This window comes from Oncorhynchus nerka, linkage group LG2 (assembly GCF_034236695.1).
Source record: "Oncorhynchus nerka isolate Pitt River linkage group LG2, Oner_Uvic_2.0, whole genome shotgun sequence".
Classification (NCBI taxonomy): domain Eukaryota; kingdom Metazoa; phylum Chordata; class Actinopteri; order Salmoniformes; family Salmonidae; genus Oncorhynchus; species Oncorhynchus nerka.
The window spans coordinates 50,842,541-50,914,629 of NC_088397.1; the positions used below are offsets into that span (position 1 = coordinate 50,842,541).

The window sequence follows — 72,089 nt, forward strand, 5'->3', positions numbered from 1 at the left end:
ATCAACACTCCTAAGTTCCTTGGCTCTCAAAGTCGTCCGTGGAGTGGGGCTGCTCTGTTCGAAACTGATGGTGGGTCAGGGGAAGATGACAGTACAGAGAGTGCGAACGAGTGGGCTACAGTCATGAAAAAGAAAGGAAACAAAATAAGTAAAGTTGTGATGGAAACAAAGAAATTCCTAGATTCGTTTATAGTCAGAGTGAGGGTTTTGGATCAATATTACCTGGGGGGGGGGATCTGTTCGAAGTCACGAAGAGTATGATGGAGGCGTTGGGTGAGGGGGCGTTGGCGAGAGTCATAAGAGCTGTTATTATTCCGATTTTTTGTGTGTGTCCGCAGAACAGAAGAAGCTTGCTCTGCGTCTCAAATTCTTTTGGGGGTGTATGGATTTCTGAAGCAGGGCGCCTGTCAAAAAGAGTATTTCTCTTGGGTTGCGCATGACGTGGATGCAGATGGTATACCTGAAGAAGTAGAGGACGTGATTGGGGCACGTCGACTGACCTGTATGGTGATTGGAGTAAGGAAACCCACTTGGTCCATATTATAGTTTTTATTTATTTGTTTCTCCCTTCTCATGTACGGCTAGGCTTTATGAGATACCCTGTTCGAGCTTTTGTGCACAAGACCCCCCTGTATTCTAAATGCAAAATATGTGGGCATGTATCAAGTCTATGCAGACAGGAAGAATATTGTATGCCAGCGGAGGTTATATTCTGCAACTGTGGTGGCAAACATGTGCCCGAGTCCCCAGATTGACCTGTTAGGGTAAAGGAGAATAAGGGCTGTCCAGCGTGTCTCCTATCTGGAGGCGGTGAGAAGAGTGGAAGGAACGAGTGGCAATAATAATTGCACCAGTGAATGTTTCTCTGCAATCAAGGGATCACATTACAGGTGGAAAAGGTTGACTTTGTAGCATTAATTGCAATGGCCATAAACTGCACTGCTCAAACAAAGAAAAAATCAGAGAGCATTTGAATTATTGTGAGTTTAGCATAATGCTTTTTGGGACAGCCGAGGCATTGCAAGAAATCATGTCAAAAAGGATGTTCCACCCTCACAGGCTCATTTTTTTGTATTTTGTATGATGTCGGTTTTTCCCCCTTTATTTTTCCTACAATGGATATATTTTCTATAGTTTACCAACCGCACTGTAGGTGTAGGCATGTACTTCTAACGCTTGTTTGCCGACTGCCATAATACCATAGAAGAAGAAGAAGAAGAAGAAGAAGAAGAAGAAGAAGAAAGAAGAAGAAGAAGCCCATCAAACCCTGTATCTTCACCACGGCTCTTGAAGCGAAGCCCTTTGGTTGGTATTGTCATCGGAACAATTTAGTCATTTTTTAATAGACTGAGGGTGATTTATCTATCTGACAAGCATTGGTGGTGTAGCCAGGTAAACCTACTGTTGTTATTTTATTTGTTTCCTATTGATGCTATCCAAAAGTGTCTGGCCATTTCATTATCAAGATCGGGGGTAAAATATCCCTGACTGTCCATATTTGAAATGTTTAACTAAACCAATGATTAATGTGTATGGCTGCATTTCAGAAAGATTTTGTACATTTGAGTGTTGCAGTAAAGGTAACGTTTGAGCGAGCAAGAAGATAATTTGATGATCCCAATGACTCGACTGCCCCCGCATGGAGAGAAAGAGAACTGCTCATTTTAAGGAATCAAGGGGCTCATTTGAATTTCCTGATGCAGCAGGAAAATTCTCAGCGAGAAGAGGGTGATCAAGTTAAGACCCGACATCTGTATTCTAATACACTCCACAGTCCAAGTGACAAAGACAAGGTTCCCTATAGCACTGGCCTCTGATTCATGGCTTGTCTTCTAGAAACAGGAAGTCAGGACATCAGTAATAGGTTGTGCTGTAGCTGAAGACAAAACTGTCTAACCAATTCCCATCCTGTATGGTCAAGCCACAGACCTAGATGTTTGTAACCCTCTACTGTAAGAATTTTGAAATGTGACAAATTAGCCTTCACTTTGCTGTAAGCATGTTTAAATGCATTTTTTATGACCAATTATTGAAATGTATAAATAATTTAAATACAGAAACAACAGTAGATGAAAATCATATAATGTATAAGTTAGTCACAACAGTGGAAACACTTTTACCTAATGAATCAACACAATTGATTGCATATGTATTTATTAAAAACATAAATCAGTAGACATTGCTATGCAGTGATTAGATACATATTTATTATGCAATTTACTCAAAATGATGTTTCACGACGTAGTTATAAAAATGTTGGAGTATGGAATAGATTATGAAAGTTACTCTTGTTTTGTTTGTTGTCACAGTGTATTTGGACACTTATCCAAAATGCCTGACGTATTTAGCTAGTTATACAGTATGTGTGTTGCAGAGCTGTTTATATTATAGCATTATCTTCTTATTCTAACTGATTAACATATTTACCAAATCCCAATGCATTTCTCGCCAACTGAAATGATCCTCTCTTCATGGTTATCATTTTAGCCCATTGACCTCATATTTGATGGCACCCAGGGGGGTAGCATTTAGCAAAGGGTAGTGGAAAGGCCCACAGCATGTTGTTTCAGAGCAGCCACGGTGAAACTTTAAATTGTTCCTACTGAGAGACCCATAGAGGCTGATGCTAATTGGTTATGCCTCCAAACAGCTTCCTCAGTTGTCTCTCTATATGGGAGTGAGAGGTGATTTCCTAAATTATGTAAAAGAACGCATAGAGAAAGAGTGGAAGCTTTTAAAATAAAAATAAAAAGTGAGGGCAGACAGGTATTTTAGGAGCACAGAGGATCTATGTCCTGAAGACAAATCCCAAGGTAAAGGACTGGCTGTTCGAAGCATATATTACATTGCAGACTTCTCTTGGGAACATGTGCCCGGTTTCCCATCGTTTGAACCTTTGTAGGAGCATCTTTAAATCTCTGAGCTGTTTCCCAAAACCATCTTTATTAACGCTGCACTTGAAAACACTTGTAATCTAACACCTGCCTCAGACCACTCGTAGAACAGCTAAGTGCTTTGCTAAATGCTTATTTGCCTTCCCATATCACTTTATACACAGAAGATCTCCACTATGGTTTATTTGACATTTAAGTCATTTAGCAGATGCTTTTATCCAGAGCTACTTGCAGTGTAGCGCACACATTTTCATCCCTTTTTTCCCAGACTGGTCCCCCATGGGAATTGAACCCACAACCCTAGCATTGAAAGGGCCATGCTCTTCCGACTGAGCCACACAAGACCCTTTATCCAGTGCCGTGACCCTCAATAATTTCAGAACAAAGGTGACTACACATACAAAGTTGCCAATGTCAGTTGATACAAACAAGTGATGTATAAAAAGATTCTTCAAATGAAAAGCGAGATCGAATATAAACAGTTGGTTGTCATATTGAAATTACATTCCATGTTCAATCAATGAAGTTATATTTTTGTTACAGGCTACTGTCTACTATGATGTGTAGTCTAACATGCGCAACGACGTGCCAAATCTGTGATGTAGTGTATTTTTATTGGGTAAGCACTAGAATAACCGTAGGTGCCAATATCTCTCTGGAAGCTGATCTGTCGTCAGTATTGTGAAATAATTATCATGTTGAGGTAATCTGATCTGATCTGAGAGCAGCGCTACATTTCTTCGATCCTATCTGTATCGATACATGCTCCAACCATGCACTTAGCGACCGTTGTCCATGATATCTTTCATCATGGACACTTGAAATTGCATTTGCTGAAACCATGGCTTCTCATGTTTAGCTTAACACCTTCCTCTGTGTCACTGCTCTGTACATCTACAGCATAGCTACCTTGTGTCTGCACGTATAGATATCATGTCATGTGCCTGACCTGGACATTGACCTAGCTTGTTGCTTGTGTAATATTGCAAAGCTAGGCCTATGTGCTGAGGTTCAAACCACAGAGATGACTGAGGTACGCAGTGGACAATGCCCGCCCTGAGAGTTGTGGATTCCATCACTGAAGTGTTGTACGGTACATCAACACACACTCCAGCTTCTGCATGTCAGTTAATTTTCTTGAAACACAAAGCCTTCTATGTTCACTAGGCCTATTTCAGTTTGAGTGTCGTTGTTTCAACAGAACCCGTTGGAGACGGCATGCCTAGGACACTCGTCCTTGTGGTTCCCCCTCGACCTCCGTTCTCTGTTCGTGAAGACAGTTCCCTCAAGTGGCGGCTGACTGTTTGGATCACTTCAATCTGAAATGGGTCCTTGTCACATAATAGGAAATGGACACCGGAGTACCGGTGGGTCCGTCCCGTTCTCTAGGTAAAGTACACGGCAAAGAGCGGCATGAAGTGACGCATCATCTGTTTCACTGGGAGGTCAGGCGGAGAGGGGGCCAGTGTACACTACACCATGATCACCGTGTCGTTGCGTTATCTCCGCTCGCTAAACATTTTCTTTCCATTATCAGATGTGAGGTCTAACAGGGTACGGCTTCTGTATCAACAAGAAGAAAGTCACACCCCAGTTGTCTGAGACACTGAGGTCTCATTGTGTTGCTGTTATTGTGTTTGCTATGAGAAAGCGCTAGTTCGTCGACATGCATAAGGATGGTATTTGTGAAAAGGCTAAACTGCTGTCCAAAAACTGAACCTTGACGTTTTAAAAGGATTTAAGAACAGCATGTACGGTAGCACTGACACTAATACTGTATGCAGACATCTAATGACCAAGGATAGTAAGCATACTGTGCAAAATTGTATGTTTCTGGTCATATCTACAGGGAACGCTGCTTGTGACCAATTTGTTTATTACCTGCAGCGGCACAATTACAAAGCTGACTACTCTAGCTAATACGGCACCATAAAATCTATTGGAGGTCCTTTGTGATTTTCCGAACATAAAGTGTGTCTGCATAAACAGATGCCTGGCTTAAACTGAAAACATCTGCATGTCTTAAACTCGCTGGAACTCTGTCAAATTACCTGATAGCTTGGGGAGCAGCATGGGCTTCAGGATCTCTAATGCATTTTAATCACATCCAAATGGCCTGTCCTTTAGAGCCCCGGTTCACAGGATGTCCCAGCTCAGTCCAGCAGGAGAAGAGAAGGTCAAGTGGCTGTCATTGCTGTGTTTTGTACCACATGCATGCTTTCAAATGGCTGCTTAGAGAATAGTGTTGTCCCATTACCTTGCACATCACACCATTGTTCCCAGCTGAACTGAAAACACTTTTGCAGAGAGTGGAACATCTTTTAACATCTGCTTTGTTATTGTGGCTGTATAATGATGTGCTGGGATAGTTCTCCATGATTGTGTTTAGTGATGATAGACTTGCATTAACTCAAGTTGATCTTATTATATGCTGCGTTAGCTGGCATGTTGACATGCACCTCTGCTCTCTAATCGGATGTGAGTTTTTCTTTGGAGTTTGAGGCCCCAATCGCTTCATTAGCATGACGCAGGCTCTTCCTCCAGAGCACGCAGCACTAATACCATCTCCCCTCAGACCCTCTCACACAGCACAGAACGGCCTCATGAGGAACAGCAACATTAAATATTAACATCATGTGTTTAGAGGGTTTTATTTCAAACAGCGGGTTTGTCAGCACATTACGTACTGTTCTTCAAGACTCGGTCCGTGTGGAGATGTGGTCCCTCCAAGGGGTTTATGTAGCGCTGTGCCTTTGGAATAATTTAGGCATGTTTTTCTAATGGTCTTTCTGTGTTAATATTGCCAACATATTCACTGTGATTTAAAAAACAAAACAAATGGAGCGTAATAAGGGAATTTAGGTAATGCTCACTGCACCTTGAAGTGCAAAATGTAGCCACCAGAGAAGTGAAGAATGTTTGGGTGTGTCATCGGTTTACATCATCGCTGAAACAAATGTTGATGCATGTGTTTCTCATAAGGCCCTGTATTTCCTCTGTCAAAATCTCAAAAAAAAATTCTCCCAAATTACACACATCTTGAAGAATGCACCGTCCTTATTTAGCCTAGCTGCTGTGTTTCTGAGAATGTTTCTTCACAGAATGGGCATTCTACTTATGAACGTGTAAAAACATCTCGGAGCAAAGAGCAAACATATTTTCTAATGTTTCAATTCTTCCTAATACCGGCACAACAGTAATACGAATGAAGACCATTTCAGTAAAGCTTATCTAAACGCATTAAACACATGTGTACCCCTGCTATTGTCCCAGTTTAGTTTACATGTCTGCTTTCACGATTACCCGTTTAAATGAACTTGACCTTACTCTTTGAGGAATGGCATGTGTGTGCTATGTGCATCCTACCCAATTAGGCCAGGGGCACTGGCGCAGTAGAAACGAACACTCCCACAGCATCCTTCAGGAATTGAGCATGCCACTACTGCCTCTCTTGAATCTATATTTGGGCCATGTGTGTGGATGTGTGTCACTCAAGAGCACAGGCCCAATCTACAGTAGAGAAAGTAGAGTGAGCTCTGGGCCTGTGGGCTGCGTGTGCCAAGGCACAAAGGGAGCTCCCTCCCAGCAGGCACAGCCGTACCAACCAGGCCCTGGGCAGGCTTTTATGATACCTTTCAATCAGCAGCTAATTCCCATCTGAAATGACAGGTGATTTGACTCAGCCTCCAATTAATGACCTAATTTTAACAATTAAGAGCAGGAGGAGCAGGAAAGGAAAATACCATGTAGGGTCCGACTCCTGAATGAAGGCTGGAGGCATAGTGATGATCACCTGATAGCGCAGAACACTGCTATCTCATCGTCAGTCTCTCTCGCCGAAGATAACTGATGCCCAGGGTATCCTCCCAGGCTGGCTGACCCTACCACTCCACCAGGCTTTGTCCCTTAGCGGGTCCCAGATCTCTGTGAGGGGTGGGTAAGGGGAATGGAGGAGGGGAAGGGAGGGGAGCTTGAGTCTAGGGTAGGGGAGCGGATGGCAAACATGGCAGGGGATGATGGAGTGCATCAAGCTCTCCGTGCCCCTCCCGCCCCCACCCCCCACAGCGTAGGAAATTAAAGAGCTGTGTCGCAGGAGGAGGAGAGGGAAGGGGGAGGTGATTTAGAGTGTGGCACAGGGGGATGGGGACCCGGCACATTGGAGTTTATACTGAATAATGAGGAACAATTTATTGTGTTCTTGTTAGAGACATCAAAATGCTGGACGCTGTTAACAGAAAAAGAGCATGTCTCTTTCTTTACACGCTCCTCTAAATACAGTGTTTAACTTGGAGTCATTCAAAAAACCGCACTGCCTTGCCTCATTCAGGCCAGCAGGGGAGAGTAGCTTCCCAGAGCTGATGAAGGAAACTCTAACACTGTCCTAACACCAGGTACCTCCTAAGTGCCCTGTCCTCCGTTAGGAGAATTTATTCAAAGGAATCATGGGAACTGCATTAGCTGCAGATCGATCTCTCCCGTATCTTCCAGGCTTCTGCTGACGATCATGGCATAACTCCTCCTATTCACCTTCCCACCCGTGTAAATCTGCACAGGCCTATTGTGCATGATCTTGTCATTACCTTCAGGGAACACGCCTCTTGTCATGTTCATGTCTGTTACGGAATCCAGACGCTGTTGGTTTTAAGTTGAAACATGTCGAGGAGAAGTTTTAGACATACTGTCGTCCAGTTCGGAAGAAAAAAATGTACCATAAAAACCATTGAAGTATTAGCTACTGTGCATTAAAACCACGCCTTGTACCATATCTACTGTTTGTACTGTATTTCATACTTATAAGAAGACAAGCTAGCTGTTACATGTTTATCTGATTCGTACAGTTTAGGTCTTTTATTGGGAGCATAATATATGCACCTTTATGATGTATCATATAGAGGGAGGTCAGCACTTCGTTCCAATCGTAACCTTGTGTCAGATGTGGCGTGTGAAGCAGCCATACTCTTTGGTGTGTTAAATAGGAGATCTGACCACAGAACAAGCTGTCAGATACAGACTTGATGTCAGAGGCAATCCCCGCCAATTACTATTGAGTATCTGTCACGCATGATTCAGAGGCTCCAAAGCTACTGAGGTCTACCTAAGGAGATTCTGGTAATAACATAACCTTGAGAAACTCTTTACAAAAAAATCAACGTCCCAGCGCTCAGTTATCTTCATCAAACTGTAGCGGAGGCCATTATCTCGTGTGATCAGCTGTGAAGATATTATGTATAGCATGCAATATTCACCTACAATCAAATAAATGGTTATTCATTCAACACTCAAAAACTCCTGTTCCTGTGTACACACCGCACAGTACATAACCGCTCATTTAGTCAATTGTTTTCCACCGCAGCACACAATAATCGTGTCATATTCTCATACAACTTAACGAGAGTTACATTCAATGCCTCCAATGACATTAAAAGAGAGAGGTTGCTGAATGTGGTGTAACCATGCTGTGTAGACCAAATAAGCATGTTCCGTGTGAGGCCGATGTAGCCTACGGAACGATCCCGTTAGACAGATGAGTGCTACTTGAATGTTAATGAGGTCTCCTTTAGACACGCATAAATTAAATGATTCGATGTCTGCAATCATGCAAGGACCTAAGGTGCCCCCTATTTATGGCATTTGAAATGTAGCTGGCTTTATTTACGACGTGTCTCCCTGCACAGGCCTCGCCACCTGAGCAGCCCAATGCTTTCAAAAGACACGGTTTCTTTTAATGACCTGCAAATGAATCACTATGGCAGAACCATAAAGAAGCGGAATCCCCTTTGAAAATGAACAAAACAAAAAGATGAAGATTCTGCGAGTAGATCACAGAAACTAGGCACAGCGGTGCCAAAGCAGAGGTATAGGAGGCAAGAGGCATGTACAAATGCCTTTCAGATATGTTGCTAATTATAATCATGATTCAGTACAGGAAACTACTAACCATTTCTCTACTATAGTGTCCATCCATTCATTCACCCAGGGGCCCAAATTCCTCCTTGTGTTGGGGTTCCTCTGATGCTAGAGAAGCCACGCAAAACTGTAGACTAACGTAGACTACTTGAAGGCCTCAAATGGTTTTCAGCACAGCACAACAGCTAGCTTACGTTACTGTAACATAATTACAGCATAATTCATGTCTCTAGGCTCCAGTGGTGTGGTCCCTAAAGGAAACAACATGTCAAAATCTCAACCAGGGATGAACACATGGTACAAAAGATAGAGATGGGAACTCATTCATCAAAATAACATATCTTACATAATGCTTTAGGTTTGATACTGTAGTGTAAGCCAAGGAAGTCACCGAATTAACTGCAGCAAAAATAAAATGAACCCTATTCTATTCTAATAAGGCATTTCCAGGAAGTATTGCTCATTAATGTAATAATCAACCAGGGTGCTCAAGAGACGCAGCCATGTGTATCCATATAACCCCAGCAAGCTGAATGCTGAATGTCTCATAGTGGAGAGGTGCTAAGTGATTGCTTTTCTATTGAACCATCAGGCATTTTTTTTTTTAAAGATGTCTCAGGGTCTTGAGAACACCCTCGTGTGCACAGGCAGCAATAATCAGAAGTGCATAAGTTTTAATTCTCCACTCCAGCCAAATTCAGGGCTTTGTGTGGGGAAGAGAAATTTATCTTAAGATTCTCGCTTATGTCCCTCTTTTTATTAGGATAATGAATTTCTGAGTGCTGTGCCAGTTCCACTGGGCCTGCTCCTCAGCCTAATTCTACGCAACATTTCCTTATTGCCGCTGGGGAATACTATACGAAGGCAGGGCTTACAATACCATCAATATGCCTAGGACGACAATTGGACGTTTCATAGATATTAATGGAAGTGCAAATTAAATCAACGTTGGAGTGGAGCTATCGGGGGTTATGATCAATGCCTTTTGTGCAGTCAGATTCAATAGAGCGTTTGTAATTTGAGTATCCAAACAAAATGTGCATCTTAAATGGGGAAGATGAAAGTAATCCCACATGGGGAGGAAATGATACATTAGCAGCATTGTAATTAGAGAACTCACAGTACAATGTTTCCCTCGCACAGTATTCATGTTGAATAAAAGCCTTATACATATGTAATGCAGATACAGGATACGGATATTGGAATTGGTTTTTAGACACGTTTTATGATGTCATACTGTCTAAAGCAAAAGTGTCGATGGAGTATTGTATTAGATGCATGACATAGTCTGCCCATATGATTTAGCTAATTCAATGGGAAGCTGAATCAAAACAGCTTTGTCAATGGATCCCACTCATTTTACCGTTATGGTAGGGACAAATATACGGTAATCATCTTAGCTACACTACAGTCATTAAAATAATGATAGAAAACAATCCAAAAAAAAGGCACAGTAGTTGAATTATTCAAAAGTTTGAATCATTTTATAGAGTAAATTTCAAACGGACATGACAGCAATTTGCTTGGTCAGCAAAGCATTGGTTCAGTTGTTGCACCATTGGTAATGAAAATCGCGGATTCACGAGTTTTACTGTAGATTAAAAAAAGAACTCAAAGACAGAAGCAATTCATAAGAGAAATGAGCAGAAAGGTGCCTCTCCAGATGATTTATTTTTTTAATAATGCATGTGTGTGTGCATCTATTTTGCTACCTCCGTTCAGATATAATACAATATCATAACATAGGTTGACAAAATGTTCACCTTTTTATTATTTATTGAAAAGCCACCTCACAGTACATACACACAGCAGCCACAGAATTAAATTATGGAAGTCAGCAAGTGAGCATGATACCAGCAAACAGCACAACTAGGCCCCAATGAATAACACATGAGTTGACAAACAAGGCTAGGTCTACATACCACCACCTATCTATACAGCTAGTGACCACACACACACACACACACACACATATGCGCGCACACGAACACGCACACACACTCCCTAGAGCACGAGACCTGATGCAACCCTCACCATCAGAGAAAACACAACTCTGTACTGATATAGGGGCAGCATTTCTCAATTGAAAATGTAATGAAATGTACTTGGAAAGAGCTTTAAAAATGAATTAAACAGTCTTGATGGCCATTTCCATCCCCTGGGTTTGAGCAGCTAGGGTTTATCAATAATTGCTCATTTAAACATGCATATAATTAAAACCACTTTTATTCCCAAGTTTGAATCAAGGTCCCTAAAATGTCAACCACTCTGCAGTTTGTAAAGGTTACTTGGCATCTGTGTGTCTATTATTTTCCTGCATTTGTTCCCATTGTTTTATCTCGCTGGAGTTGGTTGCTATTTGCTCAACTTTGAAGGACAAGGATGAACTAATGCTAACCCTTAACAGAGGTATGGCAGAAAAAGAGGTTTGTGTCCATTTTCTATTATCACTAGGTTCTTGTTCTCCCATTTTCTGATCTCCTCCTCTTCCTAACTTTGACACAGATCTGACCTCAAATAAGGTGGAGATGAGGGGTTATTAAAAAGCAAATGAATGCAGAAAAACAACTTCTCTGGTTGAAAACAGCCTTCTGTGACATCGATATTAGTCTGAAACATTTATTCCAGTGCCAAAATGTACTAAAAAGTGTATGTATGATACTTTTGGTCATAGTCAGTATATTCCAAAACTGATTTGTGCGATTTGTGTAACTGAGGTCGTCACGATTTACATGAGGGTTGAGTTTGGCCATGCCCACTTGCCCACTAACACGAGATGGTAATGCCTAGGGAGAATTGTCATGCACAGAGAATATGCTGCGCTGATTGCGCTCTATCCAATCGTAGCAGCAGAACCTTCAGACAGTGAGACTGTCCTGCCCATTGCGCAGCGCCTCGGACTTGTTTACATAAGACGACGCGTTGCCAATGTTCTGTTGAAAGAACACTTGGCCCCTAAGCCCTTGATGGAGTGGCCACTTGTTGATGTGTTTGATAGGGATCACTCCACAGTCTGCCACTGTTTTGGGAAACTGCCACTGTCAATAATCCAAAATGCTAAACCCATTCGCAAGCATCTTGTGTTCCGCCACAACCTGTTTTGTAACATGATTCGCTATGAAACACTGCCAGCCAGATGCACACTGGTAAAAGTTGCACACGGCGTCACTCGCCACTGATTTATATGCTGATTTAGCTAACGTGGCCTGCCTGCTCAATGTGCCTGCTAGCTACTACTGTGACTAGTGATTTTGAGAACTGATAAACAGTGTGTAGCATGTGCTTATTTACAACAGTTTGACAGCTTGCTGATGAGGAAGTTGTAGACATGTTCTCAGAAGTCTGTTCTAATTGCAGCCAACAACAGCTGACCCAATAACGTCACTGTCTGCAGTGCACTGACTACACTCTTTGAAAAGATTGTGCTATCTAGAACCTAAACGGATTCTTCAGCTGTCCCCATAGGATAACCCTTTGAATAATTATTTTTGGTTCCAAGTAGAACACTTTTGGGTTCAATGTAAAACCCTCTCTACAGAGTGCTCTACATGGAACCAAAGATGGTTCTACCTAGACCCAAAATGGGTTCTACCTGGAACCAAAAAGGGTTCTCCAAGGGAACAGCCCCCAAAAAACTTTTGGGAGTGTAGTTTTTCCCTTCCCCTTTTTTCTACTTGAGAAATACTGCACCAAACACCTTAGCTATTGTATATGTAAAATTGCGTGAGTAAGACCTTGGCAAAACATCAAAATGAGTTACATATATCTTGATTTATCTTTCTTGACTATTTTGAGGAAGTGGTAGTAGCTATGTCAAGAGGGACAAACAACAGTAACTGCCATGGTATGATATGTGAAACTAACACACCCAAGGAACACCCACATGAGCAGCAGAAAAACACGGAATCGGTGCGTTCCTACATTTAACTGAAATAAAGTAGGTTTTACTGACCTGTTGGAAATTAAAGCATTCGAAACATATTAAAAGCATGACTTTGTTAACACTAACATATTTCCTGTGTTGTATAAAATGAGATATGTGATGACAGGCAGGCCACAGGTCTACTGCATTGGGAGCCTTTACAAGGCTATACATTTCATTTTCAAATATCTCACTCACTAGACTAGGCCTAAGGAACGATAAAATACATCAATAAAAGGGTATTGATGTTGTCAAATGTTAATATGTCATCTATAAACCCTGACATACTCTGTCACCCAGATACAGGCTGTGCTCAGTCCTGTGTTGTCTCCTCCTGTTGTCGCATCGACCCAGGGCTACTCATGAATCGCTTCTGCTGTAAAACGTTGCATGCCAGGACAGGCATGGACATTAATCAAAGTTGATTTGAAGTGTGAGGGCACAAGTGCTTTTGTGCCGAAGAACTGTTTAGCACAACACCGGCATGTTCGCGGGGCCCGCTCCTGAGTGTAATTGCAGCACAAGGAGGTCATAAATAATGTATCCAAGATCACTTACACCTCATGAAGCAAGCCATAGGTTTAGGGAGAGACCCCATTTTCAGCTCAAAATACTAGATTTGGCTCTTGTGGCTGCACTTTCCAGGGAAAACAAGACCTCTAAAAAGGGCTTTGAAACAGTTTAGGGCAATACGAAACATAATAACATCAAAACAGTTTAGATGGTGCCACAGTTATACCATTTTTTGGCAGTTATACCATTAAAAAAAACATTACAATACATTCAAAACAGATTTCACAACATATTAAGTGTGTGCCCTCAGGCCCCTACACTACTACAACATATCTACAGTGCATTCTGAAAGTATTCTGACCCCTTGACTTTTTCCACATTTTGTTACGTTAAAGCCTTATTCTAAAATGCATTAAATGGTTTTTCCCCCTCATCAATCTACACACAACACCCCATAATAACAAAGCAAAAACAGGTTTTTAGAATATTTATCACATTTGTTAAAAATTAAAACCGGAAATAACACATCTACATAAGTATTCAGACTCTTACTCAGTACTTTGTTGAAGCACCTTTGGCAGCGATTACAGCCTCAATTCTTCTTGGGTATGATTGCTACAAGCTTGGCACAACTGTATTTGGGGAGTTTCTCCCATTCTTCTCTGCAGATCCTATCAAGCTCTGTCAGGTTGGATGGGGAGGGTTGCTGCACAGCTATTTTCAGGTCTCTCCAGACATGTTCGATCTGGTTTAAGTCTGGGCTCTGGCTGGGCCACTCAAGGACATTCAGAGACTTGTCCCGAAGCCACTCCTGTGTTGTCTTGGCTGTGTGCTTAGCCATGTAGTCATGGTTCTATGTAGTACTGTGTGCCTTCAAGCAGTTTAGTCACCTCAACTTGCTCAATTTCCACATTATTCATTACATAATTTAGTTGAGGTTTAAGGTTTAGTGAATGATTTGTCCCAAATACAATGCTTTTAGTTTTTTTAATATATATATTTAGGACTAACTTATTCCTTGGCACCCATTCTGAAACTAACTGCAGCTCTTTGTTAAGTGTTGCAGTCATTTCAGTCGCTGTAGTAGCTGACGTGTATAGTGTTGAGTACTCAAAGCCAGTGGCATGTCGTTAGTAAAAATTGAAAAAAGCAAGGGGCCTAAACAGCTACCCTGGGGAATTCCTGATTCTAACTGGATTATATTTGATATGCTTCCCTTAAAGAACACCCTCTGTGTTCTGTTAGACAAGTAACTCTTTATCCACATTATAGCAGGGGGTGTAAAGCCATAACACATTCGTTTTTCCAGCAGCAGACTATGATCTTTCTTGTCAAAAGCCGCACTGAAGTCTAACAAAACAGCCCCAAAATCTTTTAATCATCAATTTCTCTCAGCTAATCATCAGTCAGTTGTGCAAGTGCTGTGCATGTTGAATGTCCTTCCCTATAAGCGTGCTGAAAGTCTGTTGTCAATTTGTTTACTGTAAAATAGCATTGTATCTGGTCAAACACCATATTTTTCAATAGTTTACTAAGGGTTGGTAACAGGCTAATTGGTCGGCTATTTGAGCCAGTAAAGGGGACTTTACTATTCTTATGTAGCAGAATGTATTTTTGCTTTGCTCCAGGGTTGAGGGCACACACTTTCTAGAAAGCTTAAATTGAAGATATGGCAAATAGGAGTGACAATATCGTCCACTATTATCTTCAGTAATTTTCCATCCAAGTTGTCAGACCCTGGTGGCTTGTCATTGTTGATAGGCAACAACAATTGCAACAATAGATAAAAACAGTTATTCCAATACTCAATATTAACTGGTTGGGTAGCATTTCAATTGCTCTGAACCTTGACAATTACTCTCTCACCTCTTATATTTATATATATATATATATATATATATATAAAAATATAAGAGGTGAGAGAGTAATTAATTATATATATATATAGCAGACCAGTTGTTATTGCTCTCAGATAATGGCATACAACGTCCTTTATAGCCCAACATTCAAACAGCTAGTATCCTGACTCTAGACCGCCCCTTTGTGGCCATCTGATGAAATGCCTAACAAAGAACGTGCTCTAGGCACATTTACATGTTCATTAGCTCATTCTCAATATATTCTCACACTCACTGATTACAGGAATCTCATTTCTGATATTTTCCTGTGAGGAAAATAAAATCATTCAAAGTTCAGAGTTGTGTATCTACCAAGCAGGTTTGAGATGTCTTCTACATCAAATCCAACTGAAATGCAGCGATCATCAGATCTTTCCATATCTAAATGGGATCCTCTCACTCACTAGCTCAGTTAATGACCAGACCCCATTATGTAAATCGGAGTACAGCCACTAATAGTGAGAAGTTGCTCACACAAACACGAGCACTGTCTCATTGCATAGATGGTGCTAATTGGACACTCCTTTGGTATAATTGCAGTGACTGAGGCCGTGCCCTCAGCTAACCTCTCCTTTAAATATTGTTTTGCAGCACATAAACAGTACAGGGAGCAATTAAGATGCGGCTCGTAAGCACCACTTGGGGGACCAATCAGCAAAACCATGAGAGAGACGAGCTGAACAGGGGAGGGACAGGGATATTCTATGGTACCCAGAGAAACACACAACCACAGCCCAGGAGCCTGTCAAACAGGTAGATATTACACATTTCTATGCAACAATGTCTAGCTAGTTTAGAAACCTTACTTAAGTGTACAGTCCCCTAAGGGTTACGTTATAGTAAGAAGAAACCATTTTCTTTTGATAAAAAAAATAACATTTATTTTTTACAGGTTTGATAGTGTTTATATGAGGGACAGACTGTCTTGTGTACAGTATCTTGCCATACACATCTCAGTACAGTGGAGCCACTTTATAGGATCCTCTTTCTTCATTTACTTTGCCCAATCCAGTACGTACTGTACTTGCTTGCACAGTCGAAAAGAGCATGAGTTTAGCGTATTAATATCTTGAACTACTGCATGAATCATTTTCAACAACTTGGCACCGACAAAACAAAATACCTCTGTCGAGGCCAATGGTTTGAATACTTGTTTAGAAGAGTCACTCAGAGGCAAGCGAGTAAAGGGTTTCTGTATGAAAAAAACAGATTTGCACCCTGTAGAAGGGATACGATCAGCGTATTAAGGATGTTCAACAAGGTGTGCATTACTGTCAAGAAAATCGATCATAGATATAATATAAAAGCACAATTGTGTCTAAATAAATATGACCCATTTATTGGAAGAGCACCGTATGAAACTTAACAAAAACCATCTCCAATCTGACATAATGCTAAACCAGTGAGGTAATCACCCTGACCTAATCTCTCAATGTTATTCTATTCTATTCTCCCCTGTGGAGATCATTCACAGTAGGTGCCTATTCCCAAGAGTGAAACAAAGAAAGTATCTCCCTCGCTGTGTGATCCAAGGGTGGAACAAAGAAAGTATCGCCCTCTCTCTACCACAGACTTTGCCCACCCTCTATGACTAAGTTATGCCCTGTCATGTAGTCGGAGGCGTCAGATGCCAAGTAGACCACTGCAGCTTGCAGGTCTGTCACTAGAGCCAGTCGTCCAGCAGGGATATCTGACAGCCAGCACTGCACCAGAGGCCTCAGACTCTCTGAGAGGATGAGAGGGGTGTCAACAATCCCCCTGAAATGAGAGAGGGAGAGACAAGGATGGAGGGAGAGAAAAAAAATCAACAAGAGGAATCAGAGACATCAGACTTCAGAGCCAGGAGTGACAGCGGCATCGTGTTTCAGAGCCACCGCTTTGGTGACAAAAATAAACCCAATTATCCTCAGAGAAAGGGCACGGCGCAGCATCTCTGATGGTATTTACAGTGGGACTCGTGCCGTTTAATGACTGGCACATCGCAGGAAGCGCCACCGGGTACGATGGGACCCTGGGTGTAATTTGCCTTCAGGAGCCTGTAGATAAGCACTTTCTCTGCGTCTTGCTCACAATCTCACTTTGATTCCTGCCTGATATGTGCTTGAGCTGGTTTGATTTTCAGGCAGTGTTTGAGTGGCATTTAAAGGAAACAGGTGTGTTGGTACTGTAGGCATTTCCTCGTCTGATTTCCTCCTCTGAGACATAGGCACTTTCAAGTCTAGACGATGCCTCTTCCAGTCTAATGTCAGCATTAGTGTATCATGACCAATGATTTTCTCTCCATCAAATTAAATATATAACTTGGATAAACATGTCAACACATCGGTGTCTAATGTGAGACGACTTCAGGCTTTTCACACAATCAATATGACAGTAGCTAAAAGCTTCACAGTCGACTCATCTTTAGCCCAGACCTAACATGTCTGGCCTACAGTATTCCAGGCTGTGCCTTGATACAAATTCCAACATTTGGATAAATTAGCGCCTCCAAGGAGCATGTGACACCATAGTTAACATATTCCACCTCAATTATATTTCTCTTCAGCGCCCTGTTATCTGGAACCTTTCCTGGCAATCAGAGGTGCTGTTTTCCCTCAACCAATTTTGTAGATAATGCAGCTTATCACCGGCGCGGCTAAAGTTGCCAATGAAATCAGGCTGCAGTCAACCTCGCCCTCCGCTAATTGTGTCCCTTTTTTTATGCATATTTACCGACTGTCACTTCAAAGAAATCAGCGGCCCATTGAGACAGCCAGTTAGCAGGGGGAAAGAATTGCTTCTTTGCAAATTAAAATGAGCAAACAAGCTGGCAATAAATAAAGCAAAGCGGCGACTGGCGCATGAATGGGCGCTTTGTTCTGGGGCCGTGACGGCCCGCCGAGCCGACTCACTGGACGGATTTGCTCAGGGATGGCTGTGGCTAAGGGATGCGCCACCGAACACACAGGCAGAACTCTTTCTCAGCCCTCGTCTTCCCACCGCACGGCTTCACAGGCAAACATACACAAACAACAAGCTATTGTTGTGGAGCCACTTGTAGTGATGATGCTAATTTGATTCCCTAATTGAATATAACAATTAGAGCAAGTGTTTGGTTGATTCATCCCTCAAGACGTCATCCAATTAAGCTCGAGCACATTGTTTGAGGACTTAAACTGGTGCCTCATTCTCAAATGGAGCCATTCCAGAGGAAGAAACCACTCAATCACTGCTCAGCACTATAGTTCTGTAATGATGTGCTATACTGCACTTGGCAGCTCAATAAAAAAAAACAATACATGGGCTTTTTGTATGTGTACATTCTTAATACAAGTGAGGGTTGAAATCTTCTCCTTTTTATCTGTGCCTAGAAGTGATGTGTAAACTGTTTTGGCATGGGGATACAGTCCCTGACATTGATACTATACTGTAGGTCTATTCTGTTTATAACAAACATGGGAGACAAACACTTGCGGCGAGATGCAGTTGACTCAGACCCCTCTGTCTATCCACTCTGTGCCAAGTGATTGTGTCAGTTTGAGCACTCCTGCCTTTGAGCTGTTGTAGGCAAGCTGCTTCTGTGGATGGGGCACTGCAGAGGAGGGGGACAGGCAAAAGAACAAAGAGACCACTGTCAACCAATGTGAACATGTCACCTGTTTTATCTCTGACCATGTAAGTTGCACTCAATGTCTAAAAACCAAACCTCACCCCTTTAACAACCATGAAACACATTCAATACACACTTTCTCCGAGAGTACCCCTGTGTGTAATTCATTTGGAGCGTTGCTTCATTTCAATCATAACTCAGCTCCCTGCTTTCATACTGGATGCTACATGAAAACACCTCCATTAGCTGCTGGGGACCCCGTGGATGAAGCCATGTCAAATTAATTGCTTGTAGTGTCCGGTTCTGCACCGTGTTCAGCAACAAAGGCAACACACCATTTGTTTGCCTTGACCATCACAGATGCTGCACACTGCATGGGATGCTGGGACAGCGGCTCATTTTCCTCAGGTTGATTAATCATCACAAGGAAGCCTCCAAGTTACATACAACTTTAGTAGTTAACCTCGTCGCCCCGTGATCTCACTGCCAAATTGCTTCGGTTGGGACTGAGATGATAAATATGACACAGCTGCAGAGAGGCAGGGGCCGGTCCTGGGGAGACAGACTGGACTGGAGCTTCTGTTTAGAAAGTAAAATAGCTGATGTGAGAAGAGAATGCTTCCATGGTGGAGTGAGGAGGCTGAGGAGGAGGTGCAGGCCCCTGGGTAGGGCCCCAGCCCAGGAGGAGAGGAAGAGCACGTGAGGAGGAGCAGAGCCCAGGGCTTACACCCAGATTGAAGGTGAAAGCCGATTTATCAGGACAGGGAAAAAAGCCTAACAGTGCTAATCCTCACTGAAGACCTGATGATACGGCTCCAAAATACCATTCAAAACAGGCCTTCATCCTTCAAATACACCTGCATTGATGTTTTCCGTCTTTAAGAGCAGTAATCCTTAGAGAGGTAGAAAGAGAGGCAGAAGGAGAGCACTCTCTAAAACCCTCTAACATTCACCCTGCTACTTAATGCCCATTCTAAGTGGGGGAAAACAAGCCCTTTCATCAGGCAGGCCTACACAGAGTCAAGTCCTCGGGACAGAATGATTGGCTCTTTATAAGAAAGGATACCTTGTGCTTATGTATGTTAACATGCTGATGGCAACTGCAGGTACAGTGGGGCAAAAAAAGTATTTAGTCAGCCACCAATTGTGCAAGTTCTCCCACTTAAAAAGATGAGAGAGGCCTGTAATTTTCATCATAGGTACACTTCGACTATGACAGACAAAATGAGGAAAAAAATCCAGAAAATCCCATTGTAGGATTTTTAATGAATTTTTTTGCAAAGTATGGTGGAAAATAAGTATTTGGTCAATAACAAAAGTTTATCTCAATACTTTGTTATATACCCTTTGTTGGCAATGACAGAGGTCAAATGTTTTCTGTAAGTCTTCACAAGGTTTTCACACACTGTTGCTGGTATTTTGGCCCATTCCTCCATGCAGATCTCCTAAAAAGAAGTTTTGGGGCTGTTGCTGGGCAACACGGATTTTCAACTCCCCCCAAAGATTTTCTATGGGGTTGAGATCTAGAGACTGGCTAGGCCACTCCAGGACCTTGAAATGCTTCTTACGAAGCCACTCCTTCGTTGCCCGGGCGGTGTGTTTGAGATAAACTTTTGTTATTGACCAAATACTTATTTTCCACCATAATTTGCAAATAAATTCATTAAAAACCCTACAATGTGATTGTCTGGATTTCTTTTCTCATTTTGTCTGTCATAGTTTAAGTGTACCTATGATGAAAATTACAGGCCTCTCTCATCTGTTTAAGTGGGAGAACTTGCACAATTGGTGGCTGACTAAATACTTTTTTGCCCCACTGTATATCTAGGGCTGTTGCGGTGACTGTATTACCGCCACACCGGCGGTCACGAGTCATGATGGCAGTCAAATTCCACGTGACCGTTTAGTCACGGTAACTAGGCTTCTCCAAGCTCTGATGCTGCTGCTGGACATTAGTATCCTATCAAACTTGCTAACTGCCTGGTATTCAGCACCCTATTGTCCCTCTAATCACTCTGACATCAATGCAAATGTAATCGAAAATCTAATCAAACACTTCACGAGAGCCCATGAGCTCAGGTTGCACAACATTTCGATAGGCTATGCAATTGCGTGAGAAAACAGGAGTCATGGCCTTTCCTAAAAAGAGGAGGATCCCATCAGCTTTCTATAGGCGAAGCCTACTATATGTTTTTCTCAACATTCCTTATATTAAGCACATTGCTTATATTTACAACAGGAGTATAGCCTACCTGGTTGGCATGAAAATGAACCACTGGAAAAGCGTCCTGCTGCCCCTGTTTCGATACAGGTGTATGATAACGGTCCATTCTAAATCAAAACAAATTTCACTCATATATTATTTAGTATATGTAAAGACAAGATTAAATCAAGAATAGTCTGATGGGTGACAATATTAGCCTATCACTTGTGAATGATATATTATCACTTGTGAATTCTGCCTTTTTCCCGTGACTTTTTCGAATCATAGTCACACACATCATGTAGCCTAGCACATAGGCCTATATGTTTTAATAAGGTTTGTATCACAACTAAAGTGGCCAAATAATTTCTTAAAATTAAGAACACTAATCCACTTTACAAGGGGTGTAGGACCTAACTAGCATACATAAGCAGCGCATTTCAAGTTTGGGGAAGATAATTTGCACCATAAAAAAAAATGTACCTTTATAATAAAAGCATTGCATGCATAATTGCATTTGCGGTCACTTGTGATATTGGTGTTTTACCGCTAATGGAACATTCACGCTTATAGCTTACTGCCATTTGTGCATCGCTGAGCTTATAATGTGAAGAAATAGCCTAGTAGTTGATCAACATTTTAAGCTAAATATTCTGATCTGTTGCGTCAGCCACATTGCATACCAAAGGTTTTTGATACTAGTGGTTGTATTATTTTGGGATCTATCACATCGCACAGCTGTCCCAGACTCTGTTTGGAATATGTTTTTCTCGCACAGAATAGAATAGGTCGACTTCTGTACTATGGGGGATAGTATATTGACATAGGCTAGTGCTTTTGCTGTTCATTAAGCCTACTCATCTTGTTGGCTGACGAAAAGTAAACGTGGACAGTTCTTCCAATATCTTCAATGCGCATGTCGGAATTGGATAAGGACGCGCGCAGTTGCGTTCCCGGTGTCGGTCTTCACTTGTAGCCTATGAGAAAGACCCGATCATGTGATGGAGAGCCATGTGTGTGAGAGCACTTAGGTCAAAACAAATCAAATCAAATTGTATTGGTCACATACACATGGTTAGCAGATGTTATTGCGAGTGTAGCGAAATGTTTGTGCTTCTAGTTCTCACAGTGCAGCAATGTCTAACATGTAATCTAACAATTCCAACACAACTACCTAATACACACAAATCTAAGTAAAGGAAAGGGCACAATGGGCACTTGCCGCAAAAGGCATGTATTTTTTTCGGGTGCATTACGGCCACACAAAGGAGATGTCGCCGTGAGATTTGAGACATTATCAAGTGCTTGTCAAATTGTGAATGATGAAGTCTTTGACTGTCGTGTCTTTGGCTATGCCGGATTAAGTGATATGACATGATATTCTATAAAATAATTTCTCCGTAATTAATATTACCTGATTGAGCTAATCATGTAAATGTAATTAACTAGAGAGTCGGGGCACCACAAAATAATATTTATAGAGCTGTTATCTTCCGAATAAACTCTTAAAGACCTAGTAATATTTTACATCAATAGCAGTCAATATTAATCGTCATCTTAATTCAGTCTCATCTGAAAGTTGTACATTCTTGGTTATCTGCACAAACCCTGGCCTACAAGTTGAATCAGAAATACAAAATTGGGTTTAATTATTTATTTACTAAATACCTAACTAATCACACAGAATTACACATACACATAATTAAATCATAACTTGATTACAAATTATGTCATAAAGGAAAACGTCCCTAGCGGGAGGAACAGATAAGACAGCTTGTTACACAAAAGAAAAGGGATGGGTTTGAGTGAAAGAGCGGGAAGACTGAGAGACAAAGGTAGAAGCTGTGCTATCGTAAATACAGTATCTTATGCATTCTAAATTACCGCCCTTTTGGAAAAGGAAAATATAATAAATATTTACTCTGAGCTGCGCTTCGGTAGATTGGTGGTAGATGGAGTCCTTTGATGAATGTCTCTGGTGGTCAATTGGAGACGTTGTAGTAACGTCGTTGTGTGGTAGACGGGATACTCTGTCTGTTCCTTCCTAACCTGCATTTGCAGCTGCTGTTGCTAACTCAACGGCTAGGAGGTATCACTTCTGTGAGAGTTCAAAGTTCATGCCATTCGCAACCAAAGCTCACGCTGATGTTGGCTTTGTTCTGTAGTTATTATCTGAACCATTCTGACATCGGACCGTCATCCTCACATCCTCGGAACAGGATGTTAATATTGTCGTCAAGGCTTTATATAGGAAGGGAGAGGAGGGCGTGTTTGAAAAGTTTTATAGCCCATGTCCCTTCACAGGGGCAGGTCACTGATTGAGCAGAGCCCTACCTTATGAAAACCCAAATCTCACATTTCATCCCATCACGAATAATTTCATATTCAAACATTTAAATTGAACAACAATTCCATGTAAATCCAATAACTCTGATGTGTAGACTTTCCATTGTTGATGAGTATGTCGCAGATGACAACCGAACTGACATCATATTCAATAAGTACCACCACATATGTTCAATTGGTCGGTTTACCAGAATATAGTTAATTTCCCTCCACCTTCTGATGTTCCCAGAATCTCTATGCTAACCAAGGGTTTTGCACATGTAACATCAGTAGGTTAGAGAGAGGAAAAAGGGGGGAAGAGGTATTTATGACTGTCATAAACCTACCCCCAGGCCAACGTCATGACAACTGTGTGTCACGACTTCCGCTGAAGTCGCTCCTCTCCTTGTTTGGGCGGCGTTCGGCGGTCGACATCACCGGCTTTCTAGCCATCACCACTCCATTTTTCATGTATCCATTTGTTTTGTCTTGTTCCCTGGACACCTGGTTTTCATTCCCCAATCATCATATGTATTTATTCCTCTGTTCCCCATCATGTCTTTGTGTAGGATTGTTTTGTGTTATGCTGGTTTGTTCCGTGTTAATTGTTTACATGAAGATTGTTACTTTGTTAACTTTATATAGTTGTGTCTATTTTGGCGCATTTACACTTTTGCCTAATTTTGGTTGGAGGTTTTTGGCGCAGCTGCGTCCTACTGTTATTCTCTCCTGCCAAATAAAGTGGACTGTTCACACCTCTCTGCTCTCCTGCACCTGACTTCTCCACCAGCAGCGCCCAGCCTTAACACTGCAAAAAAACAAAGCAGAGCTCGTCTTTCAAGCAACTTTTTTCTAATCATCACTAGTCGCATCATGCAGCCTTACAATGTATTAAAAATCCCAAAATATAGCCCAACGTTTGTAGAACAACTAACGTTACATTAATAACTCTAAATTAAGCATATAGGAATACCTATTTCTTTGTTAACCACTCAACACAGATAGTTGCATGTGTGCACTCCCTCAAATTGTTTGGTGAAAATATCCTTTCTATTTTATTCAGCTTTGTTCAATTGTATTCTTTTTACTATAAAATACTGCCATGGAATTCTAAGCAAATCTTGTCTGCTAGAGGAACTAGTGTCGCCCACAGCCATTTGGCATAGGCAGATCATGACATAACATAACGACAACTATTTCTTCATATCATGCTTCTTTATACCTGTCTAAAATAAGTAATGGGTTTATTGTGAAGGAGAAGGCTATATTACATTGATTTATTAGACTTTTTTAAATGTAGATGTTTTAAATGTAGATCTGCATCAGTGGCTTGTAGGCCATGTGTGGAAGCTAGGAGATGCTAAATGTGTTTATGTTAATTAAACGGTCAATTACCATGAGACCGAAAGTTATTTGCTTGACAATCACTGGCTGATGAAATTACGTGACCGCCACAGCCCTAGGTATATTCATTTGAATGACAGTTCCACTGCAATGACTCCCTATATTCTGCTCACTCAGGTCAAACACTGCACATCCTCTTCCCAATACAGTCAAACAGCATGAAAAATATGACCATATATATTGGAATATATATTGTTAGCATGTATAAATGCACTATAAATACACAAAAGTATGTGGACACCCCTTAAAAATGAGTGGATTTGGCTATTTCAGCCACACCCGTTGCTGACAGGTGTATAAAATTGAACACACAGCTATGCAATTTCCATAGGGAAATATAGAATGGCCTCAGGGACTTTCAACGTGGCACCGTCATAGGATGCCACCTTTCCAACAAGTCAGGTCGTCAAATAACTGCCCTGCTAAAGCTGCCCCGGTCAACAGTATGTGCTGTTATTGTGAAGTGGAAATGTCTAAGAGCAACAACGGCTTAGTCGCAAAGTGGTAGGCCACACCAGCTAACAGAATGAGACCGCCAAGTGCTGATCGCGTAGCGCGCAAAAATGGTCTGTCCTCTCAACACTCATTACTGTGTTCTAAACTGCCTCTGGAAGCAATGTCAGCACAAGAACTGTTCATCGGGAGCTTCATGACATTAGTTTCCATGGCCAAGCAGCTGCACACAAGCCTAAGATCACCATGCACAATACCAAGCTTTGGCTGGAGTGGTGTAAAGCTCGCCACCATTGGACTCTGTTAAAGCATGACAATCCCCTCGTGCACAAAGCGAGGTACATACAGAAATAGTTTGTCGAGATCGGTGTGGAACAGCTTGACTGGCCTGCACAGAACCCTGACCTCAACTTCCATTGAATATCTTTGGGTTGAATTGGAACGCAGACTGCGAGCCAGGTCTAATCGCCAAAGATCAGTGCCCGACCTCACTAATGCTCTTGTGGCATAATGGAAGCAAGTCCCCTCAGAAATGTTCCAACATCTAGTGGAAAGCCTTCCCAGAAGAGTGGTGGCTGTTATAGCAGCAAAGGGGGGGACCAACTCCATATTAATGCTCATGATTTTTGATTTTGGAATGAGATGTTCGACGAGCAGGTGTCCACATATTTTTGTTAATGTAGTGTACATTTAATGTTCCTCCTCCTGTGTGTCTGACCATCATTCTCCTGAGATGGGGAGGGGGGAAAAACACATTTTATTCAGCAGATGGACAAAAAGCTGTCATTGTGCATTTTAATTGGACATTCACGGCTGCTTTTTGGTACCCTACTTGGCTAGAACAAGTCCCATCTGATTATGCATTATGACAATATTATAACAGATGTCCAGACCAATAAAGTAAATTCCTTCAGGACTGCTGGTAATGTGAGTAATTGATCACTTTTTTTATACCGGCCTCTATTTACCAGCATGGTCCTGTTTTACAGATTGCCCCTGTAGTTGGGACTGAGGCCCATATGGTACAGGAGTTTATTGGCGATTTGACTATACTGCTGATGAAGTGCTGCTGTTCCTCTGGAGGAACCTGTAGGAGGATTTCAACTGGGCTGTGAATAACTCAGATTTCACAATGCACTCAGTAAAATCTGAAAGCATCTTCCGCTGCTTAAACACGGCCCTTGGCTCAGGCAGGCAGGGTTGTTGCACAGGAACACCCTTTACATGTTGGACCTCAGGTTGCCTTTCTTCCACATCCTCCCCACAGCTCAGGAGACGGATGTTTATTATGATGCAAAACTGCCTTTAATGAGCAGCAATCACAACTGTGCGTTTGCAACGGGAGGATAATGGGGGAGTGGATAAATCACTATAGCATTGGCCTGAATAAACAGTGATACGATGAAGATTAGCAGTAGTAGCAATTATACTGTTAGACATAGATTGCATTTGAGAAATGGGTCACCAAGTTCTCTTCCTCTAATGTCACTTTAAGCTCACTAAAAGACACTGACATGGCAATACTATAGAAGCCCAGTCAAGTCTGTTTGCAACGCTACAGAAACAAACGGTATACAATGGTGTTCTGGTGCAAAACAGCACTGTGATGTGTATTACATGTACTTCTCAGCGTAAGAGACATCAGTGCAGCAACAAAGCTCATCTCATTATTCTTCACTTGGCTCACCATTCTTCACTTGGCTCACAATACATGGAGATGAAAGGAAGACAAATATACAGGATAGATAGAATCATCACTCACCTATTAGACTGGCCATGGACGCTGTGTTAATAATCTTCCCATATCCTTGCTTCAGCATCACATGACCTGCAGCCTGAGGCAAGAATTCAGGGGGAATGGACGCATATTAGGAACATTCTTCACACTTTTAGTATTGACACCCTATTGCTGCATTTCCATTGAAGATTTATCCCAGTGTTTTACCCAAAAGGCTCAGACTTTTCTGTTTCCATCTTTGCAGGCCGGCACCCGTGTCTCACTGGACCATGGCTCTGACGGGAACGGATCTAACTTAAAGGCAAGGCCCTTAGTACTTTTCAGCTTGCATTTACATAACAAGGGCTAACTGTGAACTTTGACACCTTCTCACGAAGCAACATTCCTGAAAGGAGGTTGTTGATTCTGCTCGTCACAAATCTTTAGTGGCCGACCACAAGTCTTTAGTCTTTAGAGCGACAGGTAGACTAGCGGGTAGAGTGTTGGGCTACCTGGCGCTACCTACCCGAGCCGACAAGGTGAAACATCTGTCGATGTGCCCTTGAGCAAGTAAATGAACCCTAATTTACTCCAGCTGAACCTGTAAAACAACACCTTTCACTGCACCTATCCAGTGTATGTGACAATAAAACATCATTTTTGTAAGTCCATTTTTGTGTGTGTCACAGTCCTGATAGAAACACAATATCACTAGAGCTGACATTAACATAAAACCTTAGCGACCCACTGTTGTGGGGGTAAGTCACAATGGAAAAGCACCATTAGTGCACACTTTTCATTATTATTCATACTTACTCAAAGACCCTAACTCAAACTCTCCTATATATTTCATGTGTAACTTACAGGCCAAACATTCCACCCAAGACACTTAGACATGTAAGCTGAACTGAAATGCAAGCTATATTTTTCTATGACACAGTTATGACCCTCTGAGTGATGGAATAGATCAAACAGGCCTACAGTAGTATACAGTAGAGGAGTTAAACACCTGACAGGACATGAAAGTCTAATTCAAGTTGACATCAAAGGTTTGGTCCCACTCTTCCTGACTGGTGTCTTCACTGGCTGAGTTCATGTGTATCCCTGCATTGTTGCATGCTATTTGGATCTCTCGCCATTTGGACACAATGCTGTCAATCATCCTCTCAACATTCACGGATTTGCTGATGTCAGCAGTAATCGCAATGCAATTGATCCCTGTATTAAAAAGTAGTGGCTGTTTAAAATGTGACAATAGGCAACATGTCTAGACTAAGGATTAACAAGGGTAACCGGGGTCCCGGGACTGTCCCGGAAAACAATCTCCACATTTCAGCTCAAAATATTATGACAAGACACAGGAAATTACAACATTTTCCCCAAACGTTGCACTAAGGCAATTCCACAAAATGCACAACATGCGCAGCAGTAGATTAGCAAAAAAAGTTATAGCATATTATCCAAACAGGTTGTCGCATGGAAGCCTTTAGCCTAGTGTATTTACTTCACACAAAGTCACCATAAATTCAAAGCACACGCATAATTGACAGTGCCGGACTTCACACGCAACCTGAAAAAAAGTTAATAAACCCTACAGGAAACCCCTACAGTATAGCTCATAAAATAACATGTCTCTTTGAGCTGTCATTGCGACTCTTCAGACAGTCCCAAATTTGACAGGCCTATGCACATTTCACTACATAGGCATCTCTGTCACAGACATGAAGTCTGTTAAGAATTCAGAGGCATGAGGGAAAATTCTATCATCTTCTCCTGTCCTAGAGCCTAGGCTATTTTTCTATCCAGTTCCAATCTAACATGAATTTCGCATGAAAATTCCTAACTGTATTCTGTAATCCATAGGTAGCATTATCAAAACACGTCTCTCGCCTATGCATGTCAAAAACCCGGTATGACATTTCCCCCACTTCTCTGCGCTGTCTCGTACTTGCTGCCCATATGAGAGCTTCGGGAGAGAATGTGTGATCAACAAACTGTATGAGAGTAGACACAGATATTATTAAAATAGAGTTGGTCCCCGTTAGATACCTTGATATTGAAACTATTTCCACTTTTCATCTCCATGTTATTCATGAGCTAATATGCTATCTGTATAATCATCAACTTGATCTGGCCAAATATAGGAGATATTCTGTCGTTAGTTCAAGGAGGTTATCTAGCAAGCTTATTAGCAACTTTGGTCATTTGACTTTAGTTTGACTGCCGTTACAAAGATTGTATGATTCGACAAAGTTATATTCGGGGTGCAATCTGTGTGTCCTGAGTGCGCTCTGCGTGGAGATAGTCTACTGCTGAAATGTGCTGAATTAATTGAGGAACATGATAAATAAGAATTTATGAAAGGCCTGTTTCGCAATTCACAACAATGTCACTGGCGATGAAAGATAGTTACTTTTATCACTACGAAATATACATTTGATTTGCTCTGAAATCATTACATAGTGGCCCAGCCAAGCCAACAAGATGGCACGTCGCCTCACTTATTTTGGGAGAACCCTGGCATATTGACCATATCCTGATTTTAAACACTTTAAATGGGCACTTCTTGTTTTTCCCTGGGACTCTCTGGATAAATATGAATTATTCCCGGTATTGAAATTTGGTAGTTTTTGGGAAAATATTCATCCCTAGTCTATACTGATAATATTGAAATAATTTATATAATTCTTTGTCTCCATATGTAAAATATGGTGGTCCCATTAAAGTTTTTATGACATATAATATAGTCAGTTGGCCCTGGAATTTTACAATATACAGTATTTCCTCTACTTGTCCGTGAGAGTAGAGCACCATCTGCTGGCAAATACGTGGAAGTGTAATATGAAATGCCAACACTGTAACAAACAATCATAGTGTTGTTTTCTACTGACAAGTCCTTACCTTTCAGCCTGAGCTCCTCAGCCACGCCCTGAGCCTTCCCTTGATCCATGTCCACGACAGCCACCTTGGCTCCAGCCTCTCCCAGAGCATGTGCGAACGCCCTGCCTATACTCTGGCCTGCCCCTGTCACATATGCCACCCTGCCGTCCAGACGCATCCGGTCCAGGATCGACCGCCCATTCACACCACGGAATATCGCATCGTATGTTACCTTGCTCTGAGACACAAGTTGTGAGTAGTAAACCATCTGGGAAAAAGTCTGTATGAGCTGTTAAGTACTGTAAAGGTACCATTTGACTTATGGTAGTAGTAACCACCGTTGCCAATGAACAATGGTAGTACCAATGCTAAAAGTAAACATGGACAAAAAATGAACTAAATGTGGTTCTGAGAGTGTGTCTTACACTACTTGTACCTGCACCTACTCCGCGGATGATGCTGATCCCATCTCCGAGAGGAAGAATGACCTTGAAAACCAAACGCTTCCTGATTAACACAAGAGAAAATACCCTGTAATCATCCGCCACTTTACAAGCAACGTCTCCCCTTTGACCTGCTCCACACGAGGATCACTTGTGACAAACTGGTCAAAATCTCAGAAGCGCCAGTCCGTTTTCATCAGGGGTGTCCTTTAGGTAGACCTTAGCCTTGAACAGAGAGTTATCCACACATATCACATCACTCAGCCGCAGGAGGTTGTGGTCCAGGATGAACTTGTAGTAGTTGATGTAGTTGTTCTGGTCGGCGCCGATGAAGACCACGTCAAACTGCTTGGCTGCTGCAGCCATTTCCTTTAAAAAGAGACAGTATTATCAGAGCACCGAACCATTCCCTGTCATTGAGCTAAATGTACGGGATTACAGTGTATTTTCATTTACCCCTACCAGACACTCAAATAATGGTTATGTTATATAGCATAGCCTACTTGCTACACTCATCATACGTATTACACTTTTAATATAAATAGTTATGCTTCCATAAGTGACTTGGTTTGCATTGTATATCCACATGACTTCATAACCTGGTTATTAAACAAGCAGATCAACACGTGAAATCACCGCAGGCTTACACAACACGCTTTAACTAGTCACCTTCAAGGTATCCAGGGCAGAACATATCTTGACTGTTTCCTTCCTGCCATGTAGAGACTTGTCAAATATGGGCTGAGCAAATTCTTTAAGATATGGCTCGAGCTCACAGGCAACCAGTGAACCATCCTCGGGCAGTCCTCAGCCATTGACAGAGCCCCATAGCCTGTGAACATGCCTATCTCAAGGATCATCTTGGCTTTACTCATGTGAACCAGCATTTTCAGAGTCTGGCCTGCCAATTAAATATAATGAAAGACAAATATTTAGCACATTTAAATATGTGTCTCTCTAACCATGCATCCACTCAACTCTACCCAATGCAGGTAATAAAGACAGCTCACCTTCCACATGCCCTGTGATGTGAGGTACTCTTTCGGAAGCCGAAACTGAGTTTTGCCCTACCTCGAAAACTTTCTCCCAGTTGTGTTCCATCGTTGTGTTCCAAGAGGTTCAGTAAGACTTGTGCATGAGAAACCATGCATGTGCACTGTGTTTGTGGGACAGACACGGGAAATACTCACTGATACAGTTCGGCAAGAGGTGCACTTTACTGGCTGCTCATTTCCTCCAGGTAGCCGTCTAGACCACATGCTATGTCCAGGGCCTTCTGTAGGTTGACCCTCAGCTCCTCTGGAATGTTGGCATTGCCATCTGCTATCTCTTTGGCTTTTGGTTAAGAAATCCACCATGAATTCCATCAGGGTGTCAGAGACTGCAGAGAAAACAAGACAAACAAACTGTGCACAAGCCTATACGGCATAGGCCTAATGAGTATTGTAGACCATTATTAGAGACAGGGAGGCAAAATTAGAGACAGGGAGGCAAAAAAAATGAGGTGATGATTAAGGTGAAGGAGTGATTCTAATGATAAAGATGTGTTATAATCTGACAGTTCAGACTACTCTGTGTCATAACAGAACTACACCACTAGGTGGACACAGAGCTCTACCAAAGACTGATGAGACCTGGAAGGAGGACTAATGAATTACCAAAACAGGTTGGGTTATAACCTTTGCATATTTGGAGCCTATTTAATTGAATTCAAATCAATATTATAATGTTTCATTTTTAAAAGCAAATATAACCCAGTGAGTACCGTCCGACACCCACATCCATGGACGTTGAAAAGATATTGATATTTGGTCCGTCCTCCCTGGTCTCTATTTCAATGTCCACAGGTGTCGTTTTTTCCCCTTCTATAATTGGTTCAGATTTGGTCCGGTCCAGACCGGCCTTGATTTCAACATCCACAGACATCTGGTCCGAACTTGATTTGATCTGAACATAGACGTTTATGACCAACTCTGAGCCAATCATAGATTTCTATGTTTCACAAGTTTGGAAAGTACAATAATGTAGAGTATAGTTCAGTATAATACAGTACAACACAGTATAGTAAAGTACAGTATAATGTATTATATTGTACTGTACCCCACTGTACTTTACTGAATGGAATAACGGTGCCGGAGGGGATGGCTGCCGTTTTACGAGCTCCTAAACAATTGTGCTATTTTGTTTTTGTTTTCTCACATTGTTTGTAAATTATTTTGTACTTAATGTTTCTGCTACTCTCTCTTATGACTGAAAAGAGCTTATGGATATCAGAACAGCGATTACTCACCTTGAACTGGAGATTTTTTTTTTTTTGATGAGTCTGACGAAGGAGTCTGACGAAGGATAATGATACTGGTGCTCCCCGACCAGGCCCAAATCCACGAGTGGGTATCCCGCCTCTACTATCCGTTCTATTGGCCAACGTGCAATCACTGGAGAATAAACTGGAAGAGCTCCTTCAAGACTATCCTACCAACGGGACATTAAAAACTGCAATATCTTCTGTTTCACAGAGTCGTGGCTGAAAGACATCATGGATAATATACAGTTGGCTGGGTTTTCCGTGCTTCGGAAAGACAGAACAGCAACCTGCGGTAAGACGAGGGGTGGTGGTGGTGTGTGTCTATTTGTCAATAACAGCTGGTGTGCGATGTCTAATATTAAGGAAGTCTTTCGAGGTATTACTCGCCTGAGTTAGAGTACCTCATGATAAGCTGTAGACCACACTACCTATCAAGAGAGTTTTCATCTATATTTTTCATTGCTGTCTATTTAACACCACAAACTGATACTGGCACTAAGACCACACTGAACCAGAAGCGGCGCTCCTAGTAGCCGGGGACTTGAACGCAGGAAAACCTAAATCCGTTTTACCTCATTTCTGCCAGCATATCACATGTGCAACCAGAGAAAAAATAACTTTAGACCACCTTCACTCCACTCACAGAGACACATGCAAAGCTCTCCCTCGCCCTCTATTTGGCAAATCTGACCAGTGACTCGCTCAATACGGAAATGGTCATATGACACGGATGCTACGCTACAGGACTGTTTTGCTAGCACAGACTGGAATATGTTCCCGGGATTCATCCAATGGCATTGAGGATTATAACACCTCAGTCACAGGTTTCATCAATAAATGCATGGACGACGTCGTCCCCACAGTGATCGTATGTACATATCCCAACCAGAAGCCATGGATTACAGGCAACATCCTGCTATGCTCTCAGACGAACCACCAAACAGGCAAAGCGTCAATACAGGACTAAGATTGAATCCTACTACATCGGCTCTGACGCTCGTTGCATATGACAGGGCTTGCAAACTATTACAAACTACAAAGGTAAACCCAGCCGCGAGCTGCCCAGTGACGGGAGCCTACCATACGGGCAAAATGCCTTTTATGCTTACATCGAGGCAAGCAACACTGAAGCATGCATGAGAGCACCAGCTGATCCGGACGACTGTGTGATCGCACTCTCCGTAGCCGATGGAAGCAAGACCATTAAACAGGTCAACATTCACAAGGCCGCGGGGCCATACGGATTACTAGGACGTGTACTCAGAGCGCTGACCAACTGGCAAGATCTGGGGACCCATGCCAAACCTTTTCAATCTCCTGAGGGGGAATAGGCGTTGTTGCACCTTCTTCCCAAATGTCTTTGTGTGTTTGGACCATGATAGTTTGTTGGTGATGTGGACACCAAGGAACTGGAAGCTCTCGACCTGCTTCACTACAGCCCCGTCGATGAGAATTGGGGTGTGCTTGGCCCTCCTTTTCCTGTAGTCCACGATCATCTCATTTTTCTTGATCACATTGAAGGAGAGGTTATTATCCTGGCACCACACTGCCAGGTCTCTGACTTCCTCCCTATAGGCTGTCTCATCGTTATCGGTGGTCACTGTTGTGTCGTCTGCAAACTTAATGATGGTGCTGCAGTCATGCTTGGCCATGCAGTCATGGGTGAACAGGGAGTACAGGAGGGGATTGAGCACGCACCCCTGAAGGGCCACCGTGTTGAGGATCAGCGTGGCAGATGTGTTGTTACCTACCCTTTCACATGGGTGCGGCCCAGGGTCCTAACCTTAGTGATAAGCTTTGAGGGAATTATTTGAACGCTCAACTGTATTCAATTAATACCATTCTCACGTCGCTGTTCCTCTTGTTCAGGTGGAAAAATGCAGTGTAGAGTGCAATAGAGATTGCACTTGACTTGAATTTAACTCTACTGTACTGTACCGTGCTGTCAAACTTGTGAGACTGACTAAATCTTTTTACATTTACATTTTGGGCTTTTAGCAAACGTTCTTATCTAGAGCTACTTATGGTCAGTGCATTCAACTAAGGTAGAACCAAATATCACAGTCATAACAAGAAACACATTTCTGTAACCGTTACTGAGAATGTTATCGTAGTTGAAGTGTTCTGCTATTTTTTTTCTGTTGGTCTGAAAACTTTGAACATGATCATTGCCAGTTCTAAAGCTTTTGAAAAAGTTAACATAAGTGCATGTGACAAATGGGAGTAATAAAACATATTCCATAATGCAATCTGGGGCGGCAGTGTCGCCTAGTGGTTAGAGCGTTGGACTAGTAACCGGAAGGTTGCAAGTTCAAACCCCCGAGCTGACAAGGTACAAATCTGTTGTTCTGCCCCTGAACAGGCAGTTAACCCACTGTTCCTAGGCCGTCATTGAAAATAAGAATTTGTTCTTAACTGACTTGCCTAGATAAATAAAAAAAATCTTCAGTTTGCTCCATTTTCCTATTTTTTTATTTTTAAGCAATGTGGTATAATAATGCTTTCTTCATTTACATTTATATATACGGTTGAAAAATAAGTATTTTCAAGGTCAGTCAAATATGTATTTTAAATGTCCGGAGAATATTTAAAATGTCCGGAGAATATGGATTTTCCACATCCGAAATAAAAGTATTTTTAACATCCGGAAAAGATGTATGTTCAACTTTCATCCAGAGACGAAAATGAACATAATTTCAACGTCTAGAAAATACGCATTTTCAACGTCATTTTGCTAACTGAGAATCGATTGTGTAGAGTCTACACTGTAGACTATGTTCAAGTGTAAAGACAGCAACTATGTAGTCTAGCCTATCAACAACATCAGCTCATTCATTCCAGCCTGGTCTCATAGGCTAGACAGAACATAGTAAATGTAAATCAAGGACACTTAAATTAGTATTATATGTTACGTTTGCTATGGTTACAAAGACAGATGGTTACTTAAGGCAAAAACGAAAGAACGGTGTTTGGTCGGGTGGATGTATATCCAAAGGTTGCGAGTTCGAATTTCATCTTGGACAACTATAGCGTTGTAGCTAATTAGCAACTATTTACTACTTTTTACCTACTTTGCATGTTAGCTAACCCTAATATTAAGGAACCCTTTAACCTAACTCCTAAACTTAACCCTAACCCCTAGCCTATCTTACATTAGCCAGCTAGTTAATTTTAGCAACCTAGCCAGAATTCGTAACATGTCATACATTTGACATATTTGTAACATAGTGTACGTTTTTCTAATTTTCTAAAAATAAATACTAATATATACTAAGTATTGGGGAATAACGTACAAAATCATACGAAATGCTCTGAAACCAGGTTGTTCATTCGAGTTTCTACAATCACTATGTTGGAAAGACCGACAGAGAAAAAAAAAGAATGACAGAGGCATTTCAAGGGTGTCCGCTCGGCTACGCAACGCTGGGATAATAATACATTAAAACGTCAACATAATGACATTGTATCTCGACCATACCTTTGGCAGCGTGCATGGTGAATGCCCACGACGTTCGTAAGACAAAATGCTCAACAAGTAGTCAACTCAGTTAGGTCCCACAAAAGCGGCTTGCGAAGCAGCAGAGACTATCTCTCTAAGGTTACCTAAAAACCCGTTTCTGTTTTGTAAATAGATTTTAATTGATGGCTTGCGAAACACGCCGAAACAACTATGCATTTTTTCCCCTAGAAAACCGTTCCGCAAACGTTTCCGTTGTCGAAGATCAGTAGCAAACTTTTAGTGTAAACCAACCAAATGTATTCTCCATAGTGAGGGTCTTTTTACTGACATCGAGTGGGCACAAACCATTCTTCTGTGTCAACGGAGCTGAAAGACTGCATAATTGCATGCCAAGTCATGCGCTACTGTATCTGTCCTGCGACATTTGAACGTTACGAGCTGTCCCGTCGATCAAGCATCCACAAGTGCGAAAATCCAAGTGTTTAAACAGAATTTGCTTGTAATACAGTGGCTGGTAAGGTTGACCTGTGAACATGAATCTCGTGTCACAAACACACACTTTGTCTTGTAACTGTTGCTATAATTTAACATACATCAACTAAACTAAAATGTTATTACCTTATAGAAAATTTGGCACACACAAAAAAATGGTAGACTAACGCTGATAGAAAGATGTCAAATGATCCCCCAAATCTTTCTCTCATGTTCATCAGTTACCCCACTGATAGCAGATTTTCTGGATATAGGAATCAAGACTGAATAGGGTCAGAAGTAGTTTAAATACATGATCCTCATATTTTGCCTACCAGTTATTCCATTTAAACAATATATTTTACTGTGTAATACATGTTCATTTATTACAAATGTTTGTACCTTGCATTTTGCCAAATGTGAGGGAATGTAAAGACTTGCCTTGGATATAGATGTGTGATCACATGCAATTACACATTACATACGTATTGAAGTATTGATGTAGAGTCAGAAGCTGCTTGCAATTAATTGCAGTGATTATTTTATTAAGCAGCCTAAATATTTTCTATATAAATGGTAATTCCCTCTTTACATAAAGCGCTACCTTCTTTACGTCACTGAACGAAATTGTATAAGAACCGATCACGTGGGGCCACGTGTAAGGTCCGTGTAGGCTACATTTGAACCGTTTCAGGGTTTTGGGTAACACTTTCGTAAGCACACTGATCATTATAGCTCCTCCCTTGGTGATCTTCTGTCGAGTGGCGAGTATATATACAGACAGTAATAAGAGATGGACATGATGGTTTATTTCTTGACTCCGCATCTGTCACGCATTGTCTTCCAATTCATAAGATGTCGTATGTTGCAATCACCGGGAAGACACATGTGGAAGAGCCACTGCAATGCCACAATATTGCATTGGTAAAGAATAACGAGTTTCATTTAGTTCAAGTCAATGGTACATGGAAACGCAAAACGGTAAAGAATTTTAATAAAAACTTGAAAGGTCGAGTATCAGCTGCCAAAATGTGAGTAAAACTTTTATGACAATATAATTAAGGTCTGCAATTGATTAAAATGAATAAAAACGTTATACGGTATAAAAGGTATAACAAATCTGGTTTATGGTTTATACATCTAAATTCGTTCGTTCTTAGATCCACTAGACAGTGATATACAGTGAATATTTCTTTCACCATGTGAAGAGTTGTCACGATGTTTACCCATCCAGAGAACACTATATCATAGTCATTTGCAAGCACATTTCTTCCACATTATTTAGTTACCACCACAGAAAAGTGAAATGGTGTGAAGTTACATTTACCCCCGGGCTTTGTGCTCCAAACATATACTGTACAATCTGGCAACTCAAACAAATACATCATGTTCCAGCTATGAGAGCACCACGGAGCAAGGCACCTCCTGGACAGTGATCAGTCCCATCGTCTTCACCTACAAGGTGATTGAGTCCCTGGGCCTGCTGGACCCCAGCAACGACACCCTGCTCCTGGGCCACATCAGGGACCCCCAGCAGCAGGAGGCACTGAGGAGCAGCATCAGCACCAAGCCCCTGAGGCGCTTCGTGGTCATGGACCAGACCGTCTACAACCTCTATGGCTGCCAGCTCACAGACTACTTTGAGGCTCGTAATGTTCTCTACAGGATCCTGCCCTTGACCACCACAGAGGAAAACAAGTCCATGGAGCTGGTGATGAAGATCCTGGAGGAGGTCCATAAGTTCTCCCTGGACAGACGCACAGAGCCCATTATTGCTATTGGTGGAGGGGTCTGCCTGGACATCGTGGGCCTGGCGGCTTCCCTCTACAGGAGACGCACCCCCTACATCCGTGTCCCTACCACCCTCCTCTCCTATGTCGACGCCAGCGTGGGGGCAAAGACTGGGGTGAACTTTGCCAATTGTAAAAATAAGCTGGGTGGCTACATCCCCCCAGTGGCTGCTTTCCTAGACCTGTCCTTCATTCAAACAGTTTCCCGAAGACACATCTCCAATGGGCTGGCCGAAATGTTAAAGGTAGAGTAGCGATGCCTGACGGCAAACACATATGGCTTGGATATATGGCTGTACATTAACTTAAAAATAGAATCCTTCATTTAAACAAAAAAACAAAAGTGGTCACTCCTGCCTGTGTTTTGGTCAAAAAGCTGAGCGATGTAACCACTCGCAGATTCATAGACCCGGCTATGGATGCAAGGACTGGCCATCCATGATATCAAACGTGTAGTTTTAACCATGTTTTGAGGCTATACGGTGTTTTGTTGATATTTACATTGTTTACAAACATTGGAGCTTGCATTTTCGGCTCTGATGGGTTATGACAGTTGAACTAAGCTCATGAAGCATTTTTAAGTTATCTTCTTTAACAAAAATCAATGGGTATATATACTTATACAAAGTCCAAAAATGTATGTAACAACTAAAGATTTTAGCTTTAAGATACAATCATGTGCTATCTGACTTTATACTGTAGAGAGCAATATATTCTTAGAGAATATGTTCAGGCTCATTTGGCTCTGTAGATCTGATTTATGTACTATTTCATGTAAATGTAATGTAAACATATGGCCCTACAGATGGCCTTGATGAAACACAGAGGTCTCTTTGAACTGTTGGAGACCCACGGTCCGTTCCTGTTGGACTCCAAGTTCCAGTCTGACAGCGGTCTTCATGGGGACAACAAAGACGCTGCCTCCGTGTCCACGCGCGTGGCCATAGAAGCCATGCTAGAGGAGCTGGCCCCCAACCTGTGGGAGGATGATTTGGACAGACTGGTAGACTTTGGTCACATTATCAGCCCAGAGCTGGAAATGGTACAGTAGAATCAATTATGTTCCTCTGCACCTTAAATAACCACAAAGCCAACTATTTACATGATCTACTGCATGTAACTGGGTTTGAACCATTATGTCACCCTGTCATGTTTGTCACCTCTTGTTCCATTTTGAGTGTAACTATGTGCCAAATGAGCATGGTGTCAAGTTTACTCACGCCTGTTCATGTTAGCTAGTGACTAGAAACGGTGTGGCTCTGTGCAACACTCCACTCTAGAGAGCTGTGCATGGATATAGTACTGAACGCTGACCCTCTTGATTGCAGAAGGTGCTCCCATCCTTGCTGCACGGAGAGGCGGTCAACATCGATATGTCCTACATGGTGTATGTGGCCCGTGAGAGAGGCCTCATGACAGAGGAAGAAAAGCTGCGGATTATTGGCTGCATGGTGGGGCTGGAGCTGCCTGTGTGGCATCAGGACGTTACTTTGGCACTGGTGCAGCACTCACTTTGTGAGAGGCTGAATCACTCTGGTGGACTGGTCAGGATGCCTCTACCTATTGGCCTAGGGCACGCAGGTAAAGGAGATAGAAATGAATTTGTCAACGAGAGTTCAGCACATTAACAAAGTTTTTTTTTTTAAATGCATATATTTTCAAAGATGGTGTTAACAATCCCGTTCCTCTCTCCATCTGCAGAGATCTTCAATGACACGGGTGATGAAAGCCTGTACAGAGCGTTTGAGAAGTGGTGTGATGAGCAGCGACTGCAGTGATCTGAACTGGTCCAAAGACTTTGTATTGCTGTAGATGATTTATGTTGAAATGATTGGAACAAGGATGTGTCATTTCTGCATGACACATTGGCACAGATATCTGGAATGCTCAACAATTTGTCCATGGTTATAGATGATATTTGTTTGGTGCTGTTGATTTTTTCAGATTGACTTGATTGGAAATAGCATCTTGTCATATTGAACAAAATCAACCTCACAGTTTTTACTACTACGTTACAAAAAGGGATTTTCATCAAAACTGTATGTTTTATGACTTTGTTTTGCTGTTGATGTTTTTGATGTCTCTTTTTCTTCTCCATTAAATCATGTTTAAGAACTTAATCACTTTTGTCTTACATACATAATTAAACACATTTTTAAAGCACGATGCACTTTAATATTGCACAAAATATGTATATTGAGGCTCAGTAAATGCATTTTTTTTGACTACCCCTAACTCTTCTGAAGTGAAAGGCACTTGTTCCAGAGCTCCACTGATACTCAATTGTATAATGTTTTCAGCTTACCTGCCACCTAAGATAACACAATGATAGACAGTACAAAAAAAAATCACTTCATACCTCTGACCCTCGTACAGGGGTCCAGCAACCACATGATTAGCGCAAGTCGAGGACTGAGTGGCACAACACAATAAATAATAACATTCATATTCAGGTTAGGTCAGATAAGTGGCTCAGAAGACATGAAAAAGGGGAATGTGTTGGTTACATCAACTACATTATTTTATAAATGGGCTAGCTCCTACAGTCAACCATATAGTAGTCTTATAGAAAGTTATATAAGGAAATAATATGAGTAATTATAAAGTAATATTAGGGATAGTATTTCAGTATGCTGGCAGGTGCTCCTTCTGAGCTTAAATATCTGTTTGAACTCTTCAAAATATTATCTTCATGTGCATTACAACTTTGTATGGGATAAGAGCACAGATGTAAATTATATGGTAATAGCCAGGGGAATCAAAATAAAAATCGAATTCACTTAATTTAATACTTAATTAAAGACCTACTCAATAAAAAAACAAACCCCCCCAAAAAATCACAAAATGTTTATATTTACAGTGTCGTTTTGTACAAATATCTTCACTTTAGCTATCACCATGTAGGGAAAAAAAGTCATTAAAAGGGCATTCATTGTTCCTGCAAGTTGTTTCTTATTTGCAAAAATAAAATTGTGGCTTTCAAACCACTGCTTCTGAATTTAATTTAAGGGTAAGAAGTATTAGCTCATCTTAAATGCTTAGTACAATGTTATTATCAGTTAATGAACAAAGTATTCAACTAAATATATATTTCTGTATGATATATACTGTAATAAACAAATAGTCATGACATGAGAAAAATATCAAATCCTGTCATGTTATTGTGCACTTTCTCTCAAATAATTCACCCATGAAAAATTCATCTTATTGTACAGTAAATCTCAGCAGCCAACTAAGGAGCAGAGTAGACTAATCTGAACCGTCAGATTTGGTTCCAGACAGAGACACAATGAAAAAAACAAACAAAAGCAAAAGACAGAATGTCTGTAGACAAGGAAAGGAAAGCTGGAGGACATCTTAGGATGCCAGCAGAGAAGTGTCTCATGGAATAGATCAATAGCAGAACCTAGTAATAACAATCACAGTAATAACAATATGCTAAAATGTGAGTGTGACTTGAGCTCGTGGGCAGTGCTAACAACCAGGATTATTCTCCTCCATGCTTGAGCTGCTGCTACGCCTGCTGCTGCTGTTGGAGGCGTCTGGTGACACTGAGGACAGAAGGGATGATATGGGTGACAGGGTGTTGTCTATTATGTCCTTCAGTTTAGTGGAGGTCTTGTTGGAGCCATAGGCCCCTGGTTCCCCTGCATCCAAAGGGCTGTCATTGAAGTGGATGGTGCCGTTGTTGAGGTCTAGTGTGGTGGTAGGGGACATGTCGGGGCCTGACTTCTGGTACAGGTCTGACGGACAGTCTCCTAGGATGGGCTCCTGCTTGATGGCTCGGGCCATCAGCTCAGAGGAGCAGAGGGAAGGGGACGGCACAACCGCAAGACCATGAGCCCGCGCCTGCATCTCCAACTCCTACACAGACACACAGAAAACACAAGAACACATAGATACTTATACTGGCTATACATTTCCAGAGGATTTAAGTATAACTTTTTTTCTTCTCAAGGTGCCCTTGTGCTACGCTCACTGGCTCCCTCTGGCGGTGCGTACCTGTATGCGGAGCATCAGATGGCGGTTGGCATGCTCCAGCCTCCTCTGTCTAAGCTCCAGCTCCTTGGCTCTCTGCTGCTCCCTCTGCAGCTTCCTGATGTAGTCCACTGAGGCCTTCAGAATGGTGCCCTTATTCCAGCGCATGTCCCTAGGGGACCGCAGGGGACAATAGTCTACAGTCAGCGTGTAGCAACTAAGCAGCTGATCCTTAAACTGCATGAACACGAACACGTACGTCCTAGGGAGGACGCCAACATTTTTGGTCGATAAACGGGGCTACTTACGGATCATTTGACTTCGGAATCAAGGTTCCAAGCTCTTTGATTCGATCGTTGATGTTGAACCTCCTCCTTCGTTCAACTACAAGGTGAAGAGAAGGAGAAAAGCAGAACATAAGGAGTGAGTTATAATATAATGTGAGGGACACATGTATCCCAAATAACTGATTACTCCTCTTTGCCGAAGAAACTCACTTAAGTTGTGGTTGTCCTTTTTTTGTCTCTCCTTGGCCATCGCTCGCACCTCAGCTTCTGGTCGGAAGGGAAACACTTTTGAGTGGCAAGTGAAGGTGTCTTATTTCTTACCTACTCAAGATGATTTACAACCCTTTTCTAGCTAAACACCATTCATGTAACCCATTGGGTATCTAAACTACATTTCTACTGATACATAGATCTAATTTGTCAATACACACAAAATACTTTACAGAGGCAATTGTAAATAACTGCCTTTAATGCTGCCTTTAATATCTCAAAAATATCCAATCTGAATCCCCACTGAATCCCCACTGACATTTTAGTTCAGGTACGTTAATGAGCCACCATGAAAATAGTTTAATAATGTGTTTCAAAAAAGGAAATAAACAATCGTTTGAAAATGTGAGAATCTAGTGACAACGTACCAACTGGAAAGCCCTCAGGCCTTTGGTAGTTGTCAAACTGGCCACAGGATGCAGTCTTGTCAAGTATGTTCATCATGCCAGGACCTTAAGTATTGGTAAACTATTTGTAATTTGTATTTTATTTATAGCTAACAGTATGTTATGCATTTGACAAATTCCACACAATATTGACGCATATATGCTTCTTTAACTGTTAGTATTAGTATATCATTAGTATACTATTGGTACATCACTACGACGGTTTCATAAACAAAGATTTTTTTTTAAAGATCTATTTGTGATTTGACATGGTTGACAATATTTAATATGGAGATGCTTGGCTGATGGTGTCGTGTAAATAATTGGTTGTACTCGGCAGACCAAAAACGTACCTGAGAATTCCCTTTTTATGTTGGATAAACTACCAGGGCAGGCGTTACTGCTGGTAAGTCCGTGGTTTCCATACATGTCCAGAAGGTTACCAGATACAGGGAGCTGAGGAAAGGAACAGAGCATTCAATGATTGCAATGCAACATGATATTGATATTCTAAAGCATGCAAAGCTGTAGTTGCTTTTCAGTAAATGTGTTGTGTACCTTCCTGAAGAACAGAGTGATTGCTATTGCACTTTAACATTTGAAAAATTTGTTATGTATTGGGAAGGGTGTAAATTTACAGTATTTGTAATCTGGAGTCCAGGGTCCATAAAGCCAAGAATATCATCATTATAACTTGTTTCCAAGCTAATAATGTCATCGATGACATCGTCCATCTGTAATAATAAAACAAAAACATTATAAACCAACCTAAAGTACCAGATTTGTATTCGAGTAATGTTCTGATAGACAACATTGAAAGATGTACCAGAAATCTATATGCATTTTGTACCCAGTTCGCCATATTCCTGAATAAATCCATTGTGAGATTAAAATGAAAGAAAAAAAAACTGGAAATGGTACATGCATTGGATCTCTGTGTCCTCTCTTTTATGCCTACCTCCTTCTCACAGTTTGAGGTGAGGGTCAGCAGGGCCATGGGGCTGTTGGGGGCAGTGCTGCCTGGGCCGGGGGGCATCCCGTGCTCTGGGGGTTGGCTGTGGCACTGCAGGCTGCTGGCCTGGCTGCCAGGCTTACCCCCGAGGGTGGTGGACAGGTACTGCCTCACCTGCTGCCTTTGGGCCTGCTGGATGTGATACTTGGTGGGGTTCTCCAGATGGCTCTGCACCTTGGTGGGGGGGAAATGAGAGACGTTGGAAGACGGCGGAAAATGTTTCCAACGTTAGTTTTGATCAGTGTCGGTAATGAGGTTCCGGGGGTTAGACCATCTCATCCTATGGAAACGTATAGTTATCCAGTGAAATGTGGCTTTGCTCTTTGTAAAATGTCTCACAATAAAGATCTGTGAGATTCTGTGGATTGATCTTCAGACTTGAATGCATGTCTGAAGAGCAACACATGGATTCTACAATCATAAACAATAAACCAAACCTTTTCAATCACAGCCTCTAGTTATATGCCCCTTTCTTTCTTTTACTCCTCAATGACAGTGAATTATACAGTGCACCGAGGACAATGTCATGAATACAATGCATTTATTTATGTTTGTACAAATATAGTACATACTTAAATATGACATTATACTAATACAAGTGACACTAACACCTAACACTCATAGCAATACTGCATACTGATAGAAAATCAAACCCCCCAAAAAACAGTCGGTAATGGTAAAACTCACCTGGTAATGGCTGTATTCAAGCATCTCCAACATATTGTAATTTGTATGATAGTATGTATCAGATATCCCTTTTGTCTGGACAGTCAACTGTGTGAATACAAGGCTACCATGTGCAAACAAGAGGACAGGCTTGATCAGTTTAACTTATTAAAGGCAAACCCCTAATTAGTTATACAAGTTTGGAGACAGGGGGAGGGTACTAGGGCTCATCCTCTCTATGTTGTGTTGTTCTAGCTAAACTACGAATTTATGTCTTCACAGCGTTCATTTGACGTCAACATCTCCGTCTCACAAAGGACTCTTTCTGCTAGTGGGTTACTAGTTTCCAAATTGAAACTCGCTCCCGGCTAACTAACGTTTCATCTTTAGTTCCGCTCATCTAGTATAAAACATAATTTTTTTCTGAGAACCCGGAATACAATTGACACCACTGTTCCATTACAAACATTGCGTAACAAAAAGATTAATCCAAAAATGTAGCAGGATTTTTAGAAAAGACCATCCCACTACCAACTTTCGGATTGGTGTTGCGTGTTAAACCTAGTCTCCCAGTGGTTCCCAAATGATGTGCCAGGATCCACTAGTCTACTAAGTCATAGCCAGTTCCTAGTTAGTCTGCAGCTTAAGAGTTGACTAGGGTTAAAAAGAATAGGGGATCACAAATCCAGTTTAAAATGGATCACAGGCATGACACAAAAGTAGAATCACTGCTGGTTTGACACCTTAGGAATATGACATTATCAGAAACAAATATTACTGTTTAATTAGGAAGATGAATATATGTCAATACAGTTTAATAGTTGATCTAGACCAATAGACATGTATGCCAATAAAGTTCAACCCTGCTTAGAAAAGTTTATCTGGCTTTCAGAAGACACGTGCCCATTCAAGTTTCCAAAACCATGTCAAATATGAAAAAATAAAAAGACACTAAGTAGTTGTATCTAACACAAGGGCTAACTGTACTGTATATAAATCAGTTGAGATCCCTATCAACCGAGAATATTATCTCATCCTCACACCCTTGTACAGGAAGATCATTTGTTTTGACAGATTTTGGTCTGTCTCTACATGTACAAGCTATGAGCAGAGTGCCAACTGGGATTTCCACAATGCAAAAAAACTAAAACAGTTATTAGCTCATTTATAGAGCTATTCATTTATACATTTTTAGTATAGACAAGTGTGTTGCTAAAATTGTTAGAAAAATCTTTACATTCTCAAATCATACCAAAAATCCTCCCTAAAATCCACTACCAGAAATGTTAAGCTCACAACTGACCATTCTATTTTTAACAAAGCTGGCCCATTATTCTGGGGCAGTCATTTAGTTAAAACTGCAGGGGTCATACTTGGAGCCAACACCTGTGATGCAGAGCAACCTGGTCTCAGAGCAAAACAAATGATACTTTACTCAAATTCATGCCATTCCATAGAGTACCACACAGTATGTGTCAGAATACCCATAAAACCTAGGAGTCAAACAAGGAAATGGTTCCAATCGTTTTCCCACCATACAATTTTCTCATAGGGGATTTTAGAAACACTTACAATAACAGCTGTGTTTCGAGTAGGCTTACTCTGGCGTGGCATTTTGATAACCGTGTAAATCTCTCTAGGACCAGGTGAATTTTATCAATATATTTGCCTGTATCCACAAGGCAAACATAACTTATTTTAAGTGTTTCTAAAATTCCCTATGGGAAAAACGAATGGTGGAAAAACGATTGGAACCATTTCCTGTTTGACCGCTAGGTTTTATGGGTATAATGACACCTCCACTATGGGGCTCTACTTTAAATGAAATGTTACTTTATCTTAGGTTACATTACATTGGCTTACTAATGAAATAGTGGTCAATGTATAGTATCCTACGTCTTGATTGTTTAATATGATATATTATGTTTGACTGCTTTAGTGTGATATATTACGCTCTACTGCTTTAGTATGATATGCTAGGGGGTAAGGTTAGGGTTAAGGTTAGGTTTAGGAGTAAGGTTACAAGGTTAAGGTTAGGGGAAGGGTTAGTTAACCTACAAAGTAGTTGCAGAGTAACTAAAAAGTATAAAGTAGTTGCAAAGTTGCTGAAATGCTGATATTGTCCATGATGAGATTCAAAAACGCAACCTTTGTGTTGCTAGACAATAGCGTTATATACCAACCCATCCACCCGGACCAACCAGCCTCCTTTTGTTTTTGCCTTACGTAACCTATGTTCATACCAAACGCAATATATCATACTAATTTGGGTGTCCCGGATTTACGTAGGCCAATGTAATGTTATCTAACGTAAAGTAACATATCATACTAAATGGAGTGGCATGAATTTTGGTCAAATATAATTCGTTTTGCAGAGAACCGTGCAGAGCGCTGTAGCTAAGCCTATCGTAGTCTAATGTTGCAGACAACTCCTCCCTCTCGCACCTAACATTTGTAATTAGACTCTCTTCTCTATCTACCTGTCAAAAACACCTTGTACCCTTAAGCGCATACAGTGGGCTGCTAGACATTGCTTTCACATAATATGGGATAACTTGCCCTTTGAGCCATGCACACCATATGCTACACGAGTTGAGATGTAGTTCTTAGAAATAACCTTGAAAAAAGAGACCTGAACCTTGAAAATAAAAATGGAGATCCATAACATTAACATTGAATGTCCTTTTCAAAATCGAGGAACTGCTGTTTAGCAACCTGTTCAACGCTGTACACCATTACATCAAAAGGACCAACATTGTTCTGAATGGGTGTAAACTGAGAATGTACATTTTTACTCTTGGTAGAAGATAATTATATTATTTGCCAGTCACCAGTAAATGTGTATTTCTCTGACAGAAAATTCCAAAGAGATGAGGATACAAGACACTAAACTTCTTGTCGGGACATGCATATTTCCCCATTACATACTACCAATTACATACTCATGTAACTGACTAGAGGAGCATTCAAAAGGATGATGCTAACAGTGCCAGTTCTCAGAACAATTCCACAGATGTGGTCTATGAATGAGGTGACGAAGTTGGCGAACGAACTGCTTAGCCATGAGTCCAAATTGATGAGGATCCTCACATGAGATAAAGCGATATCAATAGCCCTCTCACAAACATGATGGATTAACATACCCCAAACCCTAAACATAGAGAGCCCAGCTAACAGATCTAGGGAGAGCAATGTTCCCCTAATGTTTGAGTGTCCAGTTTTCCGTTAGTGAGGGTAACATAAAACATTCTGAGAACCTTTTTTTAGCATGTTTTAGTGTTAAAGGTAGGAGAACATTCCCTTAATGCCAAACAGAATTTATCTAGAACGTGGTTACAACAGTAATGCTCTAGGCAACTTTTATGGGACTTTGCAAGAACATTCATGTGTCCAGTATTCTGAGGGTTCGGAGAATATTCCCTAGCCACTCTCCCAATAATGTATATCTCTAGGACGTGTTTATTGGGCTAGTGATAGTTACGCCCTGTCCAGAAGAAACCCTAACCCCTTCTCCCTAGGCACGTGTAGATATGAAACGACTTGATAGGTGTAAGCAATAGGGTGAATGCACTATGAATTAAATCTCAGCTCTGTTAAAAGTACACTCAAGAAAATATTTTATTGATCAAAGTAATTCAGGAGTATCATTAAAACAGGTTAATATGCCCCTCCAACATTAAACAACTACACAGAAAGCCCCTAAATAGCAGAAATAAGTACTGTGAACTAAGAAGCTATAAGATCAAATCCCAGGTCAGGATATGTTGAATAATAATTACTAATTGAACATGCATAATGTAATAATTTATGTCAAAGTGTGTCAAACATGTAAGTTGAAAACATTGTTTCTTATAAACACTGAGCGTATGAGTATCCCTAAACTGGAAAACAGACAAAGAGCTGTGAATCGATCAGTGATTCGCCAATCAGGGCCTTGATTGGCTCAGCAACAGTAATAAGACGTGATGTGTATTTATTTATTTTTGGACACATAAATGTTCTTGCAATGTTCACGTGTCTAGAACATAATATAATATATTATGTTCTGTGTATATGTTTAGAATATTTTCCTAACCCTTGTACCCTTGTACACATGAATGTTCTTGCAATTTTCCCATGAAACATGTATAGAACATTAATAACTTAAGTTCTGAGAACATGGTAACCACGTTTTGGGTAAGTTCTATTTGACATTAAGGTAATGGTCTCTTGGAAACATTTCAGGCTCACCACATTAGTGACATAATGAGACTTCTTGAGGTATATGGGGCAGCATTTTCACTTTTGGATAAATAGCGTGCCCAATTTCAACTTCCTGCTACTCATGCCAGGACTATAAGATATATACATATTTTTAGTAGATTTGGATAGAAAACCCTCTGAAGTTTCTGAAACTGTTTGAATCATGTCTGTGAGTATAGCAGAACTTATGTCGCAGGCAGAACCCCGAGGACTAACCGTTCAGAATTTTGTTTTTGTTGGTCTCGGTCTGTTCATTGGCAAATGAGTTCTCGGAGTTCTCATTGGCAAATTATATTTCTTAGGAACCTGTTTTCAGTTCCTACCGCTTCCACTGGATGTCACCAGTCTTTGGAATTTGGTTGAGGTTATTAACTTGTGCAATAAAGAAGTAGGCCATCTAGGAACTGGGTAACACTGTTGAGAGTGTGCAAGACGTGAAAAGTAGCATTGGTTTGTTGTCTTCCTGTATTGAACACAGATAGACCCGTCTACAATTTGATCGATTATTAACGTTTAAAAATACCTAAAGTTGTATTACAAAAGTAGTTTGAAATATTTTGGAAAATTTTATAGGCAACTTTTGAAATATTTTGTAGTGACGTTGCGTTTTTTGGAGGCTGTTTTTTTCTGGATCAAACGCGTCAAATAAATGGACATTTGGATATATATGGACGGAATTAATCGAACAAAAGGACCAATTGTGATGTTTATGGGACATATTGGAGTGCCAACAAAAGAAGCTCGTCAAAGGTAATGCATGTTTTATATTTTATTTCTGCGTTTTGTGTAGCGCCTGCAGGGTTGAAATATGCTACCCTCTTTGTTTACTATTGTGCTATCATCAGATAATAGCTTCTTATGCTTTCACCGAAAAGCCTTTTAAAAATATGACATGTTGGCTGGATTCACAACGAGTGTAGCTTTAATTGAGTATCTTACATGTGTGATTTAACGAAAGTTAGATTTTTATATCATTTATTTATTTATTTGCCGCGCTGCATTTTCCCTGTTCTTTGCCCAAGTGGGACGCAACCGTCCCCTATACCATAAGAAGTTCATCTTGATATAGTGTGTGTGTCAGGAGTGTGCGCTAGTGGGTTGGAATAAACTTTTGAACCTGCTTTGTCTTGGTCGAGAGGAGGAGATTCAGTTTATAACCAATGATGTCATATTTGATATATAAACGGTTGTACATTGTTCTATGGGTAGTGTGCTCCGAGAATAAATACTATTATCTAATTTTGATAACACTGGTCTCTGTCTATTTTATGCAAATAAGAATCTTACAAATTCTTAGAAACAGACAGAGTGATTTTAATTGAATTGGTTAATGAACACGTATAGGAATTATGAAATTCCCTTTACAATTGGTCCTTCGAGTGGATTTCTAAACCTGCCTCTGTCGTCCGAAGGTAGTACGCCCGAAAACCGTGCATGGGCGGGTCTTGACCCGTTATTTAAAGACCTGGCCTCTGAATTGGGGTTCAAAGAACAGGCCGGTATATACAGTATATATATATATATATATATATATATATCTCTATATCTAAGGTCGACAGAGACGGTGACGGAATCTCACGAACATTGCTTTTCCCAGTCTGCAGGACGACGGTAAATGGTCTTTATTCTCGGATTTGGGGAGAATGATTTAAGTTCTTTGATTTGATGTTCTAAAAAAATGTTTACAATTTATCAATAATAGGAGCTTCATTATTCCAAACAGATGAACAGGGTTTTGTATGACCAATATACACAGGGTTTTGTATGACCGATATACACAGTTGTAACAGGTCCGCGATGACCTGAGGTAAGGTGCGCTACCATAAATAAAACTAAACTTAATAACAGAGGTCCGTTTGCCCGCGATATTAAGCCCGGATACTAAATGGGTGTTGTTAGGTAGGACGGATGGCTTGTACGAATAATAACTAACAGGATAGTTTAACCTACTCAACACTTGGATAGTGTCCAAAAAGGAGGAGAGGGAAGCCCAAAGTAGTGAAGTGAGATACGAGATATTAGTGTACTTTAAAAATCCTCCAACACAACCCGATAGTTGTAAGGTAAGACCTAATATCCGATCGACAGCAACGCTATAGATAAAGTTTCCAGGGAAGAGAAATCATATAAATCCATACACATAGATTGTAACTAGGTAACGTTAAACAGCACATACATAGATCATAGAAATATATACACCTAGATTGTGAGAGCGGTAGAAAGTGGGAACACACACACATAGAAGGTAAAAAATACATACACATAGATAGTGATTAATACCATAACTACTAGTAACGGCAAGGATTTATCAAACATGGGTAGTAAATCCTCAAAGGAGGTCCCGGGATTAACGGGAGACCAGCGTTTTATGGAGCAGAAAGAAAAAGAGAAGATGTTTCAATTGCAATAAGACAGGACATCTCGCCCTGGAGTGCAATACTCCCTGCAAACATTGTGACAGGTTAGGACATCAACACCGAGATTGTAATTTAACTAAGGGGAAGGTCAGACGCGACAATCGGGGGGAAAAGAGAGAGTCAGAAACAACGAAAGCGAGATTAATGAGAATTCTCGCTGGGGAAGAGCTTGAATCTTAATTTGGGCTATTTTTGGGGAATTGTCTCTGTGTCGGAATTTGCGACTACAGACAATTATAATAATAGGGTTGTTGGCGGGGAGGCTCCGTCAATTCCAATAAGTGATGGTGGTTCAGTGTTTAATGGAACGTTCTCTAAAGTTCTCACAGTATGACATCTTTGTTAGGATTACTGGAAACCATGACTTGGAGTGGAGAAGAGGCCTCCAGATTGCGATAGAGAGGTGAAGTACACACAGGGAAGTGCCCTGCGGCCTGGCAGAAATATGAAGCGATTTCAGTGCCAACAGAAATTGTTTTTGAAAAAATTAGATACATTCAGATTCAGTTTTCAAATTCAGTTCTCCAAATGTAGTTTCAAAACCAGAGACAACATCCTGGTACTTTGTCAGCCAGGAAAGGTAGAGGAGAACAGATAGAATCAAACACTCACTGTGGTCAACAGAAGCTTCTAGCGGTTTCTAAAGCCAATGGGGCATGTTTAATTTATTTTCCTGCTATGAACTTGGCTCTAGCATTTGAACCGTTTTGGCTATGAAGCTAAGACTCTCTGGAACATGGACGTGCCTTCTATTTCCGTCTATGGTGATCACAGGTGGTGTTAGGAGTGTCACAACAACAAAAAATGGCCCACATAAGACTATAGTTGAAATGCAATTGTCATGGCCCTTCCACTCTTTATTTAATCTGGCTCTTGACACTAACTGGGTTCGAACCAGGTCTCCTGCATGTCGAGAACTATGTTAGCAGTGCCGGGATGATAGACCGAAAATTATCAACACCATTATATCGATCACTTAATATGAATATATCTAGCCTTAGAAAGGTTCATGAAATCAATAATAAAGGTTCATGAAATCAATAACTTGCTAACATCAGATAACATTCATAAATTAGCCATTTCTGAAACTCATTTAGATAATTCGTTTGATTATACAGCAGCAGCAATACAAGGATATAACATCTGTAGAAGAGACAGGATTGCTTATGGTGGGAGATGTTGCTGTATATATTCAGAGCCATATCCCTGTCATATATTCAGAGCCATATCCCATATCCCCTTGGGATAAGTAAGTAAGTATCTAAATAATATGTGGGAAATGCTTGATAGCGTATGAGATATAAACAGAGAGGTATACTTTTCTTGGGGACCTTAACATTGACAGGTTTTCATCAAGCTGTCTGCACCAGAGGAAGCTTCAGTGCCTGTAATCTGTTTCAGGTTATTATCAACCTACCAGGGTGTTAACAAACACTACAGGAACAAGATCATCGACATGTATTGACTACATTTTTACTAATACTGTATAACTTTGTTCTAAAACTGTATCCGTAACCATTGCAGTGATCATAATATAGTGGCTATATCCAGGAAAGCCAAAGTTCCAAAAGCTGGGCCTAAAATAGTTTATAAAGAGATCATACACAATATTTTGCTGTGACTCTTATGTGTATCATGTTAAAAATATTTGTTGGTCTGAAGTGATTAATAAGGAGCATCCAGACGGTGCAGTTGATGAATTTATGAAATTGCTTCTTCCAATTATTGATAAACATGCACCTGTTAAGAAACTGACTGTTAGAACTGTTACGGCTCCATGGTTTGATGAGGAATTTAAAAACTGTACGGTTGATGGAGAAAAAGGAAGTGGCTAATAAGTCTGGCCGCATATCTGACTGTCTGACTTACTGCAAATTGAGAAACTCAAAAAATGTAGCCAATGTATGAAGCCAAGATTAATGTTATATATATTTTTTAAATTGTTAGCGATCAATAATGACAAACCTCCTGGCATTGACAACTTAGATGGAAAGCTACTGAGGATGGTAGCTGACTCAATAGCCACTCCTATCTGTCACACTGGTCACTTTAATAATGGAACACTGGTCACTTTAATAATGTTTACATAATGTTTTACCCATTTCATACGTACAGCCGTGGCCAAAAGTTTTGAGAATGACACAAATATTAATTTCCACAAAGTTTGCTGCCTCAGTGTCTTTATATATTTTTGTCAGATGTTACTATGGAATACTGAAGTATAATTACAAGCATTTCATAAGGCCCAAACAATCAGAAAGGTGATTCATCAGAGAAAATGACTTTACCCCAGTCCAATCCCTGTACCCTTTACAGAATATCAGTCTGTCCCTGATGTTTTTCCTGGAGAGAAGTGGCTCCTTTGCTGCCCTTCTTGACACCAGGCCATCCTCCAAAAGTCTACGCCTCACTGTGCATGCAGATGCACTCACATCTGCCTGCTGCCATTCCTGAGCAAGCTCTGTACTGTTGGTGCCCCGATCCCGCAACTGAATCAACTTTAGGAGACGGTCATGACGCTTGCTGGACTTTCTTGGGCGCCCTGAAGCCTTCTTCACAACAATTGAACGACTCTCCTTGAAGTTCTTGATGATCCGATAAATGGTTGATTTAGGTGCAATCTTACTGGCAGTAATATCCTTGCCTGTGAAGCCCTTTTTTGCAAAGCAATGATGACGGCATGTGTTTCCATGGTTGACAGAGGAAGAACAATGATTCCAAGCACCACCTCCTTTTGAAGCTTCCAGTCTGTTATTTGAAGTCAATCAGCATGACAGAGTGATCTCCAGCCGTGTCCTCGTCAACACTCACACCTGTGTTAATGAGAGAATCACTGAGAATCACTGACATGATGTCAGCTGGTCCTTTTGTGGCAGGGCTGAAATGCAGTGGAAATGTTTTGGGGGAATTCAGTTCATTTGCATGGCAAAGAGGGACTTCGCAATTAATTGCAATTAATCTGATCACTCTTCATAACATTCTGGAGAAAATGCAAATTGCCATCATACAAACTGAGGCAGCAGACTTTGTGAAAATTAAAATTTGTGTCATTCTCAAAACTTTTGGCCATGACTGTAGAGTATGTACAGCATTCTAGTCAAGTCCATCCGATTCAACTATTGCTGTACATATACCATTCTATGTACAGTTGAAGTCTGACGTTTACATACACATTTACATACACCTTAGCCAAATACATTTAAACTCAGTTTTTCATCATTCCTGACATTTAATCTGAGTAAAGATTGCCTGTCTTTGGTCAGTTAGGTTCACCACTTTATTTTAAATGTCAGAATAATAGTGTGTGAAATGTCAGAATAATAGTTCAGAGAATGAATTAATTCAGTTTTAAATTCTTTCATCACATTCCCAGTGGGTCAGAAGGTTACATACACACAATTAGTATTTGGTAGCATTGCCTTTAAATTGTTTAACTTCGGTCAAACAAGCCTTCCACAAGCTTCCCACAATAAGTTGGGTTAATTTTGGCCCATTCCTCCTGACAGAGCTGGTGTAACTGAGTCAGGTTTCTAGGCCTCCTTGCTCGCACACACTTTTTCAGTTCTGCCCGCAAATTTTCTGTAGGATTGAGGTTAGAGCTTTGTGATAACAACTCCAATACCTTGACTTTGTTGTCCTTAAGCCATTTTGCCACAACTTTGGAAGCATGCTTGGGGTCATTGTCCATTTGGAAGACCCATTTGCGACCAAGATTTAACTTCCTGACTGATGTCTTGAGATGTTGCTTCAATATATCCACATAATGTTATTTCCTCATGATGCCATCTATTTTGTGAAGTGCACTAATCCCTCCGCAGCAAAGCACCCCCTCAACATGATGCTGCCACGCCCGTGCGTCACAGTTGGGATGGTGTTCTTCGTCTTGCAAGCCTCCCCCTTTTTCCTCCAAACATAACGATGGTCATTATGGCCAAACAGTTCTATTTTTGTTTCATCAGACCAGAGGACATTTCTCCAAAAAATCTTTGTCCTCATGTGCAGTTGCAAATCGTAGTCTGTCTTTTTTATGGCGGTTTTGTAGCAGTGGCTTCTTCCTTGCTGAGCGGCCTTTCAGGTTATGTCGATATAGGACTTGTTTTACTGTGGATATAGATACTTTTGTACCCGTTTCCTCCAGCATCTTCACAAGGTCCTTTGCTGTTGTTCTGGGATTGATTTGCACTTTTCGCACCAAAGTACGTTCATCTCTAGGAGACAGAACACGTCTCCTTCCTGAGCAGTATGACGGCTGTGTGGTCCCATGGTGTTTATACTTGAGTACTATTGTTTGTACAGATGAACGTGGTACCTTCAGGTGTTTGGAAATTGCTCCCAAGGTCTTGGCTGACTTCTTTTGATTTTCCCATGATGTCAAGCAAAGAGGCACTGAGTTTAAAGGTAGGCCTTGAAATACATCCACAGGTACACCTCCAATTGACTCAAATTATGTCAATTAGCCTATCAGAAGCTTCTAAAGCCTTGACATCATTTTATGGAATTTTCCAAGCTGTTTAAAGGCACAGTCAACTTAGTGTATGTAAACTTCTGACCCACTGGAATTGTGATACAGTGAATTATAAGTGAAATAATCTGTCTGTAAACAATTGTTTATTACTTGTGTCATGCACAAAGTAGATGTCCTAACCGACTTGCCAAACTATAGTTTGTTTACAAGATATTTGTGGAGTTGTTGAAAAACAAGTTTTAATGACTCCAACCTATGTTTATGTAAACTTCCGCTTTCAACTGTATATTTCTTAATTCCATTATTTTGCTTTTATATATATGTGTGCATTGTTGTTTATTGTTAGATATTACTGCCCGGTTGGAGCTAGGACCACAAGCATCTCACTACACCCAGAATAGCATCTGCTAAATTCGTATGTGACCAATAAAATGGTACTTAATTTAAAAAAAATCTGAGCCTAGAGGAAAGTCTTTGTTCTCAGGCCTGGAGGGATCGTAAGTAATTCCGCTACCCAAGAGTAGCCTTTATTGGTTCTAACAGCAGACCTATCAGCTTGCTGCCAGCTCTTAGCAAACTGAACGGAGAAATTGTGTTTGATCAAATAGAATGTTTTTTCTTCGTAAACAAATTAACATCAGACTTTCACCATGCTTATAGAGAAGGGCACTCAACATGTACTGCACTGACACAAATGACTGATTGGTTGAAAGAAATTGAAAACAAGAAGATTGTGGAAACTGTACTATTAGATTTCAGCGCAGCCTTTGATAATACTGACCATAACCTGTTGTTGTGAAAATGCATGTGTTATGGCTTTTCCACCTCTGCCATATCATGGATTCAGAGCTAAACTACATGACTAATTATAAGTGGGTACCAGCTCGTGGAAGATCTCATTCTAAAATCATGGGCATTGATATGGAGTTGGTCACCCGTTTGCCGCCTCCACTGTTTTGGGAAGGCTTTCCACAAGACGTTAGAACATTGCTGCAGGGACTTGCTTCCATTCAGTCACAAGAGCATTAGTGAGGTCAGGCACTGATGTTGGGCGATTAAGCCTGGCTCGCAGTCGGTGTACCAATTCATCCCAAAGGTGTTTGACGGGGTTGAGGTCAGGGCTCTGTGCAGGCCAGTCAAGTTCTTCCACACCTATCTCAACAAACCATTTCTGTTTGGACAATGCTTTGTGCACGGGAGCATTGTCATAAAGTTGGAAGCATAGAATTGTCTGGAATGTCATTAGATGCTGTAGAAATCAGATTTCCCTTCACTGAAACTAAGGGGCTTGCCCTGACCATGAAAAACCGCCCCAGACCATTATTCCTTTCCCACCAAACTTTACAGTTGGCACTATGCATTTGGACAGGTGGCGTTCTCCTGGCATCCTCCAAACCCAGATTTGTCCATTGGACTTCCAGATGGTGAAGCATAACTCATCACTCCAGAGAACGTGTTTCCACTGCTCCACCACTTCAGCACTCGACGGGCCTGTTCTGTGAGCTTGTGTGGCCTACCACTTCATGGCGGAGCCATTGTGGTTGTTTCCACTTCACAATAACAGCACTTACAGTTGACCGGGGCAGCTCTAGTATGGTGCCACGTTGGTGCCACGTTGAAAGTCACTGAGCTCTTTAGTATGGGCCATTCTACTGTCAATGTTTGTCTATGGAGATTGCATGGCTTTTTTGTACTTGATTTTATACACCTGTCAGCAATGGGTGTGGCTGAAATAGCCGAATCCACTAATTTGAAGGGGTGTCACATACTTTTGTCCATGTAGTGCATCTAATAGAACTGAGGGTTTTCTTTAATGGAAGCTTATCTAATGTCAGACATGTAAAGTGTGGTGTACCGCAGGGCAACTCTATAGGCCCTCTACTCTTTTCTGTTTTTACCAATGACCTGCCACTGGCATTAAACAAAACATATGTGTCCATGTATGCAGATGATTCAACCATAAACGCATGAGCAACCGCAGCTACTGAAGTCACTGAAACCTTTAACAAAGAGTTGCAGTCTGTTTTGGAATGGGTGGCCAGTAATAAACTGGTGCTGAACATCTAAAACTAAGAGCATTGTGTTTGGTAGAAATCAATCCCTAAGTTCTAGACCTCAGCTGAATCTGGTAATGAATGGTGTGGCTGTCGAACAAGTTGAGGAAACTAAATTACTTGTGCTACTTTAGATTGTAAACTGCCATGGTCAAAATATATACATTCAATAGTTGCAAAGATAGGGAGAGGTATGTCTGTATTAAAGAGATGCTATGCTTTTTTGACACCACACTCCACAAAGCAAGTCCAGCACACTCTAGTTTATTCTTACCTTTATTATTGTCCAGTCATATGGTCAAGTTCTGCAAAAAAATACCTAGTTATGCTGCAGCTGGCCCAGAGCAGAGCTTCATTGTAATCAGAGGGCTAATATTAATACTATGCATGCCAGTCTCTCTTGACTAAGAGTTGAGGAAATACTGAATGCGTCACTTCTTGTTTTTATAAGAAATATTATTGTGTTGGAAATTCCAAATAGTTTGTATAGTCAACTTGCACACAGCACTGACACACACACCTACCCCACCAGATATGCCACTAGGAGTCTTTTAACAGTCCCCAGATCCAGAACAAATTCAAGGAAACATACAGTATTATACAGAGCCAAGAGTGCATGGAACTCCCTTCCATCTTATACAGCGCAAGTGAACAGCAAACCTGGTTTCAAAAATCAAATAAAGCAACACCTCACAGCACAACTCGTCTCCCCCATGTGACCTACTGGTTGTTTGTATGTACTGACATATCTGTGCAACTGATAGATGCCTAAAATAACATACCCAAATCTAAATGCCTGTAGCTCAGGACTTGAAGCAAGGATATACATATTATTGATACCATTTGAAAGGAAACACTTTGAAGTTTGTGGAAATGTGAAATTCATGTTGGAGAATATAAAACATTAGATCTGGTAAAAGATCATCCTGTTTGAAATACAAGAGAAAGGCCACAATGTATTATTCCAGTTTAGGCGCAATTTAGGTTTTGGCCACTAGATGGAAGCAATGTATGTGCAACATTTTTGACTGATCCAATGAACCACTGCATTTATGTTCAAAATGTTGTATAAAGTCTGCCCAAATGTGCCTAATTGGTTTATTGATACATTTTCAAGTTCACAACTGTGCACTCTCCCCAAACAATAGCATGGTATTATTTCACTGTAATACCTACTGTAAATTGGACAGTGCAGTTAGATTAACAAGAATGTAAGCGTTCTGCCCATATCAGATATGTCTATGTCCTGGGAAATGTTCTTGTTACTTACAACCTCATGCTAATCACATTAGCGCACATTAGCTCAACCATCCCGTGGGGGTTAACGTATGTAAATTATAAAGTATTTTGTCTGTAATTAAATTAAATAAGTTTGCTAATATGGCTGTTTGTTAATGGGACAATTGATGGCTTCAACCATCAAACTAGTAGTAGTAGTTTAAAGGATAGCTAAAAAAAAGACTGTGGTGCAGATTAAACATTGTTCTAAACATATTGTCTTATTGTTATCGCATCAATTCAGGCAATTTATTGCGATATGGATTTTTGTCCATATCATCCTGCGAGGGATAAAGTTTTTTAATTTTTTATTTATTGTATTTTTTATTTAGCCTTTATTTAACTAGGCAAGTCAGTTAAGAACAAATTCTTGTTTACAATGACAGCCTATCAAAAGGCAAAAGGCCTCCTGCAGGGATGGGGGCCTGGGATTAAAAATTAAAAATATATAAATATAGGACTAAACACACATTACGACAAGAGAGACAACACAACACTACGTAAAGCGAGACCTAAGACAACAACATAGCAAGGCAGCAACCCTTGACAACACTGCGTGGTAGCAACACAACATGACAACAACACGGTAGCAACACAACATGGTAGCAGCACAAAACATGGTACAAACATTATTGGGCACAGACAGCAGCACAAAGGGCAAGAAGATAGAGGCAACAATACATCACGCAAAGCAGCCACAACTGTCAGTAAGAGTGTCCGTGATTGAGTTTTTGAATGAAGAGATTGAGAAAAAAACTGTCCAGTTTGAGTGTTTGTTGCAGCTCGTTCCAGTCGCCAGCTGCAGCGAACTGAAAACAGGAGCAACTCAGGGATGTGTATCCTTTGGGGACCTTTAACAGAGTGTGACTGGCAGAACAGGTGTTGTATTTGGAGGATGAGGGCTGCAGTAGATATCTCAGATAGGGGGGAGTGAGGCCTAAGAGGGTTTTTATAAATAAGCATCAACTAGTGGGTCTTGCGACGGTATACAGAGATGACCAGTTTACAGAGGAGTATGGAGTGCAGTAATATGTCCTATAAGGAGCAATGGTGGCAAATCTGATGGCCGAATGGTAAAGAACGTAAGTTCATGAAGTTAATGTAAAGGACGACACCTTGCTTGCTTAACCTTTTGCGTGTAGCGGGCAGTATTTTCGTTTTTGGCAAAAAAACGTACCCATTTGAAACGGCCTATTTCTCAGCCCCAGAAACTAGAATATGCATATAATTGTCAGATCAGGATAGAAAACTCTAAAGTTTCCAAAACCTGTAAAAATATTGTCTGAGTATAACAGAACTGATATTGCAGGCGAAAACTCGAGGAAAATCCAATCAGGAAGTGCCTCTTATTTTGAAACCTCTCTGTTCCTATGCATGCCTATCCTCCATTTAAAGGGATATCAACCAGATTCCCTTTTCCATGGCTTCCCTAAGGTGTCAACAGTTCTTAGACATAATTTCAGGCTTTTATTTTGAAAAATGAGCGTGAAAGATCACATTGCGTAAGTGGATAGGTGGGGGCTCTCAGAGTGAGTTTTGCGCTACAGTAAAGCGGCCATTGTTTCTCCCGGTGTTATTGACACACCTACACACCCGGTTGATATATATTATCGAATATATATTTTAAAAACAACCTGAGGATTGATTATAAAAAACGTTTGACATGTTTGTGGACATTATGGATATTATTTGGAATTTTCGTCTGCGTTGTGGTGACCGCTCTTTCCTGTGGATTTCTGAACATAACGCGATAAACAAATGGAGGTATTTTGGGTATAAAAATAATCTTTATGGAACAAAAGGAACATTTGTTGTGTAACTGGGAGTCTCGTGAGTGAAAACATCTGAAGATCATCAAAGGTAAACGATTAATTTGATTGCTTTTCTGATTTTCATGACCTAGCTACTTAATGCTTAGTGTACATAATGTTTTGTTATGCTATCGATAAACTTACACAAACGCTTGGATTGCTTTCACTGTAAAGCATCATTTCAAAATCTGAGACGACAGGTGGATTAACAAAAGCCTAACCTGTGTTTGGCAATATTGCACTTGTGATTTCATGAATATTAATATTTTTTGTAATATTATTTGACTGTGGCGCTATGCTATTCAGCGGTTGCTGACGAAAATGATCCCGCTAACGGGATGGGTAGCATCAAGATTAAAGAGTACCGTTTGCCAATGATTCAGCTCATACCAAGACTCAAACTCAGGACCTCTGCCTCGCAAACACACGTGGCCGCCCTCCTGAAGTGTTCCAACCCAACGTGCTATTGAAAAAGGCCTTCTTCAATTGATCAAGGAGTGACACTTCAGGCTAATGAGTGAGTTTCACAGATCCCCATCTGCTACATTCATCTCCTAAACTCACTCCACAGCAACCCCAGTTGTTGAACTAGCGCAACTGTAGATCCGAGTCCAGTGGCACCATTGTAAAGGATATCACGCTGCCTGCGTAGAGAGTACTGCTTCCCCCTGATTCAGCTCATACCTAGACTCGAACTCGGGACTTTGTGACTGCCCTCCTGAAGCATTCCAACCCATCATCCTATTAAAAATGCCTTCTTTAATTGCGCAAGGGGCTACACTTCAGGCTGAGGAGTGAGTTTCACAGATCTCCATCTGTGACACTAATACAATTCTTCAAGATCCAGTTACTCATCAAGAGCATAGTTTGTGATGAGAACCTTGTCTGAGGCCTGAAGACGTATTAGTTTGATGTGCTACTTTGTGTTAGACGTGTTCGTTTCAAGTCTCCGGCATGGGTAGTCATTATAATGTTAACATGTGTCTGACTGGGTTAAGACTGTGTTAGCCTGTTGAGCTAAAGCCTAGGCATTGGTCCTGTGACTTGGATGGGGTTCTTCAAGGAGGAGGTCAAAGGGGGCTGAAGTGTAACACAGGTGGTTCCGTGACCATGCTTGTGCGATGAGTAACTTGTCTTTGATCTGAAAAATGGCATATTCTGGCACACAGGAGACCTGGGTTAGTGTTTAGCAGAAGGAACTGTGCACCCCATTTAATGAGAGTGCAACAGAGTTGGTTTGGTGATCCATGCATGTGATGAGTAACCTTGCCTGAGACCTGAAGACGTGTTAGACTTTTTTGTGACACTCCCTTCTAACGCGGCCTGCGATCATCATAGCGGGAACAGAAGGCTAATCCATATTCCAGAGTGTCGTAGCTTTCAGGAATGGGGTCATAATAGTTTATAGACAAAACAGTTAAAATTCTATAGCCAAATTCAAATCGATGTTAAAGGTATGGTCTGTCACTTGTGATCAGAAGAATGGTCATGTTATACTGTTTGTTTTTTCCACCAACAATCAAAGTACACTAAATTGACAAATTAGTGGATTTGGCTATTTCAGCCACACCTGTTGCTGACAGGTGTATAAAGCCACAGCCATGCAGTCACCATAGCCAAACATTGGCAGTAGAATGGCCTTACTGAAGAGCTCAGTAACTTTCAACGTGGTAACGTCATAAGATGCCAGTTTTCCAACATGTCAGTTAGTCAAATGTCTGCCCCGTTAGATCTGCCCTGATCAGCTGTAAGTTCTGTTATTGTGAAGTGGAACCGTCTAGGAGCAACAACGGCTCAGCCGTGAAGTGGTAAGCCACACTAGCTCACAGAACAGGACCGCAGATTGCTGAAGCGTGTAGCACGTACAAATCGTCTGTCCTCAGTTGCAACACTCACTACTGAGTTCCAAACTGCCTCTGGAAGCACTGTCAGTAAAATAACTGTTTGTCAGAAGCTTCATGAAATGGATTCCCATGACCGAGCAGCCGCACACAAGCCTAAGATCACCATGCACAATGCTAAGCATTGGCTGGAGTGGTGTAAAGCTTGTCACCATTGGACTCTGGAGCAATGGAAACACATTCTCTGGAGTAATGGATCATGCTTTACCATCTGGTAGTCTGACGGACAAATCTGGGTTTGGCGGACACCAGTAGAATGCTACCTGCTCGAATGCATAGTGCCAACTGTAAAGTTTGGTGGAGGAGGAACAATTGACCTTGACTGATCTGCACAAAGCCCTGACCTCAACCCCATCGAACACCTTTGGGATGAATTGAAACTCCGACTACGAGCCAGGCCTAATCGCCCAACGTCAGTGCATGACCTCACTACTGCTCTTGTCTTGTTGCTAAATGTAACCAACCTTCCCAGAAAAGTGGAGACTGTTATAGCAGCAAAGGGGGACGAACTCCATATTAATGCCCATGATTTTGGAATGAGATATTCGACAACCAGGTACTAAGCTCATAAAGGCACGTACGTATAAGTTACATAATTCAAAAATCAATGCGTATAGATCTTCAACAGAAAAAAAAATCTTAGATATTGTGCCTTTAGAACATTTCACAGATGGGACATATACTCTTATTGACCCCTTCTTCCCTTGGACTGTGATATCTTAAATTCAGGGTTAAGATAACCCAGCAAGCACATTTGATTCCTTGGAAGTTGTGTGAACATATGTTTTTGGTTTATCATTGGTTGCGAGAAAGAAGCCATAGTACTGACAGGTAAAACTGAACGTTTTTTAAAAAATGCTCTGAAAACAGAAGGGAACATTTTGCCTGTTCTGGGAACACTATTTTTAGGTTGCAAGAAGGTTCTGAGAATGTTTTACTCTTGTTCCTTGAAAGTTTTCATTGGAGGTTTAATCAAAGCTCTGAGAACGGAAGGATGGTTATTTGCAGGTTTTTGATTAACTTCCTTAAAACTTTCAATAAGACTTGAATAACACTGCTGCAGTGTAGCTTATTTTGGAAATAGTCTGGCTAGCCATTTCATTAGTGTTGAGGAGTCTTATGGCTTGGGAGTAGAAGCTGTTTAGAAGCCTCTTGGACCTAGACTTGGCGCTCCGGTATTGCTTGCCGTGCCGTAGCATAGAGAACAGTTTATGACTAGGGTGGCTGGAGTTTTTGAAAATTTTTAGGGCCTTCCTCTGACACCACCTGGTATAGACGTCCCGGATGGCAGGAAGCTTGGCCCTAGTGATGTACTTTGCCATTCGCACTACCCTCTGTAGTGCCTTGCGGTCGGAGGCCAAGCAGTTGCCATACTAGGCAGTGACGGTGCAGCTGTAGAAACTTTTGAGGATCTGAGGACCCATGCCAAAACCCATGCCAAGTCTCCTGAGGGTGAATAGGTTTTGTCGTGCCCTCTTCATGACTGTCTTGGTGTACTTGGACAATGTTAGTTTGTTGGTGATGTGGACACCAAGGAAGTTGAAGCGCTCAACCTACTCCACTGCAGCCATGTCGATGGGAATGGGGGCATGCTCGGTCCTCATTTTCCTGTAGTCCACAATCATCTCCCTTGTCTCGATCACATTGAGGGAGAGGTTGTTGTCCTGGCACCACACGGCCAGGTCTCTGACCTCCTCCCTATAGGCTGTCTCGTTGTTGTCAATGATCAGGCCTGCCACTGTTGTGTCATCGACAAACTTAATGATGGTGTTGGAGTCGTGCCTGGCCATGCAGTCATGAGTGAACAGGGAGTACAGGAGGGGACTGAGCACACACCCCTGAGGGGACCCTGTGTTGAGGATCAGTGTGGCGGATGTGTTGTTACCTACCCTTACCACCAGGGGGCGGCCCGTCAGGAAGTCCAGGATCCAGTTGCAGAGGTAGGTGTTTAGTCCCAGGGTCCTTAGCTTATTGATTAGCTTTGAGGGCACTATGGTGTTTAACGCTGAGCTGTAGTCAATGAATAGCATTCTCACATAGGTGTTACTTTTGTCCAGGTGGGAAAGGGCAGTGTGGAATGCCATAGAGATTGCATCATCTGTGGATCTGTTGGGGCGGTATGCAAATTGGAGTGGGTCTAGTGTTTCTGGGATGACGGTGTTGATGTGAGCCATGACCAGCCTTTCGAAGCACTTCATGGCTACAGACGTGAGTGCTACAGGTCGGAAGTCGTTTAGGCAGATTACCTTAGTGTTGTTGGGCACAGGTACTATGGTGGTCAGCTTAAAACATGCTGGTATTACAGACTCGAACAGGCAGAGGTTGAAAATGTCAGTGAAGACACTTGTCCATTGGTCAGCGCATGCTCATAGTTCATGTCCTAGTAATCTGTCTGGCTCTGCGACCTTGTGAATGTTGATCTGTTTAAAGGTCTTACTCACATCAGCTGCGGAGAGCGTGATCACACAGTCTTCCAGAACAGCTGGTGCTCTCATGCATGTTTCAGTGTTATTTGCCTCAAAGCGAGCATAGAAGTACTTTTCCTCGTCTGGTAGGTTCGTGTCACTGGGCAGCTCTCAGCTGTGCTTCTCTTTGTAGTCTGTAATGGTTTGCAAGCCCTGTCAAATCTGACGAGCGTCAGAGCTGGTGTAGTACGATTCGATCTTTGTCCTGTATTGATGCTTTGCCTGTTTGATGGTTCGTCAGAGGGCATAATGGGATTTCTTGCAAGCTTCAGGGTTAGAATCCCACTCCTTGAAAGCGGCAGCTCTAGCCTTTAGCTCAGTGCAGATGTTGCCTGTAATCCATGGCTTCTGGTTGGGATATGTACGTACGGTCACTGTGGGGATGACGTCATCAATGCACTTACTGATGAAGCCAATGACTGATGTGGTGTACACAATGCCATCGGAGGAATCCCGGGAACATATTCCAATCTGTGCTAGCAAAACAGTCCTGTAACTTAGCATCTGCGTCATTTGACCATTTTTTTATTGATCTAGTCACTGGTGCTTCCTGCTTTCATTTTTGCTTGTAAGCAGGAATCAGGAGGATAGAATTATGGTCAGATTTTCCAAATGGAGGGCGAGAGAGAGCTTTGTATGCATCTCTGTGTGTGGAGTATAGGTGGTCCAGTTTTTTTTCCCTCTGGTTGCACATTTAACATGCTGATATAAATTTGTTAAAACGGATTTAAGTTCTCAAACAGACTTATTTCAAAGGAAAAAAGCACACATTAAGATCAGGTGTGACCAATTAGTGGACGCGTCCAACACACCTGAATACACTTAACAAGATAGAGGATAGAGAGAGTTTTGTTGTTTCTGAGAACGGAATGTATATGTTTTTAAATAACATTCTTAAAACATATTCTGAACATTACTAAAGTATTCTTGTGGTTTTTATGGAGATTTCGTCACGTTTGGGAAAAATTTGAGAACATGATTTTAAATAGAACCATGAGGAAACATGTAAGAAACGTTATGCTGAAGTACTGAAATTCCCACAGAAGACAGTTGTTTCTTAACGTTCTATGAACTATTTGACAACATTCCCACGTGTCAAACCAGTTGGAGAACGTTCCTAGAACATTACCAAAATTGAAATGAATAGTAACCATATTTGAACTTTTAGAAAACGTTCTGTTAAAGTAATGAAATACCAAGAAAATAATGTTTTTGTCAGGTTCCTTAAATGTGCTGAGAATATTCCAAAGCCAACCCACTGGGCACACACTGGTTGAATCAATGTTGCTTCTACGTCATTTCAAAGAAATTACGTGGAACCAATGTAGAATGCATGTTGAATTGATGTCTGTGCCCGTTGGGAAGCAACTATTCTGCACCATTCCCAGAATGTTGTGGGAAGGTTGTATGCAAAATAACCATAGGACAATCCTGCTCTCACCAAGCTCTAAAAATCATATGCTTCTCAGAATATGCCAGCTGGTAAGTGTCAAGAAGGTATGATGTGTTCAACAGAGTGGGAGAGAGAGTGGAAGCTGTTGAGAATAAACAAAACACTGAATGCATATCAGTGAAACACAGCTCTTCCTTGAAAACAAGAGAGACTTTGTGTGTTTAAGTGACCGATATGCTCTGGATTCCATCGTAGCCTCAAGGCAGTGGTTTTTGCTTTCTAGCCTCCCAGCCCATAGATACAAGCCTCTGACATTTCAGGCATAGGAGCCGCTGTGATGCCATAGGCTGCTCAGCTAAGAAGAGGGGCCACAGACAAAGAGGCATCTTCTACTTGTGCTGTGTGGTACTGGGCCTATGGCAAGAGACGTTAACAAGAATGTAACCCTTCTCTACCCAGAATGGGAAACATTGTCCAATTTAAGAAATTAAGGGATTAAGAAAATGCACTTGCCTAAATGATGAACAATGGAGTTTATGTGTACAGCTGCATAAACCAACAGAGCTGGTTTATCATAGCCTGGCATGAGACTATGAGATCTCTCAGCTAAACTTATGACAGTGGAAGTCCATTAAACAAGAGAGGTCTGATACTGTACATCCTGCTATGGGGTCAGGAGGTGCAGAATGCATCAATGTGTCATATCAAGTCAAGTCCAGCAATGTATAGCACAAAACCAAAAATGTAAACCACAACAAATGAATGCAAAAGGCAATTCATTCATTACTATTTGTTGTAGTTTTTATTTTTGGTTTTGTGCTATTCATTGCTGGACTTGATATGACACATTGATGCATTCTGCACCTCTTGAACCCACAGCAGGATGTACAGTATCAGACCTCCCTTGTTTAACAGACTTCCACTGTCATAGCAAGTTAAGCTGAGAGATCTCATAGTCCCATTCCAGGCTATAATAAACCAGCTCTGTGGGTTTATGCAGCTCATTGCCAAAATCCTGAAGTATCCCTTTAACTTAGCTTTCACATTATTAGTTATTATTAGTTCACATTGCATTGGGATCCTTGGCCGTATACCCTTGTGTGTAAAGCCCCTAAAATCGAGGCAGGAAGAGAGTCCTCAGAAATCCAGAGTGATGTTGGTATACTTACTGAACTGTGTTGAAACAAAGACCTTTTTCAAATTGCTGGGTTTTGACAAAGCATTAAACCTCAGCATTAAACCTCCTCTCCAAAATAAGGAGCACAATGATGGAGCATTATGCAGCTCTGCACTAGGCCCCAAGCTGAACATTTCCAAGAGGTCAACCCTACTACCAACTATCAGAGAGAGGGAAAGGACAACAAGTCTACTCTCCATGTGGAGGTAAATCTGATGGTATTTAAAAGTAAACTGTCTCGGTTTATTGCAGAATGGCCAACTTTATTTGATATCAAATATTTGGTATCAATTTATGAATTTGGATGATTTATGAGGCTATTTATTTATGAGACTGAGTCCCCTCCCAGTTCAGCCCTCTCCTACTCCTACTGTGCCCACGCAGGTGAAGCTTTGCTGAGCTCCATGGGTACAAAAAACCTTATTGATGTCAAGCTGTGATAATCATCTAAGAACCCCTTATCCTAATTCTGCACTAGCCACCACTTACCACCACAGCACTACCATAGCTTCAACTGGTCACAGCCACACAGAAAATAGGACTCTCGAGTGATAAGCCCTAATAAAACCCTTTGTTGTTCTCATTCTATAAAAAGGTTTAGATACCAATCAAAAGTGTAAATTTTTGCCGCACAGGAACAATGATCTTCGCAGTCTGGATCACTGCAGCACAGCTTTGATTTAATCCAAGCAATTCAAAATCTTACATTATGAAGGAGATACAACACAGAATGTCTATAAGAACAATCCTTCTTGTCTATTTCGTTTGCTTGCTGTTTCGTCTGTTTATTTTAGGCTGTTCGTGTTTCATGCAATTTTCCTAATTTAACTATTGACTTGCAGTACTGACACATGCCTTTGTGTATGCCAGAAATTAAAATGTTCCCTTTCACCCACTAACTGCAACCCAACCTCCAAAGCAAAATGAGTAGATGTGATTTCTGAATGGGTTGGGTGGACTCAATGTGTTTAAAACTAAGTTAAAACCAAATGACAACTGAAGTGTTTTCTTGAGTACCCAACACCAGACAAGTTTGAACTCAAAATCCAATTAACCACTGAGACTCAACAAGCTAAGACTGTACAGGCCTACAGTACCGAGGTTAAGCTAGACTTTACTGTATGTCTGTACACAAATGGCTATAGTGACTTCGGAAAGTATTCAGACCCCTTGACTTTTTCCACATTTTGTTACGTTGCAGCCTCATTCTAAAATGGATTTAAAAAAAAAATTTAACTCAGCAATCTACACACAATACCCCATAATGACTAAGCGAAAACAGGTTTTTAGCCATTTTTTGCAAATGTATAAACGATTTAACCTCTTGAACCTCTGGGGGCAGTATTTCAAAAGATGCTCGACTATGCATATAATTTACAGTTTTTGAAAGAAATCACTCTGACGTTTCCAAAACTGCAAAGATATTGTCTGTGAGTGACACAGAACTAATGCTACAGGCGAAACCAAGATTAAATTTCATACAGGAAGTGAGCCAGATTTTTGAGGCGCTGTGTTCCAATGTCTCCTTATATGGCTGTGAATGCGCAAGGAATGAGCCTACACTTTCTGTCTTTTCCCCAAGGTGTTTGCAGCATTGTGACGTATTTGTAGGCATATCATTGGAAAATTGACCATAAGAGACTACATTTACCAGGTGTCCGCTCGGTGTCCTCCGTCGAAACTATTGCGTAATCTCCAGGTGCGTGCATTGTTCCATTTTGAACAGACGAGAAACCAAACTGCCACGAGTGACTTATCATCGAATAGATATGTGAAAAACACCTTGAGGATTGATTCTAAACAACGTTTGCCATGTTTCTGTCGATATTATGGAGTTAATTTGGAAAAAAGTTTGCGTTGTAATGACTGAATTTTCGGGGTTTTTTCTTAGCCAAACGTGATGAACAAAACGGAACGATTTCTCCTACACAAATAATCTTTATGGAAAACTGAACATTTGCTATCTAACTGAGAGTCTCCTCATTGAAAACATCCGAAGTTCTTCAAAGGTAAATTATTTTATTTGAATGCTTTTCTTGTTTTTGTGAAAATGTTGCCTGCTGAATGCTCAGGCTGAATTCAGCAGGCTTAATGTTATGCTAGCTATCAATACTCTTACACAAATGCTTGTGTTGCTATGGTTGAAAAGCATTTTTTGAAAATCTGAGATCACAGTGTTGTTAACAAAAGGCTAAGCTTGTGAGCCAATATATTTATTTCATTTCATTTGCGATTTTCATGAATAGTTAACGTTGCGTTATGGTAATGAGCTCGAGGCTATAATTACGCTCCCGGATACGGGATTGCTCGTCGCAACAGGTTAAAACAGAAATACCTTATTTACATAAGTATTCAGACCATTTTCTATGAGACTCAAAATTGAGCTCAGGTGCATCATGTTTCCATTGATCATCCTTGAGATGTTTCTACAACTTGATTGGAGTCCATCTGTGGTAAATTAAATTGATTGGACATGACTTTGAAAGGCACACACCTGTCTATATAGAATCCCACAGTTGACAGTGCATGCCAGAGCAAAAGCCAAGCCATGGAGTTTGAAGACATTGTCCGTAGAGCTCCGAAACAAGATTGTGTAGAGGCACAGATCTGGGGAAAGGTACCAAAACATTTCTGCAGCATTGAAGTCTCCAAGAACACAGTGGCCTCCATTATTCTTAAATGGAAAAAGTTTTGAACCACCAAGACTCTTCCTAGAGATGGCCGCCGAGACAAACTGAGCAATCGGGGGAGAAGGGCCTTGGTCAGGGAGGTGACCAAGAATCCGATGGTCACTCTGACAGAGCTCTAGAGTTCCTCTGTGGAGATGGGAGAACCTTCCAGAAGGACAACCATCTATGCAGCATTCCACCAATCAGGCCTTTATGGTAGAGTGGCCAGACGAAAGCCACTCCTCAGTAAGAGGCACAAGACAGCCAGCTTGGAGTTTGCCAAAAGGCACCTAAACACTCTCAGACCATGAGAAACAAGATTCTCTGGTCTGATGAAACTTAGATTGAACTCTTGGGCCTGATTTCCAAGTGTCACGTCTGGAGGAAACCTGGCACCATTCCTACGGTGAAGCATGGTGGTGGCAGAATCATGCTGTGGGTATGTTTTTCAACGGCAGGGACTGGGAGACGAGTCGGGATCAAGGCAAAGATGAACGGAGCAAAGTACAGAGAGATCCTTGAGGAAAACCTGCTCCAGAGCTCTCAGGACCTCAGACTGGGGGCAACGGTTCACCTTCCAACAGGACAATGACCCTAAGCACAGAGCAAAGACAACGCAGGCGTGGCTTCGGGACAAGTCTCTGAATGTCCATGAGTGGCCCAGCCAGAGCCCGGACTTAAACCTGATCGATTATCTCTGGAGAGACCTGAAAATAGCTGTGCAGCAACGCAACATGACAGAGCTTGAGAGGACCTGCAGAGAATGGAAGAAATTCCCCAAATACAGGTGTACCAGGCTTGTAGCGTCTTACCCAAGAAGACTCAAGGTTGTAATCGCTGCCAAAGGTGCTTCAACAAAGTACTGAGTAAAGGGTCTGAATACTTATGTATTTTTTTTATCATTTGTAATAAATGATCAAACATTTTTCATTTTTCATTATTGGGGATTGTGTGTAGATTGATGAGGGGTGGAAAAAAACTATTGAATCCATTTTAGAATGAGGCTGTAACCTAACAAAATGTCTAAAAGGTCAAGGGGTCTAAATACTTTCAGAAGGCACTGTATATGGAAGGTTGTATCTATAGTGGCTACATGTGAATGGCTGTGTTTTAAGACTTTTAAGACTTTAGAGGGGCAATCTGCAGTTCGAACAACAACAAAGAGGCCAACTGACCTTGGTTTAGGTTAACAGCTGAGTGATGGGGCTTGAGAAATGGAACCACTCACAAATTCATAGACACAGCTATGGATACAAGTGCTGACCATACCTGAGATCAAAAGTATAGTTTTAACCATGTTTAGAAGCTATACACTGTTTGTTTACCATGGTATTGTTTACAAACAATTTTGTATTTATTTTTATTTCACCTTATTTAACCAGGTAGGCCAGTTGATAACAAGTTCTCATTTACAACTGCGACATGGTCAAGATAAAGCAAAGCA

The 72,089-nt window shown here is 41.2% G+C and overlaps 3 protein-coding genes across 4 annotated transcripts; 1 reads left to right on the forward strand and 2 right to left on the reverse strand.

The window, feature by feature from the left end:
- Positions 1 to 20,981: 20,981 nt before the first annotated feature.
- LOC115137138 (uncharacterized oxidoreductase MT0954-like) lies at positions 20,982 to 36,382 on the reverse strand. 2 transcript variants are annotated; one of them, XR_003864759.2, is made up of 5 exons: positions 31,339 to 36,382; positions 30,142 to 30,517; positions 29,727 to 29,943; positions 26,871 to 26,943; positions 20,982 to 24,059 (listed from the first exon to the last, which is right to left on the reverse strand). XR_003864759.2 is itself a non-coding variant. In XM_065027747.1 (4 exons), the coding sequence occupies exons 2-3, from the start codon at positions 29,971 to 29,973 to the stop codon at positions 26,897 to 26,899; spliced, it is 294 nt and encodes a 97-aa protein (XP_064883819.1). In that variant the 5' UTR covers positions 29,974 to 30,517; positions 31,339 to 36,382; the 3' UTR covers positions 20,982 to 24,059; positions 26,871 to 26,896. The 2 variants fall into 2 exon arrangements, 1 of the variants encoding a protein (XP_064883819.1); XM_065027747.1 differs by having other exon boundaries at positions 29,727 to 30,517.
- Positions 36,383 to 37,056: 674 nt separating this feature from the next.
- On the forward strand, positions 37,057 to 40,294 carry LOC115137146 (2-epi-5-epi-valiolone synthase-like). Its single transcript, XM_029673253.2, has 5 exons — positions 37,057 to 37,415; positions 37,780 to 38,419; positions 38,980 to 39,216; positions 39,503 to 39,755; positions 39,876 to 40,294. Exons 1-5 carry the CDS (start codon positions 37,240 to 37,242, stop codon positions 39,950 to 39,952), a joined length of 1,383 nt encoding a protein of 460 aa, XP_029529113.1. The 5' UTR covers positions 37,057 to 37,239; the 3' UTR covers positions 39,953 to 40,294.
- A 32-nt stretch (positions 40,295 to 40,326) lies between these two features.
- LOC115137152 (microphthalmia-associated transcription factor-like) lies at positions 40,327 to 44,311 on the reverse strand. Its single transcript, XM_029673267.1, has 8 exons — positions 44,054 to 44,311; positions 43,734 to 43,829; positions 43,449 to 43,551; positions 43,078 to 43,161; positions 42,650 to 42,703; positions 42,461 to 42,536; positions 42,177 to 42,324; positions 40,327 to 42,038 (listed from the first exon to the last, which is right to left on the reverse strand). Exons 1-8 carry the CDS (start codon positions 44,129 to 44,131, stop codon positions 41,649 to 41,651), a joined length of 1,029 nt encoding a protein of 342 aa, XP_029529127.1. The 5' UTR covers positions 44,132 to 44,311; the 3' UTR covers positions 40,327 to 41,648.
- Between the last annotated feature and the right edge of the window lie 27,778 nt (positions 44,312 to 72,089).

Bases quoted from the DNA above. Each gene is read 5' to 3' on its own strand.
- LOC115137138 (XM_065027747.1), bottom strand. From the start codon at position 29,973: ATGGTTTACTACTCACAACTTGTGTCTCAGAGCAAGGTAACATACGAT. The intron at 26,944-29,726 runs GTAAGGACTTGT...TTCTTGCCTCAG, and splicing joins TGAGGAGCTCAGGCTGAAAG to GCTGCAGGTCATGTGATGCT.
- LOC115137152 (XM_029673267.1), bottom strand. From the start codon at position 44,131: ATGCCCCCCGGCCCAGGCAGCACTGCCCCCAACAGCCCCATGGCCCTG. The intron at 42,704-43,077 runs GTACGTTGTCAC...TCCGACCAGAAG, and splicing joins GCCTGAGGGCTTTCCAGTTG to CTGAGGTGCGAGCGATGGCC. The intron at 42,039-42,176 runs GTACGCACCGCC...GTGTCTGTGTAG, and splicing joins ATCTGATGCTCCGCATACAG to GAGTTGGAGATGCAGGCGCG.
- LOC115137146 (XM_029673253.2), top strand. From the start codon at position 37,240: ATGTCGTATGTTGCAATCACCGGGAAGACACATGTGGAAGAGCCACTG. The intron at 38,420-38,979 runs GTAGAGTAGCGA...ATGGCCCTACAG, and splicing joins GGCTGGCCGAAATGTTAAAG to ATGGCCTTGATGAAACACAG. The intron at 39,217-39,502 runs GTACAGTAGAAT...TCTTGATTGCAG, and splicing joins TCAGCCCAGAGCTGGAAATG to AAGGTGCTCCCATCCTTGCT.